General features: G+C 39.1%; 1 protein-coding gene and 1 long non-coding RNA gene across 2 annotated transcripts; one reads left to right on the top strand and one right to left on the bottom strand.

Annotated features, from left to right (window-relative positions):
• Positions 1-2503: 2503 nt before the first annotated feature.
• Positions 2504-19753, bottom strand: FBXO40 (F-box protein 40). The gene is made up of 5 exons (XM_043594281.1): positions 19547-19753; positions 19326-19435; positions 8870-8902; positions 5918-7837; positions 2504-3243 (listed from the first exon to the last, which is right to left on the bottom strand). Exons 3-5 carry the CDS (start codon positions 8870-8872, stop codon positions 3028-3030), a joined length of 2139 nt encoding a protein of 712 aa, XP_043450216.1. The 5' UTR covers positions 8873-8902; positions 19326-19435; positions 19547-19753; the 3' UTR covers positions 2504-3027.
• A 39-nt stretch (positions 19754-19792) lies between these two features.
• On the top strand, positions 19793-32052 carry LOC122491493. Its single transcript, XR_006299367.1, has 3 exons — positions 19793-19899; positions 23145-23229; positions 31751-32052. It is a non-coding gene; the product is annotated as an uncharacterized LOC122491493 (long non-coding RNA).
• Positions 32053-60948: the final 28896 nt, after the last annotated feature.

The following is a 60948-nucleotide window of genomic DNA, read 5'->3' as shown; positions in this document are numbered from 1 at the left end:
CAGAGGTAAGTCACCACAGATGTACACAATCTCATTCTTCACTTCAGTTTGACTCAATATCACAGATAGATCAGACTTTCACAGTGGTTTTCCTGCTCCATCTTCAAGTTCCACCTTGCTTTTCACTTTTCCCTTCATTATAAGACAGAAACTTCCTTTCTGCTTCAGTTCTGCAGACTTCACCCTCCATGTTTGGCTGGTCTCTACTTCAGATTAACTCATCAAGGTATCTGTTCATAGATACCTCCCTGTCCAGACTCCTACTCCTATTCCTTTTCACTCCCCTCTGCTGCTTCTTCATCTGAAGCAACGTCCATCTGTCTTGCCTCTGTCAGATAATTCTGCTGCTCATGCTACTCAACATACCCTCATCTCATGAATCTAGTCATTTTTCAGTCCAATCCACAGCCTCTCTAAAAGGCTTCCTTTTTGCTTCAGCTGACATGTCACCAGAAAATGTGCTTGTTTGTGTAGACTGGTGGATACCTGTAGTACCCTGGATTCCTGCAACATATACAACTAGATACCTTATAAAATGTGTTTGATGATGCTAATCAATTTAATTTTGCTCTGAAGGCAGTAACTGGGAAAATAAAGAGTAACTGTAAGTGTGCAGCCCACAAAGCCATATGGGCAGCCTCCTGGCTGCTCTCCTGGACCCTGAGGTGCCCAGGTGTGGAGGAAAATCCCTCTGCTCTCCTCCTTTCTCTCTATTTTTCATCTAACAGCAGCCCCTGATTTTTCTCTCCCTTGGTGAATAGCTCCACTTTATCTCTTTTTCTAGTAAAAGAAGACACCCAGAATGGACTTTAGGAGCTTTCTTTCTCTAGATAGGAGGGGACTGGATTCAAACCACTTGGAGCTGAGACCTGGGGGACTCTTCCTTTTTTTCCACTTTGGTGCTCAGCTGTTTCCAGTTACTCATCTTCACTGAATAAAATCATAGCTCACACTCTAGCTGTATTTTTAGAAAATGGTGCCTTATATACAAATGTGAAATATAAACCAAGCAAAAAGGATTATGAAAAATAGAATTACATTACCAAATAGTACCAAGTGGTACATTATAATGAAAAGATAAGCATGCTTCTACTCTGGGACTTGCTTTAACGCCTTCTGACTCTTCTCACCGGTGTCCTCTACTTCATCTGTACCAGCTCTGAACCATGTTCGGAGAGAGACCCAGGCAATAACAAGTATTCAGATCGACTAAACTCTTTTTGTTGGCTAAATTCTTTGTTCTCTGCTTCCCCATGATACATGTCCTCCTTTCCCTTTTTCTCACTTGTTTGAAGACTGCTGGGAAAATGGCACCAATTAAGGTAAGAGGGAAAGAAACACAAGATAAGTAGCTCAACATGCTGGCTTCTGCTACATCTGGAGAGAGCGGAACTGAAAGGATATATTTCTTTGCACATGGCCTAAGGACATAAAGCCACACTGAACAATCAGCTCCATCTGGTTCCCAACTTAAAATCACATCTAAGACTTATCTAGTAAATAAAGAAGAGCTACATAAAATCATAACCATTGTAGATACTTATGTAAGATTTTGCTGTACTAAAAAACTTATCCTAAGTTACTGCCACTGGTATGATATTGCTTATGGCGGTTCTCAACCCAGAGAGATTTTACTCCCAGAGGATATTTAGCAATGTCTGGAGACATTTTTGGTTGTTACAGCTGTGCGGGTGGAGAGCTACTGGTAACTACTGCAAAGGGGCCAAGGCTGCTGCTAAATATCTGATAATACACAGGATAGTCCCTTTCAACAAAGAATTGTTCAGTTCAAAATGTCAATAGTTCTGAGAAACCCTGCTTTAGGGGATGGCAGTGTCTATTGTGTATTTTTATTTTACTCCCATTTTCATGAGTATTCACTATTTGTTACCAAAGCCCAATAGTATCACCAATTTCTGACAGACTGGAGTCATGAACCACAATAGGGAGGAGCAATTATGTTCCTATGTGTTCTATGGGAACTACTATGTTCAGGTGTGTTCCTTCCTATGATCCCTCACAGGGTACTTGAGTGGTATCTAAGACCTAGTGGGCCACAGGAACTGCAGTGGGCCTTGTCTGGATTCTGCCAATGTGTGGTCTCTCTGGACTACCCTGTGCATTCTGGCATGACACTGAAATTGGTGTTAATGTCTTGAGGTCATCTCAGCTAGCCCAGGATGGTGCTGGGCTATGCCTCTGCTATCCCTAACCCAGACCTAGAATATAATTTTAAGAAGAAAAGAATCTGGACTCAAGTCGTTTTTGACATGTTTAAAAGTAGGCGTGTGGCTTTTGGTGCTAATTTTCTCCATTAATACAATACCCTTTTGGACTTTTCCTCATTTTGCAAGGCTGTCCTTCTGTATGTTGCTAAGATTTTCCACAACAAACTCTGTGATCTCATTTCTGCCTCTCATTCTTTGGCCTGTGTTGTCCTCAAGGCTGCTGTACTCGGTCAAGGTCTCCATTTCATTGAGCTATGTTTGGACTTCCTGGGTTTGCAGGAGCGACTAAAAGCAGACCTAGACCTAACCATCAAGACAACCCCAGCTCCAGAACCATCAAACCACGTGCCCTTCACGAGAAGTGGAACACACCTCTGACCCAATCCTGCGTTGCTTGCCCCATAAATTTGAAAGTGCTCATCAATTAAAACATTCTCCACAAAAACAAAGGTCTGTACTGGTTATGGAATTTCAGTGCTCTCTCATCTCCTAAGACTTGGGCTCATTTTTTAAATGGCCTCAAGTTACCTATTTTTTCTCCTCAGACTGATTTGTTTTAGGAAAAAAAGGGGGTGGGGAGAAGGAAATAAGTAATCAGTATGGCACTTAATGGCAAGTGTACAAACCATGGCTTAGAAAATTCTTAGATCCTGCGCAACTGCTCAGGTTTAGGACAGTGCATGCTCCATATACCTAGAAAAGCACATATGTAGTTTACAGAAGAAAGTCCTCAAAACCACACTCTGTCCTACTTTCAGTAACTCGGAGGACAAATCCAAGAATGGTGGCATCTGAATCTTTAGCAAGTGTGTCTTCCTCGTGGTCTGGTTCTAAAGGTGGTGACTAAGGTTTCTCGGGGCTGCTCCTGGAGCTGACACATGCTGGTCAGAAGAACTGGGTCAGTCTTATGCTCTACAATGTTGAAAGGACAGGCCTTCAGGTGTTCAGACATGGAAGCAACTTCATTAAACTCCCAGCTCTTGACTTTGGAGAAAAGGCTGCTGAATTGCCAGATCTGTTAGGAAACATGAAGTTCAAAAGTGAATGCTGGGGCAATTATCTCAGGCTAGCTTTATTTGAAGAGTATAAGAAAATACCTTTCTGTTCTTAATGTTCTTAGCTTCCAGAGAATGTTTAGTGGCTGCTGCAGACATTTGTTAGTTCCTTCTTCAGCATCCAATTCCTAATCCCCCCTTCCAATTGATAATCTTCCCAGCCAGCCATGTAAATGTATGGAAATGACCACAGCAATCTGCATATTGACACCCACCCACCACCCTCCCACCAGCAACAGTGATTAGTTCTAGAATAGACACACGGTTCAAATCAGGACAGTTAGTGTCAATGAGACTCTACCCTAGAACTTTTGCTTGAGATATTAAGAAGCAGATTTTCTTTTTCCTTCTGTACTTGAACTGGGAAACTGCTGTCTTAGCTGCTGGCAGCCAAAAGGGACCACCAAGGGATAACTGTGTCTTAGAAAGGAGCCACTAGTGAGGAAGTAGAAATAAGATATAGAAAGTAAAAAGGTCATTTGGGGGCATTTTTGAACTGCTAGATCAAATCTTACCTGAAGCCAATACCTGTGGATTTTTTTAGTTTTGTGGGCCAAAATTCCCTTAATTGTTTATGCCATTTTAAGTTGGTGTTGCTTAAAACTAAAAGTATCCTAACACAGAAACCTCAGGAGAAATCTAGATATCTGGTACACAAACCCCCTTTTGGCCTTTCCACCTAGGATATGGTGCAGAGTTACTAGTTTTAAAATCTAATAGGGGTACCTGGGTGGCTCAGTTGGTTGAGCATCTGACTTTGGCTCAGGTCATGATCTCATGGTTTGTGGGTTCGAGCCCTGTGTTGGACTCTGTCCTGTGCTGACAGCTCAGAGCCTGCCTGGAGACTGCTTCAGATTCTGTGTCTCCCTCTCTCTGCCCTTCCCCTGCCCATGCTCTGTCTCTCTCTCTCTCTCAAAAAAAGAATAAACATTAAAAAAATTAAAATCTGGCTATAAGGATAGGCATAACCTGAGACCCTTTCAACTCGACACTTCACCCTCAGTTTCTTATCCTTGTTCCTATGTAAAAAAAGGTATTTTTCTGAGATTTTAGAACTATTTCCCTATTTTGCTTTAAAAAAAGCCATTTTAATATGAGCATCCTTTAGCTCCAACTAAATTCTCTTTCTTCCTTTCTGAAAGGAAATTTGTTTGTCCCAAATAATTTTCAAGAATGGTCAGGAATCATTGAACTGGGGACAAACATGAGCCAAAAATTAATGGAATTTCTACTACGTAAATTAAATTGTTTGCATCCGATTTTATAGAGAAAGATATTAGACAGTTCTAGACTATACAGTTTCTGAGGGCAGGTTCTCAGTCTCATTCATGTTTGTCCCTAACATGTGGATGGGTGGAAGTCAGTGTTTATTAAACACGTGGATGCAGGCCTGGATACATGAAGGAGAGTCTCATGATTATTTTTTAAAGAAGACTGTTCAGGAAATAAATAATAGAAAACATATAAGATGTTTTAGACATAATTAATGAAAATAGGTGTAAACAACTCTAACTCCCCAGTGCCGGTTTGTACACCCACATTTTGGGAAAAAATTCAACAGTGAGATTATGGAATAATTGAGCTAAATGGGCATTATTAATTTGTGGTTCATATTACCAACATATTTACCATGGGAAAGGATGCTAAGGAGTTTCACTTCTGTTATGGTATAAACTGATAGAAGTTATGATGCAGTTCAGCAAGTGTAATGTGATTGGAAAAAAGAAGTAAGATTTTTCTGAAGAGAAATATTCTTTGATTTATACAGCAGCTTTTTGAGAAAGTAAATAGGTATTTGAATCAGGAGAAATCAGTGGACCAAATTATTTTAGAATTTCAAAATTCCTTTAACAAAGGCAAAAAGTCTTTTTTAAAAAATGAGTTGATATGGGACTGAGGAGAATTTGTTGGCATACTGTATCAGAGTCCAGGCAAGAAACAGATGGCACACTTAACTTGGTAATTTGAAGAGAATTAAAAAAAAATAATGATATACAAATGTATGGGCAGGTTGTAGGAAAGCCACAAGATATAGTGCAGTACCCAGGCAAGTAACAATCTAGAGCATTAATACCCTAGGCATGAAAGGGAAGAAGAAAAGAGGTCATTGTATCCCAGAATGAGTAACTTTGTGGAGAGAGCCACATGAAACAGTTACCTTCAATGGAGGGACATGGCCAGTGCTAGGTGTCATGGAAGGGAAAAATGCATGCAGGGAGGAAGCCAGAAGAATAGATACATCAACTTAGTCTACCTCCCTCCCATTTCCTACTGATACACTCCCTTTGATTAGCCCAAATGGAAGCTGGCGGGCAAGTCTGCTGATTGAGGCAGTCTGTAGAGATCAGCCTCCCAGGGAACTGATCACAGGGTTGGAGAATGAATCATGTGAGCAAGCAGAAGATATCCAGGACACATACACAGAGATAAACAGGCACTACCATTTGTATTGTCATTTATATGTCTATAGGTCTGTCTTCCCTACTGGACTGGCCTCCTTGAATTTAGGAATTATGTCTTATTCCCAGTAACCTAGTACATTGCCAGTGCCTGGTACAGTGCTTCGCACATAGAAAGCTCTTCCTAAATAGTTGTTGAATGAATGAATGAATGAATGAATAAGAGTTTACTTGCCTCTCTGTGGACTCTCCAGGAAGTGCCTCCATGAGAATACCTCTTCTTCTTCCACTGTAGGAGGACCATCCCTCTCTCTTGTAACAAAGTAGCACAGATATTTCTCATCAGCACAGATACCTGGGAAAGCTGGGACAGGCTGATGCTGTCCAAGAACCCAGCAATGTACTGCAAAACCTCCAGGGGCAGGCTGGTTAGAGAATTCTGGCTTTTTGCTCCACAGCCTGAGAGATGGTTGTTCTTCTTTCTCTCACCCAGCTCTGAAGCAACCTCTGGCTTGATGGCAAAGGTCTTGAGCTCCTGACTATAAATCACTTTTGCCTTTTGTCCTGGGGGACGGAAATGGTTTTGAATAAAAGTACATCCCAAGTAGGCGAGAGGGCATCGATGCTGGAACCAGCCATTGAGACATGATTGAATGTCTGTGTGGACATTCTTGAAATGTAAGGGAAATTCATCCCTCCTGAAGAATTTGTTGCAAGTGAAAGTGAAGGCAGAGCTGCTTTTGTTATGTCTCCGGGTCACACACTCACTGTGGAGTTCCACGTGGAGCCCCCCTGGGTTGTCAGTGGTTAGGAGGTCAGCCAGCACTGTCCCAGAAGAAAACTGTTCTGGCTCAAAATTGTATGTCTGTGTAGCAAAATCCATAAACAGCCCATCAATGCTCCTAGATTCAGAGATGACATGACCTTTAAGTTCTCTTTCTAAAGCACACAGGAGGGTGGTTTTGATGAGATCTGATTTGGGCAGGTCCTCCACAGTGATCCCTAAATCTGAAGTATCTACTGCCTTGTGTTCACTTGGCTTACAACTCAACATGGCATCTCCAATGCGAGCCCGCTTCCCACAGTAGCTCACAGGAACTTTGAAGGTGTAAACAGTCTTTACTTCCTGAGCCTCAAGTTTGCCATAAACAAAGTCTCTCTCCCTAGGCGTACAAGCAGCCATCTGACCAAAGTGAATAAGCATCCTCCCATTGTGCACCAGATACATATTATAGTCCTTTGCATCCACAGCTGTTTTCAGTCTTTCCAGAACACCATCCTGCCAAGGGGCAAGCCCTGTCTTTTCCACGACTGCATTAAAGTCCTGCTGCTTCTGTTTTTCCTGTGGTTCTTTCTCTTTCTCTTGGAGATCATCCTCCCTTACCATGTTATTGTCACTGGAAACCTGTTCTTTTCCAGGGTTGTTCCTGCTATTGTTGTCACAGTTCACTGATGTACTTGTTAAAGCAGAGGCTGCATGCTCTTTGCTGAATATATTTTCCCACTTGTCATACTTGGCCAGGTCCATCCCTTCTTTGGTTTTGGCTAATGCCTCTCGTTCTTCTTGACTCAGCTCTACCATTTCTCCATTAGCTGCTGACAGAGACCCATGTGGTACCAAATGGGCATCCGCTCCACCCACTGCTCCTCCCATTTCCTCCCAAGTGGCTTCACCATTCATGGTAGTTTCCTCCCGAGTGGGCTCTCTAGTTTCTGGGAAAAGTTCTACCATTTTTAAAGATCTGAAAAGGACCTTCTGGTCCTGGAGGGCCAGGGCTGTGTCCAAACACTCCTCACTGGGGGTCTCTTTCATGATGTTCTCATGAAGGGTAGTTTCAGAGTCCACGTTTGGCCAGCGATTCCACTCCATGGAGCAGCAGACCACACTGGCAGGGCACACTTGCAAGTGCTTGGCCAGCTTGTGGCGGGACATGGAAAGGGGGCAGCCATATTCAGAGTTGAGGCATGGAACCTGCTCCAGAGGGCAGAGGAGCTCATGCTCTGCCTCTTTGCACATGTGGAAGGTAGCACCACAGGACAGGTGGCAGTTTATCACCAGACAGGAGACATCAGGCTCCACAGGAATGTGGCAGTGACGGTCGAAGCATTTCTCACAATGCCTGTGCTGCCCACTTAGAGGCTTGCGTGCCCTACCCTGGAGACACCAAAGCAAGAGGAAAGAGAAGGCAAATGGGGGAGAGAAGCTCTATGCATGTCTGTGACTGTGAAGCAAAAATCACTCATAATCCCACAACCCCAAAATAACAACTACCAACACTCTCTTCTTCATTTTCCAATAGTTTATTCTATGTATATGGTAGATGTGTTTAGAATAGAAAAAGAAAGGGGCGCCTGGATGGCTCAGTCAATTAAGCGTCCAACTTCAGCTCAGGTCACGATCTCCCAGTTCATGGGTTTGGGCCCGCGTCGGGCTGTGTGCTGACAGCTCAGAGCCTGGAGCTTATTTCGGATTCTGTCTGTCTGTCTCTCGCTGTCTCTGTCTCTCTGCCCCTCCCTGGCTCTCACTGTCTCTCTCTCAAAAATAAATAAACATTAAAACAATTAAAAAAAATAGAAAAAGAAAAAGCTGAATGTAATGGACTACAATGTTGATAATTGTTTTTGAGTTGTGTATTATGGGTGATTTATATTATCTTGTTAATACTGTGAATACAATTCTTCATCCTGTATTTACCTTGCTATTATAACATTAGACCAACCTGCTTTATTAATGATTCTTTGCAAACTGTCTTCATCATGGCAGTGTAATATTCCAGAGTGAGTGTGCTGTCATTTATTTAAACAACTACCTACCAAGTGCTGGGAGGACAGGGGCCATGTCTAGTTTTATTCACATCTGTATCTCCAGCATTTGGACCATTGTAGGCACTCAATTTGCTGAATGAAGGAATTGTCAACCACTTAGTTTATTGCTGGATGTTTGGGTTTTTCATTTTTAAAGTTTTAGTGAAAGTATTTGCCCACAAATCTTTCTCATCTCTCTGCTTTTCTCTTACTCCATGTCAGTTTCTTCTAGGTTCTTCTCTAGCATCTCTGGTTTGGCCAAAAGTCAATAAGTATCATCAAACCATAACAGCAAGTCTGCCAGCTGCTTTGGCTACAGGTTAAATGAAACCAGACCTGGACCCCTGATAGATGAAAATCCAATAATCACCATACTACTTACCATAGCTTCCTAATTTCTTCTTGCTTTGTAAATCTAGGGGAAAACATGAAAATATGAATATGAATGATTAGTAAGAAAAGTATTTTGGTTATGTATATTAACAGGCACCAAAGAGACTTTGTATACTCTAATTCCTTTAACCACCCTCGAGGTAAATGTCATTGCCCACATTTTATAGTCCAGGAAATGGAAGCTGGAGAAGTTAAATAACTTGTCCAAGATTATACAGCTGCTAAGTGATGGAGTCCCGGGCCATGCGAGCCCACAGTCTTCTCACTGACACACAGCCCTCTGGTGGGGCATCTTACCAGGCATGGGATATGTACCTTTTGGTTCCTGTAACTTTTCTCCTTTGTCTACCAGCAGTTGGTCTGACGTTCCACACATCCATGCCTCCCATAACTACCACACACACACATCTGGCCCAAGTTTCCCTCCTAACTTTCTCTCCCAGTAGAGCTTCATGCTCACTAACAGGTCAGCCTGATATTCAGCTTGGCCTGGGGCAGTGTACAAGTGTCTGTGATGTATCTACCATCTGTCCTTCAACCTGCTGAATTCAGCTGTGCTGTGGCTAGAGCAGGGGTCAGACCCCAAGGCCCCAGAAGCAGGCTGAATGGGAACTCTGGCAAGCAGAAGAGAAGATGCCCTGCCTTCAGGAGAATGTAGCTCCTTGGCTCTGGTCAATTGGTCCCACGTGGGAATATGTTCCCAGATCATCTGATTTTTCCAGAGAAACTGGGGATGCAGATTTTTGTGACTGGTGGTAAAGTATGGTTGTTAGGAGGCTGACTGTGCAAGATTCAACCTGGCACTACAAGTCAGTAGTTGTGAAACTTTGAGAAAGTTACTTAATCTCTTTGTTCATCATTTCCCCCATCTGTAAAAGGGAGAATAATAATAGTACCTATCTCATAGTGCTGTTGTGGGGAGTAAATGAGTTAAATACCCAAAACTCTTAAAATAGTACTTGTCTCATAGGACATGATCTATACATGTTTGCTATTATAAAATAAGTGTCTTATTTTTATTTTATTTTTTTACAACTTTTTAGGTAGGCTCCACGCCCAGTGTAGGGCTTGAACTCATGACCCTGATATCAAGAGTTGTGTGCTCTACTGACTGAGCCAGCCAGGTTCCCCTAAAATGAGTACTTTATATTTCATTATATTGCAAAACATCTTGCTGCATAATACATTACGATAAAAATCCTTGGAATTTTAAAGTTGGCAACTAATTTAATCAGAACAAATGCAGCCTCTATTTGGGCCAAGGTAAAACATGTATGCAAACTACATAGGATCTGTAGGTTGCCAGTTTGCAGCACCTGGTCTAGAGAGTTGATAGCACAATGTCAGCACTATGTTAGTCTGGGATGGAGTGGGGTGGGTGGGGTAGGGTGGAGTTAGAACTCAAAAGTCAGAAAATACAGTATTTTAAAATTTTATTTTACTTTAGGATTTGCCAATTCATTGTGGGTGAATTTTCCTATAACTTAAAAAAATTCGAATATTCAGGAAAGGTGAAAGAACATATACAATGAACAGCCAAATATACTCTACCTAGATTTTAAAGGTAACATTTTGCCACTTTGGCTTTCTCTCCCTTCCTCTACACACACACACACACTTTTTACCAAAGCACTTGAAAATAGGTTGTTGATATCATGACACCTCATCCCTGAGTACTTTAGCACGTATTTCCTAAGACTGAATAAATTTTCCTTTGTAACTGTAATAACATTATCTCACCTAAGAAAACGAAAAAATATTTTCTAATATCATGTAATATGCTGTCTGTATTCAAATTTACACAATTGTCCCAAAGAATGTCTTCAATACTTTAAAAAAAATTTTTAACTTTGGAACCAGGGTCCCTTTAAGGTCAATTTATTACATTTGGTTGGTAAGTCTTTTTAGCCTCTTTTAATTTGGAAAAGTCCCCTCAAATTTCTTTTCCAGAAGAGACAGTCTTAAATATCAAGGAAATTATATTCAAATTTATTCATATACTCATTTGTTCATTCAGTCCTCCAACAAACATTTGTTGATTACAATGTGCCAGTAAGGGAGCATAAGTGTCACACTGCTTGTTTAGGTAGTTCTTCAACACTATTGCTAAGTAGAATTAGTCACGATGCCTGTTAAATCTATAAGTCTGCACTGTTCACAGTGGCAGCCACCAGCCACATGTGACTATTTAAATTTAAATTAATCAAAATTGAATAAAATTAATAATTCAGGTATTTGGTCACACTAGCTACAATTCAAGTATTCAATGACCACATGTGATTAGTAGCTATTCTATTGGACAACACAAAACAGAACGTTTCCATCTGCATAGAAAGTTCTATTGGACAGCATAGCATAGCATAGTCTGCACCTCAGACTTAAGTGAGGGCTGTGTCTGGAATTCACATCCTTAATACATTACCCGTCTGATTCTTATGCACTAGGACTACTGAGTGTGAAAGAGGAATCATGGCAGATAGCTCTTTATCCCTAATATCCTGAATCAGGAGGCAGGTGAGAAGTTGTAAGCAAGACTATCAAGTGGACTCAGGGCCCAGGAGGAGATAAATTAAGGTGTTAAAGGTAGAGGGGGAATTGAGCAGAGTGAAGGGCTGTGAGGGCTGGACTGAGGTGGAGCAGGATAGGATTGGGCAAGAGGACATCTTTTGGATGCAAGAGTCCAGCTACTGGAGCTTTTAGCATACAACTTAGCATTCAGTTAGGCTCCTGCTATATTCTAGATTGATCACTCCTGTGGGGGGAAAGTTCATCATGGGTTTATTGTGGAAATTTGTAAATATGAGGCTAAAGCCTCTGGAATTATTTGCTTGCTCAATAGGGGCCATTTAACACTGTGACTGGGTATTAACCAGCAGTGGAGGGACAGTGTGGAGGGCTTGGAGTAAGAAACTGCTTCATGGAGGGTGATGAAGCTGCAGGAGCAGGACTGATGGTATGGAATTAGGCAAGATGAGGCAGACAGTAGGCATCACAAGCGAATCACAGCATTTTGGTTTCTGTCTGGAGATGGGGAAAGAGGAGGAGTCAAAGCTGATGCCAAGATTTTGAACAAGGAAGAGAGAACATTGGATGTAATTCTGAGAAAAATAGAAGTCTGAAGAAGGAATTGTTTTGGGGGGAAAGATGAGCCCAGCAAGTTTAATACAAGTTTTTAAGGTGATGACAGATCATGAGGATGGGAAGATGTGGGTAGAATGGAGAGATGTAGATTTGAGAAGTGTTCACTTAGAAATGAGAGAGGAAGCCATAACTGGAGAAAGAAGAGCATAGAAGAGCCATGAAGTACAGAGCTAAGTATGACCACTTTCAAGACAGTGGGGAGAAGTAAAGCCAGAGAAGAGAGACCAGAGAGCTAAGAGTCGGAACTATGTGGCCCCATATAAAGGAAATGGTGAGCTATAGCCTCAAATGCTGTCTCAAGATTAAGAACAATGATAGCAATGTCACTGCTCATGGCAGATCCCCAAAGAGCTCTTGGCAGAGCAAATGTGGCATTTCAGCTGTGCGGTGGGACCCTTGCCACGCAAAATGTGGTGTTTGCTTGGAGCGGAGGGGGAAGCCATTAAACACACATTCCAATATTGGCAGGGCCTGTGGCCTTGTTGGGAGAGTGTGATCATCTGCTTTCTATTCATAAAAGACACAAATAAAGATGCAGTCTGGGTGATTCAGAGTCCCCTACTGGTTTTTAGGTGGGAAAGAAGAGGCAGATCGCAAATGGAATAAGGCTAAGTGAAAGAAGCTACCAGCAGCATGACTGTCTACCTTTGTATTTGCCAGCCTGGTTCTGTCACAAAGTTGAGACCAGCTTCTGGGAAGGGAAAAGCAGGCCTAGCTAGTTCCGTGTGCTCTGTGTGTGTGATGACAATTCAGCCCCAGCAGCAGGGATATGGTTGGCTGGAGGGACAGTGGTGATGAACTCTAAGCCAAATCATTTCTTATCCTTCAGCATTATAAAGTATGGTTTTTGTTGTTGTTGTTTTGTTTTGTTTGGAGCAGTGCTATTGAAACTGGAAACATTTGTGGTGGAGCCCTATTGCTCTTCATGTCTTTGAAGTTACTTGAAAATATCCCTTTAACAGAAAACAAACAAACAAACCATGCATGCAGGAACAAAGATGCTGTTTCCTTTGTTTGTTCTGTTTTTAATGATGCTATTTAAAGATCTTCTGCCAGGCTCTGGAGCTACACCAAATAAGTGACTTTGAGAGAGGACATGTACTGAGCAGAAAGACACAAAAGTGTAGACTATCCTTTGGAGCAGTTTGATACTGGAGGGGAGAAGAAAGATAAGTATAGCCTAAGGGTGTAAACAATCATATCTAAACCTTTTGTTGTATATCTAGGGGAAATTGTTCCCACTGAGATAAAGAACAATCCAAAATTCTTGATTGTCTAATTATTGCTAGGTAAGCATTGTGACCAATCATCCTGGTTTGCCTGGGACTTTCTTGGTTTTAGTTCTGAGGAAGCTTGATTTAACTCCCAGGAAGGCTCTTAGTGCCAGACAAACTTGGATACTTGATTGATCATCTTATGTTGTAGCCACTTGGTCTTGCCCCAAATTGTTCAACTTATATATATCATTGGTTATCTTGTGACATAAGATGATTTGTTCTCCTAATCTCTGTTCCAATGCAGTGACTGGATCCTTATCCTCGATGGTGTTTGTCTGACTTTCATAGACTGAGGGATTTTTCTGCATTTTGGCTGCCAGGGAGAAAGAGAAATGAGATTTTAGTGCCTACCATGTGCCTTAAGTAACACCTCATTTAATCCTCACAACGACTATGTGATGTGGGTCTTACCCTTTATACTTTACAGTGGAACACAAAGAAGCCTAGGTTTGTCCAGCTTCAAACTCTGTACTCTTTGCTACATCACACTGTGTCCCTCAGAGACCCACAGAGACATGTGGTCTATCTCTGTGATTTGGGATGAAAGCAAGCCCATGACTAGAGCCCATCAGGGGAAGATCCTCCCTTCCTCCAGTTGGGGCACAGAATACATATATAATCTTTCCAGACTGTAGAGGAACTGGAGGTTCATCATTCATAGGAAGCATCTTCATCCCTCTGATGACTTTTTTTTTGGTCCTCGTCTGGACCATATTCCATACTGTGCCCCATCTGAACAGAGGAAATATGAAAAGTATCCATGTCCCATGGCCTTGCATTTGAGGTAGCATAAATATGAAAGTAAAGTTTTTAGGTTAGAATCTGTAGTATAATATAGATTCTGAGATTTAAACTCAAAAACCTCTAAGTTAAAGAACATACATTACAGAAACTCTTCATGGTGGAAAAAGTTGACAAAATTCAGTGACAAAAACAATGTATTTTTATCCAGGTGCCATTTCTTCCTTCAGTTTCTATGTTTCTATGTTCACCTTTAAATTATTACTTCCTGGGGCACCTGGGTGGTTCAGTCAGTTAAGCATCTGACTCTTGATTTCAGTTCAGGTCATGTTCTCATGGTTGGTGAGTTTGAGCTTTGTGTCAGGCTTTGCCCTTGACAGTGCAGAACCTGCTTGGGATTCTCTCTCCCTTTCTGCCTCTCTCTCTCTCAAAATAAATAAATAAACTTAAATAAATAAATACATTCTCACTTCCTGTCTGAAAAGGCAATACATTCTCTCCTCTTAAAAATGAACTTCAATCAAGTCTATGGTCAAAACCCTCTGAAACCCTCTCCCCAAATTATATTTTAATGTTCCCCTAGATAGAGGAGATAGCAGTCAACATGAAATAATTTAGACTTAAATAGTTTTAAAAAAGTCTACACAGAACTAGATTTTACTCGTTGTACTGGATGCAGTTTAAGTGGAATGTGAATAGGTGAAAGGACCAGGTACATGAGTTTAAGTGATAGATATTCTTTACAAAAATAGGAGATAAGTTAGAACCTGGTAGGGGAGAAACATTTGATGCAAGTTGTGGTGCTGTGTGGACCACTCACAAAGGAGTAAATTAATAAGAAAAGGCAAGTCAGCTAGAACAGTGCCCCTTAAAGTGACCCACATACTGACCCACAGTGTCAGTATTACCTAGGAATTGGTTAGAAATGTAAACTATTGGGCCCTACGTAATCAGACCTACAGAATCAGAACTGCTGCATCCAGCTGATTCTGTTGTAAGCTCAAGTTTAAGAACCACTGAGCTAGAAGCTGGTTGATTTTGTGCTTTCAGTCACAGAGGAACTACTGCCCAGTTAGGTAGGAAGGCCTTGGGGAGAGATCTGAAAGGGCAGTGGGAAGTTCTGTCCATATCTTCCCATCTCCACCACCACTGCCTGGATCCAAGCACCATCATACTCATCCAGTCTGGTGCAAAAGCCTGTAATCAGTCTCACCCTTCCCATCTTGTGCTCTGTAATCTACATTCATCAGCAGAAGAGTGATTTCAATAACTTTTAACACCGGGTCATTATTCCCACTTAGAATCTCCAGTGGATTCCCATCACGAGGAGTAAATTCTGACACCCTTATCCTGGCCCACAAGGCCCTGCATCAGTGTCCCCTGCTGGCGTCCTTTACCTCACCTCTCCCTTGAGCACTTAGTTCTAGCCTTGTCACTTAGTCCAGTGTAAGGACTTTGTGCTGGTTCTTTCTACTAAAATTCTCCCTTCACTCTTTGTGTTATGGGCTCCTTCCTGCTGTTTAGATTTCAGCTGTTATGTTTCCTCCTGTGGAGGCCTTACCTGACACCCTCAAAATAAAGTAAATTCATGAACACTGTCATGTGCTAGCTAAGTAATTTTTCACAAGTTAATTTCCCTAAAGCTAACTTATTCATTGATAAAATGGAACTCATAATACCCCATTGGATTATGACAAATAACATAAAGTAGAGAAAGTGTCACTCAATTGTTAGTCCTTCCCCTATGAGGAAGGTCATTCCCATGGTCACTTCTGCATCCAGGTCTTATGTCTTCCCATTGCATCACTCCTGCCCCTCTTGGCCGGCCTTTCAGTATTCAGTTCTCCCTCAGGCCAATGTAGCTTATGTTCCACTGCCTGCTTAATCATCTTCAAACCCCATTTAAGAAAAAAGTCTTACCTTAGTCCCATAAGAATGTGAGTACCCTTAAACCCCCCCCCCCCCCCCCAACGATGGTGACTTGTATTCACCACATTCATTCCTGAAGCTCTTAAAAATTCAAACAGTATGGCATCCATGCTGGAGGATCTTACATATGTCACAAAGGCAGATTGAGGCATCTTTGCTTCCTAGGCCCAAGTTTGTCATCTTTATTATTTACCTACATACATTATTCTGTTCATTGAGCAAAAAGGGAAGATGTCAGCTAAAATTGGCTTCTCTCTTGCAATGGGCTGCAGGGTCAGTACCTTCTAAGGGAAGTTGCTATGATGGAGAGCCTGGGGATGAAGGCCATCAATGGAGCAGAAGTCATCTGGCCAGGAGAATGTGTTTGGGTGGGAAAGGAGATCTGACTGGAATACCAAAGAAGGAGAATACCCTCAAGGAATGTGCACAGTAGTTTCTGAGACACTGAAAGAGTGAGTACAGCCAATGTGTTCCTGGAACTCAATGTTTATTCAATAGGATTGAATTGAATGCAATAAAATAGAACCCTAAAGAAAACAGCTTTTTGAAAGAACTGTGTGAGAGCAGTTTGAGACAGATTTAGGAGGAAAGTTGTAATGATGTCAGATGTCTGCTAATTTGGGGCTTTTTAAAATTTTCTTGATTTTTAAAAAATATTTATTTATTTTTGAGACAGAGAGAAATAGAGCACAAGTGGGGGAGGGGCAGAGAGAGAGGGAGACACAGAATCTGAAGCAGACTCCAGGCTCTGAGCTGTCAGCACAGAGCCCGATGAGGGGCTCGAACCCACAAACCGTGAGATCATGACCTGATCTAAGCCAAAGTCGGGTGTTTAACCAACTGAGCCACCCAGGTGCCCCATGGGTTTTTTTTTTTTAAAGAAAGAAAAAGAAATGTTTTCAATGTTATTATGTGAATGTAGCCTTAACTGAATGGAAAAGAATTCTGTGGGCTCAAGTTATAATAGAAACTCTGAATGCTGCCAGAATTGGTTTTCAGGAGGTTGTAGTACTTGTTCTAAATCTTTGCAGTCCTAAATCAGAAATCTGGATAGGCCACATAATCAGAAATCCTCTGCTCTGGAGCTTGTGTGTAGGAATCACCTGGGCAATCTTTTTAAAATGTGGATTTGGATCTGGTAGGATTGGGGCGGGGCCTGAGAGTCTTAACCATGTAACCAGCTCCTGATGATGGTCTAAGAACCTCACTTTGAAATGAAAGTGTCTAGTTTAACCTCTTCATTTCGTACAAGAGAAGCTGAGGCCCAGAGAAAAGTGAAGTGTCTTTCCCTTGCTTCTCACCTTGATGTAATAGTGAGAATTCTGTGGAAAGCACAATGCCACACAGAGCTACCTGTGTTGTGGTGGTGGCGAAGAGCATGTGGGCAGCTTACATGGTACCAAGGGCAAAATAGGACAGAGCCTGGAAGAATGAGAAAGAGGTTGTGCCTGGCTGTCACTGGCCAACAAGGTCATGAGGAGGCATATAGCAGGTATATTTAAATCACTGACTCAAGCAAAAGAGAATGGGATTAACAGATAATAGCTTTAACATTCTTTACTATAATTTTAAAATTAGTAGGCAAACAGGGTTGATGTCAGGGAGATATTTTTAGGCAAGGGCCCCTTTCAGCACCCCTCACATGATATCAGCAACTAACTATTTTGCCTCCTCATGTGGCTGGCCCTGGTGATAATTATTTATTCCTGAGCTTTATCTTCAGTGGAAGTGACAAGGTCAAAAGTTAAAGATCAGAGATATTCTTCAACTCTTAACCTGTTACCCAATTAATTAGTTACTTTAATTATACATTGTTAACCTGTTCCGCTGCTATGGTGATTTTAATTCTAGGGAAAGAAAGTGTATAAAGTTAAATACTAAAGTAATCCCTTCGTCTCTTGAGATTTTAACACAACCAGTGGCTGATGATAATTCCCATACCTGGGTCCACAATCCTGGGCTTCTGGGCTATGATTCCAGCATTTTCATTATACCCTAGTTAATACTCATATCCGGTGCTTGTGTTATTAGTATCAGTATTTTTAATTACTGTTTTGTATTGGCCAAGAAAGTGCTAATTAGCCAGATTATCTTGGGGTAGCTGTGAGGTAGCCTGTATGCTTGGTTACTCCTAAACCACCACGCCCCTGTTTTGCCAGCACAGCATCCCACCATATACCTTGAAGACCTTGGTACTGTGGAAACCCTGACAAAATTAAGGGAAGTTAGTCAGCTCTATACAATACATTGTCCCCAGCAAACAGGGATAATTATAATCTAGATGTCTACAGCACAGTTATGGGATATGTCTGGAGGTTACAGAGGCAGGAAGGAAGGAATCCAGGAGTTAGGGTATCTGGGTAGGTCTCTTTTTACTTGGCATTGGTAGCTTTAGCCTGTACACTGCAAAGTTCAGAGTGTACAGAATCCCTTTTGCTGCATAGGCTACTTCCTAGGATGTCCTTAGCTGAACTTTGAACATTCAAGCAAGTCCCAGAGGGAAACAAAATAAACACTGCACCCTTATCCCTGACAATTTATTTGTGCATGCAATGCTATGCAGTTATTTCAAAAACTAGAAATAATCTACATTTTAAAGCTTTTGATACTTCAAGTATCATTCATCATTTTCCCTTTGGCCCTCTGGATGTGCAAGCTCCAACTTTGTAATAATTTGGGGTTTGTGTGCAAAAGCCTGTATAAATTTGTCAACTTGTAAAATACTCTCACTTCTATTCCATGGATGCATTTTGGATTCAAGAGGTTTAGAGAGGAGAGAACCACACTTAGGGAATATTGTTAAAGAAAAACAGGTTTTAAGCTCTATGAACAGAGTTTAAATAGCACATACAGTGAATATAATTGTGCTATATTATTAATTGGTAGTGTGACACAGGGGATGGAATTTAAGGTACATAGAATGGCAGTTAACGTAGCAAATGCTGATTGGTGAAAAGATCATAGCATTTGGACTTTAGAAAATAGAAATAGAAAATAGAAATAGAAATCCTTCTACCTATTCCCTCACCATCTTCTCCACCCTGCCCCAACCCCCCATCACTACTGTATAACTTTAGAGACATCACATAGCCACTTTGGTTGATTGTAGAAGAGAGAACGTAAGCTGTCAGAAAGCAGGTAATTTCTTCCTGCTCTAAGATTTTTGATTTAAAAGAAGAGTTTACATATGGCTGAGTCTCATTCTCAAAGCCCACCCCTTTCTCCACCACATCTAACTAATTTGCTTAACAATTCTCTTGTTCAGAGCAAAAAGGTGGTGCGCAGCCCAGCTTCCATCTCCATGTTCATCACTCCACGTGTCCCCCCGGTGCACCTGCTCGCGTTTGAAGAGCTTACCTTAATGGCACGGGCGGAGTCAGCATCTGCTGCACCTGTGTCCCTTGATTGTGAACAAGCAGATCGCAGGAAGTGGCCGGGGTGCATCAGCTGCAGCAGAGGACAGAGTTCTGTTGAGGAGGCAGGGAAAGGAGAGAAAACTTCAACAGAAATAGTTCAAGTGTTTCGAAGTTAAAAATAAAACTATATCACAAGGGGCAATGTGACCAGGCTCAGCTTACGATTTTTTTTCTTTCCCCTGTATTCATCAACACTTGGTCTCTACTGGAGTAGCATTTAGCAGGGGAAGCCGGAAGGGAAGTGAGCTTTTATATCAATAGGTTTTCTTTCCTTTGAGGAAGGAGGCAAATCTTTTTAAGAAGGATCATTTTCAAGGCCGGAGCAGCCTCTCAGACTCCTGTGCGAGCAGTCGGCAGATCCAGCTGTGCTCACTGTGGCTGGTGGAGCATTCAGGCCAGGCTGCTGCTCTAATTATAACCATGCTTTTCACCTAAACCCATCACTGGCTGAAGCAGCAACTTGTGCAAGTGACATGCGGTCCTGTTTCTGTTTCTCCTATTTCTTGTCATGACAAGTAAGTGGCTGTCCTCTCCTGGCCCTCTTCTTTCCCCCACGGCCGGGAAAGGGAGGGTTTGTAAATCAGAAATCAGGCACAGTGTTAATTAAGTCCAGTGTGAGAGAATCTGCGGTGGTGGGTGCTTTGCTTTTACTTTGTCCAACTTCCTCTTTTTACACAAAGAGACAGAGGTTTAGAAAAGTAAATTGTCCATCCAAGGTCACACAGCTGGCTGGTGGAAAGACTCAGTTCTTCTCACTCTGAGTCTGGGGCTCTTCTTTACTTCCTCTTCAAAGAAACCCTTTTAGCTATCTTTTAAGGAAAGTAAATATATAATCCTGGCTTCACTAATTTACGTATGTGGCCGAATTACTTAACCACTCTCTCCCTCAGTTTTCTCAATTGTGAAATGGGGAAGAAAATACTTGGTGTGACTATGTGTTAGTAAGCTTACACATTAATGCATTAATATATGTAGAGCACACAAATGATGCCCAGAACATACCAAGTGTTCACCAATGCTGTTATTTGAATATATGGACCGAAGACAGATACAGAATTCGCCTTTCCCTGGATTTTTCCATGCACATATGTCCACATAGGTAAACTTATTTAGGGGTGAACAACGAGCAGTTGAAAATTATAAAAATTTTACATATTGATCTTGTGTCCTGAAACTTTGTGTAACTTGTTGATTAGTTCTAATAGTTTTCTTATGGATTCCTTAGGATTTTCTATATACAAGATCATGCCATCTGTGAACAGAGATATTTTTACTTCTTCCTTTCTAATTCAGATGCCTTTTATTTCCTTTTCTTGCCTGACTGCACTGCCTAAAACTTTAAACACTGTGCTAAATAAGAGTGATGAATGTGGCCATCCCAAATTTGTTTCCTGTTTTCTTTTTTTAATGTTTATTTATTTTTGGGAAAGAAAGAGAGAGAGAGAGAGAGAGAGAGAGAGAGAGTCAGTAGGGAAGGGTCAGAGAGACAGTCTAGGCTCTGCGCTGTCAACCCAGACCCTGACGTGAGGCTTGAACCCACCAACCGTAAGATCATGACCAGAGTCGAAGTCAGATGCCTAACTAACTGAATCATCCAGGTACCCCTCTTGTTTTTGATCTTAGGGGAGAAGCAGTCAGTCTTTTGCCATTATGATGTTACCTGTGGGCATTTTGTAGATGACCTTTATCAAGTTGAAGAAGTTGGAAAGTTTATCCCAATTTGTTGAGTCTCTTTTTCATGAAAGTGTAAGGAATTTTGTCAAATGCTTTTCTGTGTCTATTAAAATGATCATGTGACTTTGTCCTTTATTCTACTAATATGGTATAGTACACAGATTTTTTTTTATGTTGAACCAACTTTGCATTCCTAGATGAACCCTATTTGGTCTGGTATATAATACTTTTTATATGTTGCTGGATTTGGTATTCTAGTATTTTGTGGAGGATTTTTGCATCTATATTCATAAGGGATATTACTTTGTAATTTTTTCATGATGTCTTTGTTCCATTCTGGTATCAGAGTAATGTGGTCTTATAGAATGAGTTAGAAAGTGTTCTCTTCTTGTTTTTTTGGGGAGAGTTTGTGAAAGATTGTTGTTAATTCTTTAAATGTTTGGCAGAATTTAGTAGTGAAGCCATCTACGCCTGGACTTTTCTTTGTGGGAAGTTTTTGATTATTAACTCAATCTCTTTATGGTGTTAAAGCTCTATTCACATTTCTATTTCTTGTTTAGTCAAATTTTGTATTTTGTGTCTTCCTAGGAAATTTTCCATTTCATCTAAATTATCTAATTTGTTATGAATAATTGCATAATTTTGTAATTTGTATAGTATTCCTTTACAATGCTTTTTATTTTTGTAAGGTTGGTAGTGGTATAATCTTTCACTTATGATTCTAGTAATTTGAGTCTTCTTTTTTATTTATTTTCTTTTGGTTTTGGTCAATCTATCTAAAGATTTATCATTTTTTTATCTTTTCAAAGAACTAGATTTTTTTCCCTTTCAATTATTTAAAAAAATCTTTTGGGGCGCCTGGGTGGCTCAGTCGGTTAAGCATCCAACTTCGGCTCAGGTCATGATCTCGCGGTCTGTGAGTTCAAGCCCCGCGTCGGGCTCTGTGCTGACTGCTCAGAGACTGGAGCCTGTTTCAGATTCTGTGTCTCCCTCTCTCTCTGACCCTCCCCCGTTCATGCTCTGTCTCTCTCTGTCTCAAAAATAAATAAACGTTAAAAAAAATTTTTTTGAGGATATTTGACAAACAATATTACATTAATTTTAGATATAAAACATAGTGATTCAACATCTCTGTATGTTACATCTCTATGCTCAAGTGAAGCTACAATTTGTCACTGTACATTGCTATTACAGTACTAGTGACTATATTCCCCATGCTGTCCCTTTTATTCCTGTCATTTAGTTATTCCATAACTGGAATCCTGTGTTTCCCTTCCCTTCTCCCATTTTGCCTGTCTCTTAAGGTTCCTTCCCTCTGGCAGCCATCAATTTATTCTCTATATTTATATGTCTTATTTGCTTTTGGTTTGTTTATTTGTTTTGTTTTTAGATTCCACTGATAAATGAAATATATGGTATTTGTCTTTTGTGCCAACATGGATGGGTCTAAAGGGTATTATGCTAAATGAAGTAAGTCAGACTGAGAAAGAGCTAGCTTTTGATTTTATTGACTTGCTGTATTGTTTTTCTTTTCTTTATTTGATTTATTTCTGCTCTAGTCTTTATATTCTTCCTTCTGCTTACCTTGGACTTAGTTTGCTTTTCTTTTTCTAGTTTCTGAAGGTATAAATTTATTGGTTTGAGGGTAAATCTATGGAGACAGTAAAGGGATCAGTGGTTGCTAGAGGTTAGGGGAGACAGAGGGATAAATCGAACACAGAGAATTTTTAGGGCAGTGAAATTATCCTATAAGATACTATAATGATGGATACATGTCATTATACATTTGTCAAAATCCATGTAATGTACACCACCGAGAGTAAACCTTAATGTAAACTATGACTTTAGGTGATGGTATGTCAATGTAGGTTCATCAATTGTAACAAATGTACCTACCCCTCCCGATAATGGGGGAGGCTATATATATGAGGGAGCAGGGAGTATATGGTAAATCTCTGTACCTTTTGCTTGATTTTGCTATGAACCTAAAACTGCTCTAAAAAATAAAAACTATTAAAAAAATCAAAAGTAAAAAAAAAAAAAGGCAAAAAATGTCACAGCCTAAGGGCCAGTGTTTCTCTCCCAGGTCTGCAGTCTTGCTCTGCAAGATCCCTCTGCAGTGATCCAGGATGTGGTGGGTAACAAAGACCTGCAAACCTGCTACTGCTAGTGTCTGTTAGTTTCCCCAGTAAATATTGACCTAGTTGTTATTATTATTATTATTATTATTATTATCATTATTATTATTATTTACCAGCTTATTAGCATAATTTCTTCCATGATTTATTAATTACTTAGAAATGTACTCTTTATTTCTAAATGGAGAGAGAAGTTGAAGTTTCTTCTAGTCAAATTGCCTTATGACTTAAAAAATGCTGCTTATATGTTATTGGTTCATTTAAGTTTAAGATACACTTTGTGGTCTAGTACATGATAATTATGTGCTTGAAAATAATGTGTATTCTCTATCATTTGGATGAAGAAATCTACTTCTTTTAAGTCAAGGTTATTCACTGTGTGGTTAGAAACCTTCTCTATTCATACTGAATTTTAATCTATTTGACTCGGCAATTGTTGAGTATTATATTAAAATGTTCCATTATGATTATGTGTTTAAGTTTCCCCCAGAATTATGTTAACTTTTCTTTATATGTCTTGGGAATACGTTGTTAAATAGATACAAATGCAGAATTATTCTATTTTTCAGGTTAATTGTTCCTTTTGTCCTTGTCTAATATATTTTTACTTTTAACCAAGTGTTTTGCCTTAAAGTATAACTTGACAGATATTAATATATTTATTCAAGCTTCCTTCCTATTTAAAAAAAGTTTATTAATTTGAGATACCATTTTTTAAACATAGGATTTTGTAGCTATAAATTTCCTTCTAAGTACTGATTTAACTTCCTCTCATATGTTTTGGCATGTTTTGTTTTTGTTTTCATTTGTCTCTGGGTATTTCCTAATTTTCCTTGTGAGTTTGTCTTTATCTATTGGTTATTTAGGAGTGTACTTTTTAATATTCATGTATTTGGGAATTTTGAGAATTTTCTGAATTTTCTTTTGCTATTGATTTTTATTTTCATTCCAGTGAGTTTGGAGAACAGAATTTATGACTTAAATCCTCTCAAATTTATTATTTTATGGCCTCAAAAGCCTTTTATCCACAACATCTCCTATATCCTTTATTCGATTCCTAGATCCTTACATATTTTTCATTGAGAGGTATTTATTTTATTATGTTTTGTTTTATTATTGGTTTTGGGGACATGCTATTAATTTTGTAGGTTGATCATGTACTGGAAAACTTGCTGAACAGTAATTCTAAAAGCCTGACAGTTGATTTTGTCAATTTTCCTAGATAATCATCTCATCTTCAAAATCTGTTGTATTTCTTTCTATGCCAGTTCATACGTTTCTTAGTGCTTATGGATTCATATATTAAAACTAATGGTGATTGTGATTTCCCCTTAAATTTTGACTGAATATATCTATTAGAAAACCCTAGGCCCTAAATACTGGTAGTAAAATATAAGTTTATATACTGTTCCCATTAAAGCTTAATGACCAACCCAGCCCTGCTGCTGACCCTTTAAAAAAAAAAAAAAAGCCTAAGGTAGGAATATTACTCAGCCATAAAAAAGAATAAAGTCTTGCCATTTGAAACAACGTGTATGGAGCTAAAGAGTATTATGCTAAGTGAAATAAGTCAGAGAAAAACAAATACCATATAGCTTCACTCATATGTGGAATTTAAGAAAAAAAACAGGCAAAGGGAAGAAAGAGAGAGAGAGAGAGTCAAAGCAAGGAACAGATTCTTAATTATATAGAACAAACTGATGATTACCAGAAGGGAGGTAGGTATGGGGGTGGATTAAATAGGTGATGAAGATTAAGGCGCTTGTTGTGATGAACACAGGATGATGTATGGAGCTGTTAAATTGCTATATTGTACACCTGAAACTAATATGACACTATATGTTAACTAACTGGAATTAACGTTTTTTATTTATTTTTGGGACAGAGAGAGACAGAGCATGAACGGGGGAGGGGCAGAGAGAGAGGGAGACACAGAATTGGAAACAGGCTCCAGGCTCCGAGCCATCAGCCCAGAGCCTGACGCGGGGCTCGAACTCACGGACCGCGAGATCGTGACCTGGCTGATGTCGGACGCTTAACCGACTGCGCCACCCAGGTGCCCCTAACTGGAATTAAAATAAAAACTTGAAGTATACTCCTCTAGGATTTTTATGGTTTCATGGCTCACATTTAGGTCTTTAATCCATTTGAATATATTTTTGTGTATGATGTAAGAAAGTGGTCCAGTTTCATTCTTCTGTGTGTTGCTGTCCAGGTTTCCAGAACCACTTGAAGAGACTCTTTTTCCCATTGGATATTCTTTCCTGCTTTGATGAAGATTAGTTGATCATATAGTTGTGGTTCATTTCTGGGTTTTCTATTCTATGTATCTATTTTTGTGTCAGTACTATACTGTCTTGATCATTACAGCTTTGTAATATTGAAGTCTGGAATTGTGATGCTCCAGCTTGCTTTTCTTTTTCAAGTTTGCTTTGGTTATTTGGGGTCTTCTGTGGTTCCATACTAATTTTAAAATTGTTTGTTCCAGCTCTGTGAAAAATGCAGTTGGTGATATGATAGGGATTGTACTAAATGTGTAGATTGCTTTGGGTAGTATAGACATTTTAACAATAGTTGTTCTTCCAATCCACAAGTATGGAATGTCTTTCCATTTCTTGGTGTCATATTCAACTTCTTTCATCAATGTTTTCAGAACATGGGTCTTTCACCTCTTTGGTTAGGCTTATTACTAGGTATTTTATTATTTTTTGTACAATTGTAAATGGGATTGTTTTCTTAATTTTTCTGCTGCTTCATTATTGGTGTATAGAAATGCAACAGATTTCTGTACATTGATATTGTACCCTGCACTTTAATGAATTTGTGTATCAGTTCTAGCAATTTTTTGGTGGAGAACACAGGTAATAATCTCTTTGACACTGGCATTGCAACTTCTTTCTAGATATATCTCTCAATGCAAGGGAAACAAAAGCAAAAATAAACTATTGGGACTTCATCAAAATAAAAAGCTTCTGCACAGCAAAGGAAACAATCAACAAAACTAAAAGTCAACCCATTGAATGGGAGAAGATATTTGCTAATGATTAGATAAAGTATTAATACTCAAAATATATAAAGAACTTATAAAACTCAATACCCCACCCCCCAATAATTCGATTTAAAAATGGGCAGAAGACCTGAACAGACATTTCTCCAAAGAAGACATCCAGAGGGCCAACAGGCACATGAAAAGATGCTCAACATTATGGATCATCAGGAAAATACAAATCAAAACTACAATGAAATTTCACCTCACACCTGATAGAATGGCTAAAATCAACAACACAAGAAACAACAAGTGTTGGCAAGGATGCGGAGAAAGGGGAACTCTCTTGCACTGTTGGTGGGAATGCAAACTGGTACAGTCACTCTGGAAAACGGTATGGAGCTTCCTCAAAAAGTTAAAAATAGAACTGCCCTACAATTCAGCAATTGCACTATTAAGTATTTACTAAAAGAATACAAATACTAATTCAAAGGGATACATGCACCCCAGTGTTTTTGGCAGCATTATATATAATAGCCAAATTATGGACACGGCCCAAGTGTTCATTGACTGATGAATGGAAAAAGAAGATATGGTGTTTGTTTGTTTCTTTGTTTGTTTATTATATAATGGAATATTCCTCAGCCATCAAAAAGAATGAAGTCTTGCCATTTCATCGATGTGGATAGAACTAGAGCAAAATAAGTCAGTCAGAGAAAGATAGGTACCATATGATTTCACTCATATGTGGAATTTAAGAAACAAAACAAACAAGCAAAAGGATAAAAAAGAGAGAGGCAAACCAAGAAACAGACTTCTAACTATAGAGAACAAACTGATGGTTATCAGAGGGGAGATGGGTAGGAGGATGGGTTAAATAGGTGATAGGGATTGAGGAGTACATTTGTTTTAATGAGCACAACGTGTTGTATATTTTGTTGAATTACTATATTGTACACCTGAAACAAATATTGCATTGTTGACTAACTGGAATTTAAATAAAAACTTTTAAAATCCTAAAAAAAAAATAAAATAAAAAATAAAAACAAAATTAAAAATTAACTAATTAAAAGTTTAATATAGTTTTGAGAAGAGGGAATTTTGGAGTCTCTTTGGCCATCTAAGGAATTAGGAAGGCCTATCTCCTGGGAGAGTTGTGGGGCTGATGTGTAGTACTGAGCTATACTTGTTAAAGCATCTCTAATTTTTACACTTCTGTGGGAATCAAAGTGACACTGACCCATACATTTGGGTTTAGAAGCATACAAAGGAAAGAAAAGAGGCATGTATAAGAGACAAGAACCTTTTTCTATATGATCTGGTATTTCTTTGTACTTTGATCAGAGAAATCCAAACTCCACCACATTGGAGTTATTCTAGAATTCCAGGCAATCTCTTAGACTGCAAAGCCCCAGCTTGTCATATTCGACCTGATTTGTCCAGGAGATAGACCTACAGCTGGACCAGCACAGATGTGGAGAGAGGAACTCTTTTCTTCTAGCTGGGATCTTGTTGGTGAGGGATACTTACATAGACAATGAAAAGAATGGCAGGATGTCTCACCCTCATCAGGAAAACTGTACACTTTCATGATTTAGGCTATGTCATAGGTATCAGAGTACAAAGCAAGACACTGAGGCCACTAGCTTCTCCAACTAAGGATTTTACATTTGGATATCTCAGTGATGAGAGTCCCATGCCCAGTTGAAAGGGCCTAAGGGCTGATGTGGAAAGGAGCTACAGAAATCTGAAGCTGCAGGAAAAAAAATAATGAAGACTGATTGACTTTGTGGTTGAGATGTGCACATTCTTGGATGGAAGAGTCTGGTTTGGTTGCTTTAGTAGTTGCTGCTGCTGCTTCCTCAATTTGAATTGTTGGTTCCTGAACCAGATACAAGAGTGGGAGAAGTGGGAGGATTATGGTCAGTGAATGGAGGATTTTGGGGCTTGTCTGGAGTGGAAAAATGCAGATTATAACCCTCATGTCCTCTCCAAGTCCTCATGACACTGAATTCTGAGAGAGCAGAGATGGGCATGAGTGTAGGGACAGCAAGGAATCAGGACTGAGACCCCAGAGAAGGAAGAAGAAAAAAAGGGGGTTGTTTCAGAGGTTGTTCTGGGACTTTAGAGAAGGTTTCCTGAACTCTAGAGAAGAGAAGCTAGTCCAAGAAAGTTTTCTGAACTCAAGAAGAGAAGCTAGTCCTACCAGGGAGGTGAGGATTATAGTAAGGAATAGTGTAAGAAAAACTTTGGGGCCTTAGCAGATTCAGAGGTTGAGGGGAGCACTTTGTCTCTTGGTAGCATTATGAATTAAACAGATTGCAGGGATTTACTTGAGAAGACCCTAAGTCAGGAATCTGAATAAGAGTCCTTCCTCTATTTGAGCTCTATAGTGCGAGAACTCTGAAGTTCTAATTCCAGTTATACTGCTTATTCTTATATCTGTGATCCAATCACTTTGCCCCTGAACCTCAGTTTTCCTCATCTTTTAAACTGGATGATAGCAAGGCCAACATATGCGATGTGCCCAATTCAGTATTAGTGCACAGTATGTATTCAATATTGAAATATTATTATTATGTCATGACAGAAATTTCCAGACTGTGGTTTGGATGAAGGTACCAAGCACACTTCAGGGAATCAGACAGACCTTTACTATTGACTTGGGTAAGTTGAGTTTCGAAGGTGATTCCTCCTGGGGATTTTAATCTGGAAACATGGTGTGGATAAACAGAGTCTCCAACTCTTCATGCTGTGTGTGGGCAAATGAGGTGTGTTTTTGGTACTTCTTCCATTACACCACCTCCTTTCCTAAAAACTCCCAAGAAACCACACTGTGAATTTTCCATGACTTCCTTCAACACGGCTTGGACTTTAGGAGATAAAGGTCCCAGGTCTTGACTCTGGGTGGCTGAACCCTGTGTAACAGTGCTTTGTCCTCTGTTTTCTGAGATTTAGTTTTTTCCTCTGGGAAAAGTTACCTCTTAACTTTCTCCCTATCCAGTTTGTTCACTCTGGGACATGACTCCTTTGAGTTTCAGTTTGCCCTGAACTGAAAACAGAAAACCCCCTTCTCTGGTACTCTGTCTACCCTACCTAACCTCAGGATAGTGGACAATGGTTTCCCTCTTCTTTTTCACACTTTTATTTCCTTTAAAAACTAGGAAGAAGGTGCATCTCCCTGCACCTGAATATAACACACTCTTCAAAGTGGGTTTTCTCTCTTTGCTTATTTATTTTGGAACTTGATCCATCTTGTCTGGTAAATAGGGTTTTTCTTTTCCAGGATTTCTGAAGCTCTAATCATTGCCCTGGGGAAAAGTTCATAAGAAATAAGACATTACTAAATTCATGCTGGCAATCAAAAAGTTATAGAGTATTTTTTTAAAATGGCAATTGAGAGAAAGGAAAATTTCTAAGAAAATACAATTACCATAATTTACTAAAATCAATAACTGCAGAACCTGAATAAACTAAAAACTACATAAAAACATAAGATATATTATGGAATTCAAGACAATTCTGTGCTATATGGAATTCAAGGCAATGCTGTTATATGCCCATTTCAATAAAAGAAGGAATGGTTTTCACTTGAACTTCACTTCTTATATTTGAAGTCCATAACACCAGTACTAAACCCAGGCAAGAATAAACACCATAAGTTTTTTAAAATTAATGTTTATTTATTTTTGAGAGAGGCAGAGAACAGCACACAAGTGGGACAGGGGCAGAGGGAGAGGGAGACACAGAATCAGAAACAGGCTCCAGGCTCTTCACTGTCAAAGCACAGAGCCTGACGCAGGGCTAGAACTCATGAGCTGTGAGATCATGACGTGAGCTGAAGTTGGACGCTCAACCAACTGAGCCGCCCAGGCGCCTCAAGAATAAATTCTATAAACAAAGCTATAGACTATGCTAATTAGGAACATAGATGTAAATAACCTATATGAAATATATTTGATATAATCACATATTTATATGTATATATTCTATACTTACAGTATCTATTTTTGAGATTCATATATATGTATTTGAAATCAAATATGTAAAATATTAATTTATATTGATTTTTCTACCCATATTTTATAAAATTATTCTATTCAAACTTAGGTAGTTGATATCTTCATCAACACTCTGAGATTACTCTTTTCATTAAGCTGTATAGTTTTACTGAGTACACAAGCTTACTTCCAATGAAGTTGTATGTGATACAGCACTTTTAGAATGTGTTTTTGGAATGCTATTCCTGGGAATTTTGTTCTAGGTTACAAGAATATACTATTAAGATAACTGTTTTGCCTCCACATTCATCCTTTAGGGATGCATCCTTGATCTCTACAAACTTCTGTTACTATTTGGCTTTAAAACAGGAAAACGGTTTATTTATTTGGCTAAGTTATGTACGGACACAGTACAAAATTGAAAACAACTTTGTTCCTTAGCTCTCTAGAGCTGTTTTGTTCAATATAGTAGCCACTACCCATCATGGCTGTCAAGTACATGATATGTGGCTAGTCCACTGAGTTACTGAATTTTTAATTTTATTAAATTTTAATTTAAATTTAAAAACAGATAATCCAGTTACTGGTAACTTTTTTAATATTTAGAACAGCTTGGGTCTACTTTTTAAATTTTTTTAACATTTATTTATTTTTGAGAGACAGAGACAGAGCACAAGTGGGGGAGAGGCAGAGAGAGGTAGATACATAATCCAAAGCAGGCTCCAGGCTCTGTGCTGACAGCACACAAGGCTTGAACGCCTGAAACTTGAGATCATGACCTGAGCCAAAGTCGCATGCTTAACCGACTGAGCTACCCAGGCACCCCTTTGGTCTACTTTTTGAATTAAATTTTATGAACTCTAAAAGCATATTAAGTATTTATGATGAAAATTTAGCATCTAGGTTGAGATATGCTGTTAAGTATAAAGTATTCATTGGATTTCAAAGTCTGAATATGAACAAACGAATGTAAATTATCTCATTGGACTGTACGTGGTCTAGCAAAGTATTGTTACAGTTTAAGATGTTAAATTCTGAGGGTGCCTAAGTGGTTCAGTCAGTTGAGCGTCAGGCTGTTGGTTTCTACTCAGGTCATGATCTTGTGGTTCGTGAGTTTGAGCCCCACATGGGACTCCGTTCTGGCAGTACAGAGCCTGCTTGGGATTCTCTCTCTCCCTCTGTCTGCTCCCTCCCCTACTTGCACATGTGCACATGTAAAAAACTATAACATGTTATTTCTGTATTACATATATATTGTCTGATTTAATTATCCATTAAAAGTAAGGGTAAAGGCTTTACGTTTCTTATCTGTGTATGCAAACACACAACATATAAAAGTAAATTAAATGAAGAAAAAAACTTATAGGTGATAAAAAGAAGGAAAAGATTAATCTTTGTGTGTGTTTTTAACTTTTTATATACTCATATCATTATTGATGTATGTGTTTATTTGAAATATTCTTTTTAGTAAAACTGTAGCAATATTTTTGCATCTAAGCTTTGTGCCCTTATCTTGGTGTAATAACTAGTCTCTTCTGATACCTATTATTTGTGTTTTTCAAATGAGTCTTGGAGCTTTGATTGTGACTTGCCACTTATCCATGGGAAGATGCAGAGATGCAGAAGAAAGACAGTGGGGAATCATCAGGGCTTAAGAAGAAGAGAAGCCCCAAAACATCAACACGTATACATTGGAAAGTTCAGAAGACCATTCTGAGGATAAATGCTTTTGCACATATAAAAGCTGAAAGAATACATCAACAACAGACTTTCACTATAGGATATGTTAAAGGCCATTCTTCAGACAGAAGGAAATGTATATCTGGTTAAGAACTTGCATCTGGAATATCTAATAAACACATCTCAAAACGAAGAAAAACATTCCAATTAAAAATCTTAGAATTTAATTTAATTAGAATTAAAAGGTTTGAATAAGCATTTCACCAAAGATATATAAATGGTCATGTGAAGGAATATGGAGAAATTAGAACTCTCATATAGCAATTGGAGATTACTGGTGGAACTATTAAATGATACAGCTACTTTGGAAAACAGTTTGGCATTTTCTTTAAAAGAAAGTTTAACATAATCTTAAATACAACCCAGCAATTTCACTCCTAGGAATCTACCCAAGAGAAATGCGAACATTCATCCATTCAGAGATATATGCACAACTATTCATAGTCCCGTTGTTCATAATTCCCAAAATCTGATAACAATCTAAATCTCCTTGTTGTTGAATGGATATACAAATGTGTTATATCTATACGATGGAATATCATTCATCAACAAAAAAAATAATGGATTGCTGATACATTTTACAACATGGATGAACCTCAAAAACATGCTAAATGAGATATATATTTGCTAAGACTTAATGATGGACTCATGGGAATTCATTATACTATTCTCTGTTTTTGTTTATAATTGAAATTTTTATATGTTAAAAATAAGTAAGTAAAATTCAACCTTTAGCAATCATTTTTTTTCCAAAAGAAGAGAGATCCACTCTGAGATGGAACTATTATGGGCAGGAACTATGTTTGCCAAGGTGAACGACTGGAGGAAATGGAGTGGAGATTCAGTAATCTTATGTTTAATGGTGGACATTTTCCTCAGAAACTAATTATCTAGGAATGTGATAGAAACGGGTGACTTAAACTCTTCACTTCAGCTCATAAATCATAAATAGGTGATGCTAATAATGCTATTTTATAATACACACATTAAAACACACATTAATGCATTAATACACACAAAACACTAGCATAATGCATGGCACATAATATACACAACGTAAGTGTTTTCTTTTTAAATTTTTATTATTTTAGAATATTTGTCATTGATGGGGTACCTGGGTGGCTCAGTCAGTTAAGTGTCCAATTTCAGCTCAGGTCATGATCTCACCATTTGTGAGTTCGAGCCCTGCATAGGGCTCTGTGCTGACAGCTTGGATCCTGGACCCTGCTTCAGATTATGTGTTTCTCTCTCTCTCTGCCCCTTTCCCACTCGACCTCTTTGTCTCTCTCAAAAATAAAGAAACAAACAAAAAAAAAAAAGAAGAAGAATATGTGTCATTGAAAATGAAGTCTCTTTAATTGAAGTTATAAACTATATTTAACATAGGCTATGTAACAACCCTAACACTTTTCTGATAATCAAATCACTGCCTCTGCACCTACTGATCTTATGATAATTAACTCCCTCAGCATATCAGGTGTAAGTTAGGAAAATATTACCAATTACAATAGTTAGTTTCATAGAAAACAAATTTATTTTTTTTTATGCCTTTTTTTTTTCTGAAATTTATTGACAAATTGGTTTCCATACAACACCCAGTGCTCATCCCAAAAGGTGCCCTCCTCAATACCCATCACCCACCCTCTCCTCCCTCCCACCCCCCATCAACCCTCAGTTTGTTCTCAGTTTTTAACAGTCTCTTATGCTTTGGCTCTCTCCCATTCTAACCTCTTTTTTTTTTTTTTTCCTTCCCCTCCCCCATGGGTTCCTGTTAAGTTTCTCAGGATCCACATAACATTGAGACCATATGGTATCTGTCTTTCTCTGTATGGCTTATTTCACTTAGCATCACACTCTCCAGTTCCATCCACGTTGCTACAAAAGGCCATATTTCATTTTTTCTCATTGCCATGTAATATTCCATTGTGTATATAAACCACAATTTCTTTATCCATTCATCAGTTGATGGACATTTAGGCTCTTTCCATAATTTGGCTATTGTTGAGAGTGCTGCTATGAACATTGGGGTACAAGTGGCCCTATGCATCAGTGCTCCTGTATCCCTTGGATAAATTCCTAGCAGTGCTATTGCTGGGTCATAGGGTAGGTCTATTTTTAATTTTCTGAGGAACCTCCACATTGCTTTCCAGAGCGGCTGCACCAATTTGCATTCCCACCAACAGTGCAAGAGGGTTCCCGTTTCTCCACATCCTCTCCAGCATCTATAGTCTCCTGATTTGTTCATTTTGGCCACTCTGACTGGCGTGAGGTGATACCTGAGTGTGGTTTTGATTTGTATTTCCCTGATAAGGAGCGACGCTGAACATCTTTTCATGTGCCTGTTGGCCATCCGGATGTCTTCTTTAGAGAAGTGTCTATTCATGTTTTCTGCCCATTTCTTCACTGGGTTATTTGTTTTTCGGGTGTGGAGTTTGGTGAGCTCTTTATAGATTTTGGATACTAGCCCTTTGTCCGATATGTCATTTGCGAATATTTTTTCCCATTCCGTTGGTTGCCTTTTAGTTTTGTTGGTTGTTTCCTTTGCTGTGCAGAAGCTTTTTATCTTCATAAGGTCCCAGTAATTCACTTTTGCTTTTAATTCCCTTGCCTTTGGGGATGTGTCGAGTAAGAGATTGCTACGGCTGAGGTCAGAGAGGTCTTTTCCTGCTTTCTCCTCTAAGGTTTTGATGGTTTCCTGTCTCACATTTAGGTCCTTTATCCATTTTGAGTTTATTTTTGTGAATGGTGTGAGAAAGTGGTCTAGTTTCAACCTTCTGCATGTTGCTGTCCAGTTCTCCCAGCACCATTTGTTAAAGAGGCTGTCTTTTTTCCATTGGATGTTCTTTCCTGCTTTGTCAAAGATGAGTTGGCCATACGTTTGTGGGTCTAGTTCTGGGGTTTCTATTCTATTCCATTGGTCTATGTGTCTGTTTTGGTGCCAATACCATGCTGTCTTGATGATGACAGCTTTGTAGTAGAGGCTAAAGTCTGGGATTGTGATGCCTCCTGCTTTGGTCTTCTTCTTCAAAATTCCTTTGGCTATTCGGGGCCTTTTGTGGTTCCATATGAATTTTAGGATTGCTTGTTCTAGTTTCGAGAAGAATGCTGGTGCAATTTTGATTGGGATTGCATTGAATGTGTAGATAGCTTTGGGTAGTATTGACATTTTGACAATATTTATTTTTCCAATCCATGAGCAGGGAATGTCTTTCCATTTCTTTAAATCTTCTTCAATTTCCTTCAGAAGCTTTCTATAGTTTTCAGCATACAGATCCTTTACATCTTTGGTTAGATTTATTCCTAGGTATTTTATGCTTCTTGGTGCAATTGTGAATGGGATCAGTTTCTTTATTTGTCTTTCTGTTGCTTCATTGTTAGTGTATAAGAATGCAACTGATTTCTGTACATTGATTTTGTATCCTGCAACTTTGCTGAATTCCTGTATCAGTTCTAGCAGACTTTTGGTGGAGTCTATCGGATTTTCCATGTATAATATCATGTCATCTGCAAAAAGCGAAAGCTTGACTTCATCTTTGCCAATTTGGATGCCTTTGATTTCCTTTTGTTGTCTGATTGCTGATGCTAGAACTTCCAGCACTATGTTAAACAGCAGCGGTGAGAGTGGGCATCCTTGTCGTGTTCCTGATCTCAGGGAAAAAGCTTTCAGTTTTTCCCCGTTGAGGATGATGTTAGCTGTGGGCTTTTCATAAATGGCTTTTATGATCTGTAAGTATGTTCCTTCTATCCCGACTTTCTCAAGGGTTTTTATTAAGAAAGGGTGCTGGATTTTGTCGAAGGCCTTTTCTGCATCGATTGACAGGATCATATGGTTCTTCTCTCTTTTTTTGTTAATGTGATGTATCACGTTGATTGATTTGCGAATGTTGAACCAGCCCTGCATCCCAGGAATGAATCCCACTTGATCATGGTGAATAATTCTTTTTATATGCCGTTGAATTCGATTTGCTAGTATCTTATTGAGAATTTTTGCATCCATATTCATCAGGGATATTGGCCTGTAGTTCTCTTTTTTTACTGGGTCTCTGTCTGGTTTAGGAATCAAAGTAATACTGGCTTCATAGAATGAGTCTGGAAGTTTTCCTTCCCTTTCTATTTCTTGGAATAGCTTGAGAAGGATAGGTATTATCTCTGCTTTAAACGTCTGGTAGAACTCCCCTGGGAAGCCATCTGGTCCTGGACTCTTATTTGTTGGGAGATTTTTGATAACCGATTCAATTTCTTCGCTGGTTATGGGTCTGTTCAAGCTTTCTATTTCCTCCTGATTGAGTTTTGGAAGCGTGTGGGTGTTCAGGAATTCGTCCATTTCTTCCAGGTTGTCCAATTTGTTGGCATATAAGTTTTCATAGTATTCCCTGATAATTGTTTGTATCTCTGAGGGATTGGTTGTAATCATTCCATTTTCATTCATGATTTTATCTATTTGGGTCATCTCCCTTTTCTTTTTGAGAAGCCTGGCTAGAGGTTTGTCAATTTTGTTTATTTTTTCAAAAAACCAACTCTTGGTTTCGTTGATCTGCTCTACAGTTTTTTTAGTTTCTATAGTGTTTATTTCTGCTCTGATCTTTATTATTTCTCTTCTTCTGCTGGGCTTAGGCTGCCTTTGCTGTTCTGCTTCTAGTTCCTTTAGGTGTGCTGTTAGATTTTGTATTTGGGATTTTTCTTGTTTCTTGAGATAGGCCTGGATTGCAATGTATTTTCCTCTCAGGACTGCCTTTGCTGCGTCCCAAAGCGTTTGGATTGTTGTATTTTCATTTTCGTTTGTTTCCATATATTTTTTAATTTCTTCTCTAATTGCCTGGTTGACCCACTCATTCGTTAGTAGGGTGTTCTTTAACCTCCATGATTTTGGAGGTTTTCCAGACTTTTTCCTGTGGTTGATTTCAAGCTTCATGGCATTGTGGTCTGAAAGTAAGCATGGTATAATTTCAATTCTTGTAAACTTATGAAGGGCTGTTTTGTGACCCAGTATATGATCTATCTTGGAGAATGTTCCATGTGCACTCGAGAAGAAAGTATATTCTGTTGCTTTGGGATGCAGAGTTCTAAATATATCTGTCAAGTCCATCTGATCCAATGTCTCATTCAGGGCCCTTGTTTCTTTATTGACCGTGTGTCTAGATGATCTATCCATTTCTGTAAGTGGTGTATTAAAGTCCCCTGCAATTACCACATTCTTATCAATAAGGTTGCTTATGTTTATGAGTAATTGTTTTATATATTTGGGGGCTCCGGTATTCGGTGCATAGACATTGATAATTGTTAGCTCTTCCTGATGGATAGACCCTGTAACTATTATATAATGTCCTTCTTCATCTCTTGTTACAGCCTTTAATTTAAAGTCTAGTTTGTCTGATATAAGTATGGCTACTCCAGCTTTCTTTTGGCTTCCAGTCGCATGATAAATAGTTCTCCATCCCCTCACTCTCAATCTAAAGGTGTCCTCAGGTCTAAAATGAGTCTCTTGTAGACAGCAAATAGATGGGTCTTGTTTTTTTATCCATTCTGATACCCTATGTCTTTTGGTTGGCGCATTTAATCCATTTACATTCCGTGTTATTATAGAAAGATACGGGTTTAGAGTCATTGTGATGTCTGTATGTTTTATGCTTATAGTGATGTCTCTGGGACTTTGTCTCACAGGGTCCCCCTTAGGATCTCTTGTAGGGCTGGTTTAGTGGTGACAAATTCCTTCAGTTTTTGTTTGTTTGGGAAGACCTTTATCTCTCCTTCTATTCTAAATGACAGACTTGCTGGATAAAGGATTCTCGGCTGCATATTTTTTCTGTCTAGCACCCTGAAAATCTCTTGCCAATTCTTTCTGGCCTGCCAAATTTCAAAAGAGAGATCAGTCACGAGTCTTATAGGTCTCCCTTTATATGTGAGGGCACGTTTACCCCTTGCTGCTTTCAGAATTTTCTCTTTATCCTTGTATTTTGCCAGTTTCACTATGATATGTCGTGCAGAAGATCGATTCAAGTTACGTCTGAAGGGAGTTCTCTGTGCCTCTTGGATTTCAATGCCTTTTTCCTTCCCCAGTTCAGGGAAGTTCTCAGCTATGATTTCTTCAAGTACCCCTTCAGCACCTTTCCCTCTCTCTTCCTCCTCTGGGATACCAATTATGCGTATATTATTTCTTTTTAGTGTATCACTTAATTCTCTAATTTTCCCCTCATACTCCTGGATCTTTTTATCTCTCTTTTTCTCAGCTTCCTCTTTTTCCATAACTTTATCTTCTAGTTCACCTATTCTCTCCTCTGCCTCTTCAAGCCGAGCTGTGGTGGTTTCCATTTTGTTATGCATTTCGTTTAAAGCGTTTTTCAGCTCCTCGTGACTGTTCCTTAGTCCCTTGATCTCTGTAGCAAGAGATTCTCTGCTGTCCTGTATACTGTTTTCAAGCCCAGCGATTAATTTTATGACTATTATTCTAAATTCACTTTCTGTTATATTATTTAAATCCTTTTTGATCAGCTCATTAGCTGTTGTTATTTCCTGGAGATTCTTCTGAGGGGAGTTCTTCCGCTTGGTCATTTTGGATAGTCCCTGGCGTGGTGAGGACCTGCAGGGCACTTCCCCTGTGCTGTGGTGTATAGCTGGAGTTGGTGGGCGGGGCCGCAGTCCGACCTGATGTCTGCCCCCAGCCCACCGCTGGGGCCACAGTCAGACTGGTGTGTGCCTTCTCTTCCCCTCTCCTAGGGGCGGGATTCACTGTGGGGTGGTGTGGCTCGTCTGGGCTACTTGCACACTGCCAGGCTTGTGATGCTGGGGATCTGGCGTATTAGCTGGGGTGGGTAGGCAAGGTGCTCGGGGGCAGGAGGGGCAGGCTTAGATCGCTTCTCCTTAGGTGATCCACTTCAGCAGGGGCCCTGTGGCAGCGGGAGGGAGTCAGATCCGCTGCGGGAGGTTTGGCTCCGCAGAAGCGCAGAGTTGGGTGTTTGCGCGGAGCGAGCAAGTTCCCTGGCAGGAACCGGTTCCCTTTGGGATTTCGGCTGGGGGATGGGCGGGGGAAATGGCGCTGGCGAGCGCCTTTGTTCCCCACCAAACTGAGCTCTGTTGTCAGGGGGCTCAGCAGCTCTCCCTCCCTTTGTCCTCCAGCCTTCCCGCTTTCCGAGCAGAGCTGTTAATTTATGACCTCCCAGACGCTAAGTCGCGCTTGCTGTCGGAACACAGTCCGCCCGGCCCCTCCGCTTTTGCAAGCCAGACTCGGGGGCTCTGCTTGGCCGGCGAGCCGCCCCTCCGCCCCGGCTCCCTCCCGCCAGTCCGTGGAGCGCGCACCGCCTCGCCGCCCTTCCTACCCTCTTCCCTGGGCCTCTCGTCTGCGTTTGGCTCCGGCGACTCTGTTCTGCTAATCCTCTGGCGGTTTTCTGGGTTATTTAGGCAGGTGTAGATGGAATCTAAGTCCATAGAAAACAAATTTAAAAAACTATATTATTAATGTTTATTATTTGCTTATATACTATGATATAGGAACTATACTTTTTAAAAAACTCACAAAATTATAGTTTATTAATACATAAAAAGTAAACTACAAAAATTATACCAAACCTATATTAGTGACTGCCTCAGAGAAGAAAGAGGTGGGATAGAACAGTTAAGAATGATTGTTAAGTAAGTGCTTTGGCTTAATCACTATCATTTTTTTAATAAATCAGACTAAGTTATATGTTTCTTATGTAATTTACTTTGAGCATAAAGTTGGAAAAAGCAACTGGAAAAACGTGATTATATGTTAACAGGTTTTTTTCTTTTTTGTGGTGACATAATAGGTATTTGCTATAATATTCACTGTTCTTTTCTGTATTTTAAGGCATACATTTTTATTAAGACAACCAACTACATTAACAGAAAATTTTCATGATCATATAAAAAGATGACATAAAATTTTAAAAAATTAGACAGTCATTTCTGATAAAATGTTGGTCAAGGTAGGAATAGAAGGTATTTCCTTAACCAAAAGAGTTTCTATATCAAAATGGATAAATACTTGGGTCACCTGCCGTGGCTCAGTTGGTTAAGCATCCGACTTTGGCTCAGGTCATGATCTCACAGTTTGTGAGTTCAAACCCCTTATCAGGCTGTCTGCTGTCAGCACAGAGCCCAATTCAGATCCTCTCCCCCCACTACTCCTCCCTCGCATATGCACTCTGTGTCTCTCAAAAATAAATATTTTTTTAAAAAATGATAAATACTTAATAAGAGACATCAAGAACATTACTATTAAAGTAAATAAGAGGCAGAAATGTCCTCTAACATAAGTACTGTGCAGCATTGTACTAGTGTACCTAGCAAATGAAACAAAATATGAATAAGAAATAAGTAGCACAACAAAAAAGCAAAAGTGTCATATTTGCAAAACACCAAAAAGTTCATCTTTAAAATTCCACTGGAAAAAAAACCCAAAATATAATATTGTGTAAAACATTTCAACACATTGGAAGAATATAAGATTGTGATGCAACCATTAAGTATTTTAAAGCAAATAAGAAATGTAAGGTCAACATTACATTTTAAAAGTTCCTATATGTTAGATCCTCAAAATATATAGAATGCCTAAGAATATATCTAAATGAAATGTCTAAAAGCTACATGAAATAAATTATAAAGCTGTGTAAAGGGCATAAATGATCATTGCACTCATATGTGGAATTTAAGAAATAGATGAACATGGGGGGGAAAGTGAGAGAGGCAAACCATAAAACAGACTCTCAACTATAGAGAACAAACTGAGGGTTGCTGGAGGGGAGGTGGGTAGGCAGATGGGTTAGATAGGTGATGGGCATTAAGGAGGGCACTTGTTGTGATGAGCAATGGGTGTTATATGTAAGTGATGAATCACTAAATTCTACTCCTGAAACTAATATTACACCATATGTTAACTAACTGGAATTTAAATAAAAAATGGGAACAAAAAAGGCATATTATGTTCTTGAGATAAATGAGTAAATATTAGAAAAATGTCAATCTCCTCTTCCAAATAGTTCTATAACTTCAGTTTAATCCTAATCAATATCTTTTTTTGTTCTTTCAGCCATTTTTAAAATTTGCAGTTCTTATTCAATGCAAATCGATTCCATAATATGAGAAGTTACTATGAATCAAAGCATAAATATACAAACACAATATACAATCCAAAGTAGGTAGACAACATTCAGGCATGAAACAAAAAGGAATGTTCATTCATACACAGTAGCTTGAGATCTGTTGGAAATGGTTGTTATGGCGTGGGTTCCTAAAGTTGGGAAAAAATGACTTTGGTCGTCAAGACTACTGTGGCCATATTAGATATTGGAACATTTAAGCATCAGTGGGGAGACGGGTGGGCAGATGGGTTAGATAGGTGATGGGCATTAAGGAGGGCACTTGTTCTGATGAGCCTCAGTGGGTGACCATGTGAACAAAAGATTTTAGAGTGTCCATTTTTATTTTATTTTATTTTTTATTTTTTTTAATATATGAAATTTATTGTCAAATTGGTTTCCATACAACACCCAGTGCTCATCGCAAAAAGTGCCTTCCTCAATACCCATCACCCACCCTCCCCTCCCTCCCACCCCCCATCAACCCTCAGTTTGTTCTCAGTTTTTAACAGTCTCTTATGCTTTGGCTCTCTCCCACTCTAACCCTTTTTTTTTTTTTTCCTTCCTCTCCCCCATGGGTTTCTGTTAAGTTTCTCAGGATCCACATAAGAGTGAAACCATATGGTATCTGTCTTTCTCTGTATGGTTTATTTCACTTAGCATCACACTCTCCAGTTCCATCCACGTTGCTACAAAAGGCCATATTTCATTTTTTCTCATTGCCACGTAGTATTCCATTGTGTATATAAACCACAATTTCTTTATCCATTCATCAGTTGATGGACATTTAGGCTCTTTCCATAATTTGGCTATTGTTGAGAGTGCTGCTATAAACATTGGGGTACAAGTGCCCCTATGCATCAGTTAGAGTGTCCATTTTTAAAAAAAATTTTTTTTTAACGTTTATTTTTGAGACAGAGAGAGACAGAGCATGAACGGGGGAGGGGCAGAGAGAGAGGGAGACACAGAATCAGAAACAGGCTCCAGGCTCTGAGCCATCAGCCCAGAGCCTGACGCGGGGCTTGAACTCACGGACCGTGAGATCGTGACCTGGCTGAAGTCGGACGCTTAACCGACTGCGCCACCCAGGCGCCCCTAGAGTGTCCATTTTTAAAAAGCTTTCTGTGCATCTGGGCAGTTGTGAAAAGATGTACTTTCCAGAATCAAGCCTTCTTTGGGCTTAGGACGAAGTTCTAACCATCTAAAAATATTGACAAACAGAAAGTTTTCCAAATGTGATTATTCTGATTCAGAGTTAAAAAAAAGGTATTTACAAAAAGAGTATAAAAGTTTTTCTGAATTTATTGTAAGTAAGCTTCTAGTCTTCACTTCCCAAATACTTGATTTATAATTTTGGCCCCCTCACAAAGGCAAAAAAAAAATTTTGCCTTTTTAATTTCAAGATTTGTTAATTTTACCTTCACAACAGATTTTTTTAATTGCAAAAAGTATTCAACATAAGCAGAAATAAAAGCATTTTGAAATTAGTTGAGGTCAATGTACTCCTACTTTTTGGAATCAGTTTAGATGAACGAATCTAGCACTCTTGTTGAATAGGAATGGGTGATATGTATGTAAGCAAAATTTGCTCATTATGCTTCAATCTGGGGTAGATTCCAATCCATCATTGCCTTGGCACATGTCAACTACTATATAAAAAATCAAATGCAATGTCAAATCCAAAGCTTCAGGGGAAAGAGTTCAGTTCCCAAAAAACAGTGATAGCTCAACAATGTAAAACTTTATCTAGACTACACTGGCATTAAATCAGTACTGCTGAGACAATACATTGAGGATTTACGGCAACACCTGGAAGTTCCTTCCATGTACATATAAATAGAATTATGGAAGCTTTTTGTATTAACTGTTTTATGGCCTTAAAGATTTAAAGAACCAAATGAAAACCGATTCTGTTGACATCCCATCCTTTATATCTAGGTAAGATAAAATCTATTCTCATTTTCAAGGTAGAATTTACCTGTCCATACTTCTTAAGCCACCTTTAAAGAAATCATACCTTAACTAATCTTGGATGTTGTCTTTTCATCTTGTACATGCAACTCCAGTAGATTTAATAGACATTCATCATCCAGACAATAGACTCTTCATATGTTCTTCAAACCAGTAAAACTTGGGATCCTCAACATTTTCTGTGTCAATAAAATAAAGTGTGGAATTAGCAGATTCAACAAGGACCTGTTTTTTCTTTGTCACTGGCTGTCTAGACACCATTTGGATCGGGTTTAGAAGATGGGGAAGTATAGATGTTTCTTGGCCTAAGTCTCTTAACCGTAGAGATGTAGAAGGGAACAAGACGATGAAGAGACTGGCTGTTGACTGCAGAGCACTGCTAGTCATCATGGTGATGGCATTAGCTGGATTTGGGGCAGTGGAGGTATTCTGGGAGGAGTTACTTGAAAGTGTTACAGTAGGTTTTTGATTTGAATAAATCTGTGTGGGTAGAAGCAGCTACAGAAGAAGAAGCCCCAGTGAGAGCCTGGCCATCATCACCCTACCCAGGTCCACTCTGCCAGTATCAGTGCTCTCACTTGATGCCACATGAGTGGAGACCTGCTGGCTCAAGGTGGGGGCAGGCAAGGTGTCTAATCAATATATTAATAGATTTTTTTTATGGAATTTGACAAGATGGTTCCAAAATTCGGAAAAGAAATTATCTAAAAGTATGTAATTTTTTTATTTTTAAAAGAAAGAGAATGAGCTAGACTGCCATCTAACATACTTTAAATAGGTAACATATGGAATGCGGCAGTTTTGGTGCCAAAAAGGTTAAATTACAGCTACAACAGAATATAGAAAAAAAAAACAAACAAACACTACTATAGATGGAAAACTGGCATTTCCAAGCAGTAGGAATAGAACAAGTTGCCATTAGTGTGTAAGAAATAACACTCTAACTCACAAAATTCAATAGCAATTACAAATAGATTCAAGTTTATTTTTTAAAGTTTATATTGAAATAATAAAAGAACAAAAACCTTAAATGGTTAAAATAAATTGCCTCAGACTAGAGAGACTTGTAATATATATGAAAGGATTCATATCCCTATTTTATAGAAAATTTTTTTCAAAAATAATGAGAAAAAACAAATTCCATCATAAAATTGGGTCAAAGGCATGAAAAAATAATGTCTAGAAAGGAAGGTAAAAATGTTTAAAATGGTGAAAAATGCTCAACTTCACTAGGGATTCATAATGTGTAAATTAACACAATGAGTTAATTTTTCTCCCACAAGACTGGCAAAAACTTTAACTATAAATCAAACTTTATTGATAATGTGGGGGAATGCATACCATTATTTATTATTAGTGGAGGTGTGAAGTGGTACAAAATTTGAAAAGAAATTTAGTAATAGCTTTCATTTTAATATACTTCATACCATTTAACCCAGAATATTTACCACTGGGAATTAAAATGTTAATTCATCAATAGAAAACTGGTGAAATAATCTTTTGTATATCCATAGCTTAGAAAAGTACCTAATCATGTCTATTTTTTAAATTGTGGTGAAATATACATAATTTAAAATTTACTATTGACATCATTGTTTAGTGTATAATTCGGTAGCATTAAGTACGTTCACACTGTGGTGAAACCAATCTCCAGACTGTTTTAATCTTACAAAACTGAAACTCTGTACCCATTAAATAACAACTCCCACTCCTCCCTCCCCCAGCTCTTGACAACCATCATTTTCTGTTGTTTGTATGAATCTACTACTCTAGATACCTCATGTAAGTAGAATCATATGGTCTTTGTATTTTTGTGACTTGCTTATTTCATGTAGTATAATGTCCTCACGTTTCATCCATGTTATAGCATGTATCAGAATCTCCTTCCTTTTCAAGGTTAAATAATATTCCATTGTATGTATATACCACATATGGGTTTTTTTTTGTTTATCCATGTATCTGCTGTTGGACACTTGGGTTGTTTTTACCTTTTGGCTATTGTTAATAATGCTATTATGAAAATGTGTATACAAATATCTCCTGTTACCCTGCTTCCAGTTCTTTTGCATGAAATTTCTGGATCATATGATAATTCTATTTTTAATTTTTGAGATATAACCATACTGCTTTCTATAGTGGGTGCACCATTCTACATTCCCACCAACAGGGCACAAAGATTCCAATTTCTCCACATTTTTGTCAGCACTTGTTATTTTCTGTTTGTTTTTTGATAGTTGCCATCATGATGGGTGTGAGGGGAATATCTTGTGGTTTTGAATTGCTTTTGCCTAATGATTAACTATTTTGAGAATATTTTCATATGCTTGTTGGTCATTAGTATATCTTCTTGGAGAAATGACCTATTTATTATTTTATAGGAGTTCTTTATCTATTATGGATGTTAACCCCTTATCAGAGATATGATTTGCAAATATTTTCTCCATTCCCTAGGTTGCCATTCTACTGTTGATTCTGTCCTTTGGTGCACAGAAGTTTTTCACTTTTATGTTATCTAATCTATGTATTTATACTTTTGTTGCCTCTGTTTGTGGTATAATCTCTAAGAAGTCATCGCAGATCCAATGTTGTGAAGCTTTTCCCCTATGTTTTCTTATAGTTTTCCCTCTCACATTTAGATCTTTGATCCATTTTGAGTTAATTTTTCTATAGGGTAAGGTAAGGGTCCATATTCATCCTTTTGCATGTGGATATCCAGTTTTCCCAACATCATTTATTGAAGAGATTCTGCTTTCCCCAGTCAATGGTCTTGGCATCCTTGTCAAAAATCAGCTGACCATATACATGGGAGACTGTATTTCTGGGCTTTCTATTCTTTTCTATTGGTGTATATATGTCTTTATGCCAGTACTGTTGTGATCACTGTAGTTTGTTTAGAAATCAGGAGTATGAGTCTTTGGCCTCCAACTTTGTTCTTTCTCAAGATTTTTTTTAGCTATTTGTGGTCCCTTGAGATTCCATGTGAATTTTAGGATGAATTTTTGTATTTTTGCAAACCATACCATTGGGATTTTGATAGATATTGCATTAAATTCATACATTGCTCTAGGTAGTATTTATATCTTAACAATATTAAACCTTCCAATCCATTCTCACAGGATTTATTTCCATGTATTTATCTACTCTTTAATTTCTTTCAGCAACATTTTGTAGTTTTTAGTTTACTTAGTTTTTAGTTTGGTTTGCTTCCTTGGTTTATTCCTTAGTACTTTATTCTTTTTGATGCTATTGTAAGTGGAATTGTTTTATTAATTTCCTTTTCATATTGTATTCATTGTATATAGAAACTTAAATGATTTTTGTACAGTCACATAGTTTTTAAAAGGTAGATATTATGAACATAGAAAAATCTCTAGGATACATTGTTGAATAAAAACAAGTACATATTTCAGAATTCAGTAAGATACAACTTATGAAAAGAAATATCTGTGTACATTTATATACTACCACTCTATAAATGAGGTTTTTTTCACATTTTCCCACAATGGTGGATGACAATATTCCTGTGTGATATTATGATTTATAATACACATATATTTCAGTCTTTGTCCATGGTATCTGGCTCACAGCTCCCAAAAGCTTCAAATTTCCTAATTGATAACAGCAATGGGGGTATCTTTTGTTATAGTATTTGGTCTCTTGTCCTCAGTTCTTTAAAGTTCTTCAGTCTTAAAGGTTAAATGGGTGTCTTGATATTTATAAATGCTCCTTTCAACCACAGCTGAGTTTACACTAATAAGGTGACTTTTGGAAATCCCCTAGAGATGGAGGCAGGGGGCTGTTTGCAAGGGAACAAATCCTGATTAGAGGATTGGAAGTTGCTAGCCCTACCACTGATTTGTGGGGATGGGAGAGGACTTGGAGGTTGAATAAATCACCAATGACAATTATTTAATTAATCATGGCTATGCAATGAAGCCTCCATAAAAACCCAAAGGGGATGGTTTGGACAGCTTCCAGGTTGGTGAACCAGATGCAATGACATGCCGCTCAGCCAGGGCCAAACAAATTCCAAGCAGATAGAAGTTCCTTTGTTTTGGACCTTGCCCTATATATCTTGTCATCTGGCTGTTAATTTGTATCCTTTACTATCCTTTGTAATAAGCTGTCAATAATCTAGCGAGCAAACTGGTTTCCTGAGTTCTGTGAGCTCAGGAATTAATTAATTGAACCCAAGAAGGGGGTCATGGGAACCTCTGACATAGAGGCAGTTGGTCAGAAGCAGAAGTGACAACCTAGATTTTGGGTTGGCATTTGAAGTGGGGGCAGTCTTGTGAGACTGAGCCCTTAATTTGTGGAATCTGAATGAGGCTATCTCTAAGTAGATGGTATCAGAATTGAGATGAATTTAGGACACCCAGCTGGTTAAAATGGTTTTTCCCACCCATAAGAATTGGTGTCAGAATCATACCTTGCCTTTGGAAAGGAGTTTTCAGTCACTTTTTACTTCAGTCTTTCCCTCTCAGAAAAAAACATTCTCTCTTGCTCTGTAGCTTGTGTGTTCAGCTTATCTATTTTAATGTAGTCAAGCATGGGTGAAAGGCACTTGACTGTGATTATGAAATTTATAACTTCCCCTTTTATAATGGGGACATTTTTTTGAATAGGTTTTTGAAAAGAAGGTATAACAATGAATAACTGTTTTAAAACAAATGTAAAATACATTTACAGGGCCCCCTGTGAAGAGGGTAACAGTGGAGGAGGGAGGGTGAAGGAGAGTTGTAGTCACTGGGACCCCCTAGATCTGATGGTGTCAAATTCATGCTGGAATCATCCATATTGATAAGAGGGTATGACTGGGAATTCTCTGGGGCCATTCTGTTTATCAGGGGTGCTGACATTTGGGAAGGAAAACCTATATGAGAAAGGGGATACTGATGCATTCACTCATTCCCTGGGAAACAATGTTTTCAAGGTGCCTCAGCTTGCTGTAACAATCTTGGACAAATGAAGTTAATCCCAGGAACCTCTACATCAGCTGGAAAGTGATTCACATCTATACCATAGAAAAATACTCCAGATGTATTAGTCCAAAATGAAACTTTGGTAATATTAAGAGAATTGAGCTGATATCTTTGTGATTCAGAGTAGGGGGACTTTAAAAAATGAGGTTGTTGAAATACAGTCTTTACATGAAAAGATGGATACATTAGACAATTAGATGAGATCAAATGCCCATGGATTTCTCATCAAGAACCAAGGAAGACTGACAGTGGAACAAAATCTTTAAAGTGCTAAAATACCTGTCAACTTAGAATTCTATATCTATATCCAAAGAAAGCATCCTTCAAGAATAAAGGTAAAATACAGACATTCTCAGATCAAGGGAAACTATGAGACTCTATGGCCAGTAGTCCTGTTCTATAGAAATGTTAAAGGAAGTTCCTCAGACTGAAGAGAAATGGTACTAAGGGAAAATTGGAACTTCAGGAATGAAAGGAAGAGCCACAGAATTGGAAAATATCTGGTTAAATATAATAGACTAATTTTCTCTTCTTCAGTTATTTGGATTACATACAAATACTGAGAGTAAAAAATTATCACATTTTCTAGTGCTGTATTTTTTTTTTTACTTTTACTTTTGAAATAATTACATGTGCACAGAAGTTGCCAAAAAAAAAAAAAAAAGGACAAGGAGGTTCTGTGTACCCTTCACTCAGCCTCTCCCAATGGTGACATCTTGCATAACTGTAGTATATTATCAATACCAGGAAAATGACATTGGTACAGTCCACAAAGCTTACTCAGATTTCACCAACAGCATTATACAATTTAGACTGCATGGTGGGACGGTCTAAGATGCTTCTACCCAACCTTCCCTTCTCCTTCACTAGAAGTCAGATTTGTGTTATGATCTGACAGCCCTTCTGGCCTTCCCCATTTTCTGGCACAAGCATTTCCCCTAATAAAATCCTTGGAGATTTAGTCCTACCTGACATGTGTTTCTTAGACAACACAGACAGCACCAAAATTCACCCTATTTTTTATGTTACCAGTTAATCCATCCTGGAAAATGGGATTCAGCCTGAGCTAGAAGCATTTGGGATTCATTTGACTATTGTAACTGGTCCTCCTTCAAGGAGTTCTGTGGGCCCCTAAGAGATGGGGGTCAGACTGAAAGGAAGGCTCACTGTGATCAACTTTGTCTTGCTGTATCACATCAATGCTGTAATCACTCATGTAGATAAAAAGAGTGGGTCTGGGAAGTTCCAGGGGCTCCTCTGTTCATCCAGGCACCAGAGGGCTGAATTGGTAAGTCTGTGGAATAGAGTGGGGAGTGAAGAGTGATGAGTTCATTCATTTTTTGGAATGTGATGTGTTGAAGACAACAGGTCCCTCACATAGTACTTCTGAATTTGAGAGTGACTTTACCTTCCTAAGCCTGTTCCCCAGTTGAAAAATAATTATAATCTCCATCTCACATGGCTGTAGTGATGATTCACTAAAATCCTATCTGTAAACCACAAAGCTTGTTGCAATGTAATGCTCAAGGAATGGGAACTACTGTTATTTAGAAAAGTAATTCAGACCATGTAACTGTACTGCTTAGAGCTCTTCCATGACTCCCTAGTGCAGGTGGGACAAATCCCACATCCTCAGTGACCTTGGCCTAGGAAGACTTACAGGAACAGGCAGTACTTCTTATAAACCCGGAAAAATAGCCCTTGTCTTGGGGCCCCTGGGTGGCTCAGTCGGTTGAGCGTGTGACTTCAGCTCAGGTCATGACTTCACACTCCGTGAGTTCGGGCCCTGCATTGGGCTCTGTGCTGACAGCTCAGAGCCTGGAGCCCGCTTTAGATTCTGTGTCTGAATCCCTCTCTCTGCCCCTCCCCTGCTCATGCTCTGTCTCTCTCTGTCTCAAAAATAAATAAAAACATTTTTTAAAAAATAGCCCTTTTCTTGAGTCCTTTCATTGAGTTCTACACCTCTCAGACTTTAATAGGTATACAAATCAGCCAGGGATATTGTTGAGATACAGATTCTGATTCGATAGATCTTGGGCTTAAGATCCTGCATTTCTAATAAGTTACCAGATGATGTTGATATTACGGGTCTGCAAATAAGACTTAGCAAGTTTCTAAAAGGGCCTCTCTTTTGTTCTTTAGTATGTGCTTCCCCACTGGGCATAGAGTTTACAATTCAAAACTGTCATGACCATCTAGAATATGTGCCCACTTCTACATCATATTCCATGTACCAGGGACCACACACTTCTCTACCCATTGCCTGGAACTTGCACAGCCCCTTGCCTGATTCATCCTCCTCAGGGAAAACCATGCTGTCAATGTCCACCCCTCCCTGGCCCAAGATGTGACTATGGGTCAAAGGGTTGTCAACAGAGCCTGGACCTAGGCATGCAGGCAGGGATGAGAATGAGGGTGGAGTGGTTGGGGCTAGCTCTCCCTACATTGCCATGTTCTTTGGAACTTCAGAGAACCCAAGAATTCAAAATCTGAATCTCAACATCTAGGAAGATATATATCTGTCAAAGTGGGCAAGTAGAACATATTTTACTTAACAGTTTGATAGCTTGATTTACAGTTTCTAAATACTTAGATATATGGTATGTGTGCCTCCATTTGTACTCTTGTCTTGGCCTTGAAAACAGCATCTACTGAGCTCTCCCCTCTTTTTAGCTCTGTGTTATGGCCACTGTGGATTTCCTTCAATTCTTTGAGTAAGTCATGAGTTGCCTGTTTCCTGGTGTTTGCATATGCTCATCTCCTACTTAACACTACTCATTACCTACCGCCTATCTTTTCTCAGTTTAAACAACATGAAAATTAGAAGCTGACTTCTCTTCCCAAACAACTTCACAGTGTTCTCTTAACTCTTTCTTGGCACTATGTACTTTTCCTTCCAAAAGCAATTTCAATTTTAGTAACTCATTTATTTTTCTGCGTCTACTTTATTGTCCCTTTATTGCACCTTTGGAAACAGTTGGCTATGAGGAGGTGATATGTATATGGGAAGAGAATATAGATTAATTTTGCTTTTGCTTGGAAAAGGTGTGCAAAAGAGGAAAGGAAGGAAGGAGGGAGAGATGGAGTAAGAGAGAGAGGCCATTACTATGAAAGGTTGGATAATCTGGGGCAGCAGTTCTCAAAGTGTGCTCCAAAAGCTCTTGGGAGTCCTTGAGATCTTTTCAGGGGGTTCCTGAGGTCAAATTATATAATAATATATTCATGATAATATTCAGATGTTTACCTTTTTTTTTTAACGTTTAATTATTTTTGAGACAGAGAGAGACAGAGCTTGAACGGGGGAGGGTCAGAGAGAGAGGGAGACACAGAATCTGAAACAGGCTCCGGGCTCTGTGCTGACAGCTCAGAGCCCGATGCGGGGCTCGAACTCATGGACCACGAGATCATGACCTGAGCTGAAGTCGGACACTTAACCAACTGAGCCACCCAGGTTCCCCAAGATGTTTACTTTTTAACTGTCATTTTATCATGAACGTATAGTGGAATACATTTAGGAGAACTTCATAACTCTAACTGATTGTTCATAAACCAGTATTTTACAAATATCCAGTGTGTGCTGTTACAAGCCCATGTGTAGGTAAAAGATCCACTCAAAGGGCAATGCAGACCAGTGGATTTTAATGTGATAGATTATGCAAAGCTCATTGCTATGATTTCAAGTATCACGTAACAACCACTTTTTAAGAAGTTACTACTTATTGATATTGCTTTGTAGCTTCAAAGAATATCCACAATTATCACAAAGACTATTAGAATACTTCTTTCTTTTCTAACGCTATAACCACATAAAGCCAGATTTCTTTTTTTTTTTTTTTTTTTTTTTTTTTTTTTTTTTTAAAACAATTTTTATTTTTTTTATTTTATTTTTTTTCTGAAATTTATTGACAAATTGGTTTCCATACATCACCCAGTGCTCATCCCAAAAGGTGCCCTCCTCAATACCCATCACCCACCCTCTCCTCCCTCCCACCCCCCATCAACCCTCAGTTTGTTCTCAGTTTTTAACAGTCTCTTATGCTTTGGCTCTCTCCCATTCTAACCTCTTTTTTTTTTTTTTTTTTTCCTTCCCCTCCCCCATGGGTTCCTGTTCAGTTTCTCAGGATCCACATAAGAGTGAAACCATATGGTATCTGTCTTTCTCTGTATGGCTTATTTCACTTAGCATCACACTCTCCAGTTCCATCCACGTTGCTACAAAAGGCCATATTTCATTTTTTCTCATTGCCATGTAATATTCCATTGTGTATATAAACCACAATTTCTTTATCCATTCATCAGTTGATGGACATTTAGGCTCTTTCCATAATTTGGCTATTGTTGAGAGTGCTGCTATGAACATTGGGGTACAAGTGGCCCTATGCATCAGTGCTCCTGTATCCCTTGGATAAATTCCTAGCAGTGCTATTGCTGGGTCATAGGGTAGGTCTATTTTTAATTTTCTGAGGAACCTCCACACTGCTTTCCAGAGCGGCTGCACCAATTTGCATTCCCACCAACAGTGCAAGAGGGTTCCCGTTTCTCCACATCCTCTCCAGCATCTATAGTCTCCTGATTTGTTCATTTTGGCCACTCTGACTGGCGTGAGGTGATACCTGAGTGTGGTTTTGATTTGTATTTCCCTGATACGGAGCGACGCTGAACATCTTTTCATGTGCCTGTTGGCCATCCGGATGTCTTCTTTAGAGAAGTGTCTATTCATGTTTTCTGCCCATTTCTTCACTGGGTTATTTGTTTTTCGGGTGTGGAGTTTGGTGAGCTCTTTATAGATTTTGGATACTAGCCCTTTGTCTGATATGTCATTTGCGAATATCTTTTCCCATTCCGTTGGTTGCCTTTTAGTTTTGTTGGTTGTTTCCTTTGCTGTGCAGAAGCTTTTGATCTTCATAAGGTCCCAGTAATTCACTTTTGCTTTTAATTCCCTTGCCTTTGGGGATGTGTCGAGTAAGAGATTGCTACGGCTGAGGTCAGAGAGGTCTTTTCCTGCTTTCTCCTCTAAGGTTTTGATGGTTTCCTGTCTCACATTCAGGTCCTTTATCCATTTTGAGTTTATTTTTGTGAATGGTGTGAGAAAGTGGTCTAGTTTCAACCTTCTGCATGTTGCTGTCCAGTTCTCCCAGCACCATTTGTTAAAGAGGCTGTCTTTTTTCCATTGGATGTTCTTTCCTGCTTTGTCAAAGATGAGTTGGCCATACGTTTGTGGGTCTAGTTCTGGGGTTTCTATTCTATTCCATTGGTCTATGTGTCTGTTTTGGTGCCAATACCATGCTGTCTTGATGATGACAGCTTTGTAGTAGAGGCTAAAGTCTGGGATTGTGATGCCTCCTGCTTTGGTCTTCTTCTTCAAAATTCCTTTGGCTATTCGGGGCCTTTTGTGGTTCCATATGAATTTTAGGATTGCTTGTTCTAGTTTCGAGAAGAATGCTGGTGCAATTTTGATTGGGATTGCATTGAATGTGTAGATAGCTTTGGGTAGTATTGACATTTTGACAATATTTATTTTTCCAATCCATGAGCAGGGAATGTCTTTCCATTTCTTTAAATCTTCTTCAATTTCCTTCAGAAGCTTTCTATAGTTTTCAGCATACAGATCCTTTACATCTTTGGTTAGATTTATTCCTAGGTATTTCATGCTTCTTGGTGCAATTGTGAATGGGATCAGTTTCTTTATTTGTCTTTCTGTTGCTTCATTGTTAGTGTATAAGAATGCAACTGATTTCTGTACATTGATTTTGTATCCTGCAACTTTGCTGAATTCCTGTATCAGTTCTAGCAGACTTTTGGTGGAGTCTATCGGATTTTCCATGTATAATATCATGTCATCTGCAAAAAGCGAAAGCTTGACTTCATCTTTGCCAATTTTGATGCCTTTGATTTCCTTTTGTTGTCTGATTGCTGATGCTAGAACTTCCAGCACTATGTTAAACAGCAGCGGTGAGAGTGGGCATCCTTGTCGTGTTCCTGATCTCAGGGAAAAAGCTTTCAGTTTTTCCCCGTTGAGGATGATGTTAGCTGTGGGCTTTTCATAAATGGCTTTTATGATCTTTAAGTATGTTCCTTCTATCCCGACTTTCTCAAGGGTTTTTATTAAGAAAGGGTGCTGGATTTTGTCGAAGGCCTTTTCTGCATCGATTGACAGGATCATATGGTTCTTCTCTCTTTTTTTGTTAATGTGATGTATCACGTTGATTGATTTGCGAATGTTGAACCAGCCCTGCATCCCAGGAATGAATCCCACTTGATCATGGTGAATAATTCTTTTTATATGCCGTTGAATTCGATTTGCTAGTATCTTATTGAGAATTTTTGCATCCATATTCATCAGGGATATTGGCCTGTAGTTCTCTTTTTTTACTGGGTCTCTGTCTGGTTTAGGAATCAAAGTAATACTGGCTTCATAGAATGAGTCTGGAAGTTTTCCTTCCCTTTCTATTTCTTGGAATAGCTTGAGAAGGATAGGTATTATCTCTGCTTTAAACGTCTGGTAGAACTCCCCTGGGAAGCCATCTGGTCCTGGACTCTTATTTGTTGGGAGATTTTTGATAACCGATTCAATTTCTTCGCTGGTTATGGGTCTGTTCAAGCTTTCTATTTCCTCCTGATTGAGTTTTGGAAGCGTGTGGGTGTTCAGGAATTCGTCCATTTCTTCTAGGTTGCCCAATTTGTTGGCATATAAGTTTTCATAGTATTCCCTGATAATTGTTTGTATCTCTGAGGGATTGGTTGTAATCATTCCATTTTCATTCATGATTTTATCTATTTGGGTCATCTCCCTTTTCTTTTTGAGAAGCCTGGCTAGAGGTTTGTCAATTTTGTTTATTTTTTCAAAAAACCAACTCTTGGTTTCGTTGATCTGCTCTACAGTTTTTTTAGTTTCTATAGTGTTTATTTCTGCTCTGATCTTTATTATTTCTCTTCTTCTGCTGGGCTTAGGCTGCCTTTGCTGTTCTGCTTCTAGTTCCTTTAGGTGTGCTGTTAGATTTTGTATTTGGGATTTTTCTTGTTTCTTGAGATAGGCCTGGATTGCAATGTATTTTCCTCTCAGGACTGCCTTTGCTGCGTCCCAAAGCGTTTGGATTGTTGTATTTTCATTTTCGTTTGTTTCCATATATTTTTTAATTTCTTCTCTAATTGCCTGGTTGACCCACTCATTCGTTAGTAGGGTGTTCTTTAACCTCCATGCTTTTGGAGGTTTTCCAGACTTTTTCCTGTGGTTGATTTCAAGCTTCATGGCATTGTGGTCTGAAAGTAAGCATGGTATAATTTCAATTCTTGTAAACTTATGAAGGGCTGTTTTGTGACCCAGTATATGATCTATCTTGGAGAATGTTCCATGTGCACTCGAGAAGAAAGTATATTCTGTTGCTTTGGGATGCAGAGTTCTAAATATATCTGTCAAGTCCATCTCATCCAATGTCTCATTCAGGGCCCTTGTTTCTTTATTGACCGTGTGTCTAGATGATCTATCCATTTCTGTAAGTGGTGTATTAAAGTCCCCTGCAATTACCACATTCTTATCAATAAGGTTGCTTATGTTTATGAGTAATTGTTTTATATATTTGGGGGCTCCGGTGTTCGGTGCATAGACATTGATAATTGTTAGCTCTTCCTGATGGATAGACCCTGTAACTATTATATAATGTCCTTCTTCATCTCTTGTTACAGCCTTTAATTTAAAGTCTAGTTTGTCTGATATAAGTATGGCTACTCCAGCTTTCTTTTGGCTTCCAGTCGCATGATAAATAGTTCTCCATCCCCTCACTCTCAATCTAAAGGTGTCCTCAGGTCTAAAATGAGTCTCTTGTAGACAGCAAATAGATGGGTCTTGTTTTTTTATCCATTCTGATACCCTATGTCTTTTGGTTGGCGCATTTAATCCATTTACATTCAGTGTTATTAGAGAAAGATACGGGTTTAGAGTCATTGTGATGTCTGTATGTTTTATGCTTATAGTGATGTCTCTGGGATTTTGTCTCACAGGGTCCCCCTTAGGATCTCTTGTAGGGCTGGTTTAGTGGTGACAAATTCCTTCAGTTTTTGTTTGTTTGGGAAGACCTTTATCTCTCCTTCTATTCTAAATGACAGACTTGCTGGATAAAGGATTCTCGGCTGCATATTTTTCCTGTCTAGCACCCTGAAAATCTCTTGCCAATTCTTTCTGGCCTGCCAAGTTTCAAAAGAGAGATCAGTCACGAGTCTTATAGGTCTCCCTTTATATGTGAGGGCACGTTTACCCCTTGCTGCTTTCAGAATTTTCTCTTTATCCTTGTATTTTGCCAGTTTCACTATGATATGTCGTGCAGAAGATCGATTCAAGTTACGTCTGAAGGGAGTTCTCTGTGCCTCTTGGATTTCAATGCCTTTTTCCTTCCCCAGTTCAGGGAAGTTCTCAGCTATGATTTCTTCAAGTACCCCTTCAGCACCTTTCCCTCTCTCTTCCTCCTCTGGGATACCAATTATGCGTATATTATTTCTTTTTAGTGTATCACTTAATTCTCTAATTTTCCCCTCATACTCCTGGATTTTTTTATCTCTCTTTTTCTCAGCTTCCTCTTTTTCCATAACTTTATCTTCTAGTTCACCTATTCTCTCCTCTGCCTCTTCAAGCCGAGCTGTGGTGGTTTCCATTTTGTTATGCATTTCGTTTAAAGCGTTTTTCAGCTCCTCGTGACTGTTCCTTAGTCCCTTGATCTCTGTAGCAAGAGATTCTCTGCTGTCCTGTATACTGTTTTCAAGCCCAGCGATTAATTTTATGACTATTATTCTAAATTCACTTTCTGTTATATTATTTAAATCCTTTTTGATCAGCTCATTAGCTGTTGTTATTTCCTGGAGATTCTTCTGAGGGGAGTTCTTCCGCTTGGTCATTTTGGATAGTCCCTGGCGTGGTGAGGACCTGCAGGGCACTTCCCCTGTGCTGTGGTGTATAACAGGAGTTGGTGGGCGGGGCCGCAGTCAGACCTGATGTCTGCCCCCAGCCCACCGCTGGGGCCACAGTCAGACTGGTGTGTGCCTTCTCTTCCCCTCTCCTAGGGGCGGGATTCACTGTGGGGTGGTGTGGCTCGTCTGGGCTACTTGCACCCTGCCAGGCTTGTGATGCTGGGGATCTGGTGTATTAGCTGGGGTGGGTAGGCAAGGTGCTCGGGGGCAGGAGGGGCAGGCTTAGATCGCTTCTCCTTAGGTGATCCACTTCAGGAGGGGCCCTGTGGCAGCGGGAGGGAGTCAGATCCGCTGCCGGAGGTTTGGCTCCGCAGAAGCTCAGAGTTGGGTGTTTGCGCGGAGCGAGCAAGTTCCCTGGCAGGAACCGGTTCCCTTTGGGATTTCGGCTGGGGGATGGGCGGGGGAAATGGCGCTGGCGAGCGCCTTTGTTCCCCACCAAACTGAGCTCTGTTGTCAGGGGGCTCAGCAGCTCTCCCTCCCTTTGTCCTCCAGCCTTCCCGCTTTCCGAGCAGAGCTGTTAATTTCTGACCTCCCAGATGCTAAGTCGCGCTTGCTGTCGGAACACAGTCCGCCCGGCCCCTCCGCTTTTGCAAGCCCGACTCGGGGGCTCTGCTTGGCCGGCGAGCCGCCCCTCCGCCCCGGCTCCCTCCCGCCAGTCCGTGGAGCGCGCACCGCCTCGCCGCCCTTCCTACCCTCTTCCGTGGGTCTCTCGTCTGCGTTTGGCTCCGGCGACTCTGTTCTGCTAATCCTCTGGCGGTTTTCTGGGTTATTTAGGCAGGTGTAGATGGAATCTAAGTGATCAGCAGGACGTGCGGTGAGCCCAGCGTTCTCCTAAGCCGCCATCTTGCCGCTTAAAGCCAGATTTCAACATAATGTGCATAAGGCTAGTTTCAACAAAAACAATATATCATAAAAAGTAAATGCAAAAGCAGAAGAGAATTGGTGGTTGTCAGAGGGGAAGTGGGTGGGGGATGGGCAAAATAGGTGAAGGGGATTAAGAAGTGTAAACTTGCGGTTATAAAATAAATAAGTCATGGAGGTGAAAAGTACAGCATGGGGAATATAGTCAATAATATTGTATTAACGCTGTATGATGACTAAACTTACTGTGGTGAGCATTGAGTAATGTATAGACTTGTGGAATTGCTGTGTTGTACACCTGAAACTAATATAACACTGTATGTCAACTGTATTTCAAAAAAGAAAACAATGCAGAAGAGACTTCTATCTTCTATTAAGCCAAAGTTTCTATTATGTAAAACGATGACATTCTTTTCACCTTTTGTGTGTGTGGAAAATATGGTTAACATGTAATGCATTTATCATTTTGTTCTGCAATGAATAAATGTTTTTTAATTTATCAATTTTAATTTCTAATGTGGCAAATGTCTGAGGATATAACCCACAGAAAGAAAAAAAAGCTCTTTGGAGTCCTCAATCAGTAATTTTTAAGAATGTAAAAAGATAGAGACCAAAACATTTGAAAAGCAATAACTGGCATTTAATTGAAGGAAAATTAAGCCTAGCTAAGCCTTTGTTCTTCAATATAATCCTCAGAGTAAATGAAGTAGTACAATTATGCAGTAACATACAATAAGAACATTAGAATATTATTCAATATAATAATAGTCATAATAACATTTGAAGATGTTTTCTATGTATCAAACATTTAAGTGCTTCATATGCATGATTCACTGAATTCTAAACAAACACATGGGGGATAAAGTACAATTGTTAACATCCTCTTTTAGATGAAGAGAAGCAGGGTCTTTAAGTTTTGGCAGCTAGCATAGCATAACTGGGAATGAATCAGGTCTTACTGACTCCTGTATGCACCATCTAAACACCTGCCCACTCTCCCCGGAAGGGCATTGAGTCTTCAGCTTAACTAGCATGTGAAACAAGGAAGTGTATATTTCAACCTGACTCAGGTGTTTCCCTAGGTCAGGGCTATGGGGAGCACAAACAAGAACTGCCAGCAGGGCACTGCATATACTCAGCAAATATTTATTGACTGCCTCCCACAAGTGGTTGCTTACTTAGGTGTGGTGATTCTGCAGTTAACAAAACACAGGCCCGCATAGATTGCAAAAGCAGACACCATCTGTAACAGGAATCTTACGTTCACTTTCGTAAGACAATCTGACCTTCTGATCTGCCTTCTGTCCTCAACTTTAGTCTTCTTTATCTCCTTCCAGTGGGAATGGAGCTGAGTGATTTGCATCTTTCAATCTTTCTCTTTCAATCTTTGAATCTTTCTGGACCACTTAAACCTCACATTCTGGGCCCCTATCCTACTTCCCTTCCCTCCCCTGCTTACCCTCATGAATCCCTTTGGAGAGTCCATTTTCAAGTCTGCTTTATCCTCTCTCTGGAAATCAAGTGTTTTTTGTTTTTTGTTTTGTTTTGTTTTGTTTTGTTTTGTTTTAGTGTGTCCTCATGGTGAAACACCAGGTATTTAAATGTAATTTTGATACATCCAGACCCTTGCACCCAGATATACCCCTAATGTCCAACCTTTCGTTCATTCAATCATTTATTCGTTCAGTAATAGTATGCTTAGAGACTAATATAACTGTTGCTGGAAGTAGTCATTATTCTTTTCATACTCAAACTCTACTTTTGACCTACCCTTTAAGCCATCTCCTGTGTCCTTTTTAAAAATTTTATTTTATTTATTATTATTATTATTATTTTAAAGTATAATTTATTGTCAAGTTGTCTAACATACAGTGTATACAGTGTGTTCTTGGTTTTGGGGGTAGATTCCCATGATTCATCACTCACATACAACACCCAGTGCTCATCCCAAGTGCCCTCCTCAATGCCCATCGCCCATTTTCTCCTCTCCCCTCCCATCAACCCTCAGTTTGTTCTTTGTATTTAAGAGTCTCTTATGGTTTGCATCCCTCCCCCCTCTGTTTGTAACTATTTTTCCCCCTTCCTTTCCCCCATGGTCTTCTGTTAAGTTTCTCAAATTCCACATATGAGTGAAAACATGATATCTCTCTTTGACTGACTTATTTCACTTAGCATAATACCCTCCAGTTACATCCACGTTGCTGCAAATGGCAGTGTTTCATTCTTTCTCACTGCCAAGTAGTATTCCATTATATATATAAACCACATCTTCTTTATCCATTCATCAGCTGTTGGACATTTAGGCTCTTTCCATAATTTGGCTATTGTTGGAAGCGCTGCTATAAACATTGGGGTACATGTGCCCCTATGAATCAGCACTCCTGCATCCTTTGGATAAATTCCTAGTAGTGCTATTGCTGGGTCATAGGGTCCTGGGTCCTTTTGATACCACCATCTCTTTACTTTTATACTTGCCTCGTTTATAGCTCTCTTTAAAACAGCAATCTGATCTGAGAATTTTAATGTGGATTAAATCCATTTACATTTGATAAGATCATGATTAGTAATATATTTGGACTGATGTCTACTTCCTTATATTTTTTGTGTTTTTGTGTTTTTTTCATTTTTCCTGCTTTCTGTTGAAATGTTTGCACTTTATTCCCTCCCTGCCTTTTCACAATTGTATGCAATTATATGCAAGGTTTAAATTTACCATTAATTTTTTCATATAAATACTTGATTTAAAAAATTCAAAATTAATCAGTTTCTCTATACTTGTCCCAAACAATATAATGCTCTTTGGATTTTTAACAGTGCATCCTGCACCTTCAGGTTCTCATGTTATTTTTGTCTACCGTTTTAGATCAAACTTACTTTTATGCCCCTAAAAGTAGCCATTATTATTTTTGTCATAAATATTTATTTAGATTAAACCATGCTTATCATGTTCTTTGGTAACTCACCATTGCTTCTCTCTCAGCCTCCTTTTTTCTCTTGGACACAGGTTTATTCTTTCTGAAGTAGAATCATTAGTAATTCTTTTTGTAATGGTCTATTAATTATAAACATTTCAAACGTGCTTTGCCTGAAAATATTGTCAATCCTGCATAATAGGTTAGGTGAGTATAAAACTCATTTATCTGAGAAGTCTGCTGATA

Source organism: Prionailurus bengalensis, chromosome C2, assembly GCF_016509475.1.
Source record: "Prionailurus bengalensis isolate Pbe53 chromosome C2, Fcat_Pben_1.1_paternal_pri, whole genome shotgun sequence".
Lineage (NCBI taxonomy): Eukaryota > Metazoa > Chordata > Mammalia > Carnivora > Felidae > Prionailurus > Prionailurus bengalensis.
The sequence above is the reverse complement of the archived record's forward strand: the minus strand, read 5'-3'. Positions and strand labels throughout refer to the sequence as shown.

What these genes read in the sequence shown, in the direction of transcription:
- FBXO40 (XM_043594281.1), bottom strand. An exon ending in CCTGGAGAGTCCACAGAGAG is followed by an intron (nt 3,244 to 5,917) that starts GCAAGTAAACTC and finishes GTTTCCTAACAG; the next exon opens with ATCTGGCAATTCAGCAGCCT.